The sequence below is a fragment of the Sorex araneus genome, chromosome 4, assembly GCF_027595985.1.
Source record: "Sorex araneus isolate mSorAra2 chromosome 4, mSorAra2.pri, whole genome shotgun sequence".
Lineage (NCBI taxonomy): Eukaryota > Metazoa > Chordata > Mammalia > Eulipotyphla > Soricidae > Sorex > Sorex araneus.
In genome coordinates, this window is record NC_073305.1 from 124,783,397 (window position 1) to 124,855,485 (window position 72,089).

A 72,089-nucleotide genomic window follows, 5' to 3' on the forward strand; every position below is an offset into this window, starting at 1 on the left:
AACCAAGGTTTGATCTTTTTGGTAACTTGCCCTTGCTCTGAAGCTATCCAGGTGGCCACCAACATTCTCCTATTAGAACAGAAGATTTTGGGGGCCTGGAGAGCTAGTACAGAACTTAGATCCTTAGTACACCATATGGTCCCTTATGGTCCCTGAGCTTCTTTAGGTGTGATTTCTTAATGCAGAGCCAGAAGTAAGGATTAAGTCCTGAGGACCACCAGGCGTGGCACCCTACACCCCTACACACACACACACACACACACACATACACACACACGCACACCCCACATGTATATATACATATAAATATATGCATATGTATAATGTATATATATACACATTTATATATACATATATATGTGTTATGCATATATGTGTATATATGTGTGTGCGTGCAATAAAATACTGGCTATAAGGGGGTGAAATATAATTTTCCCCAGCATGAATGAAATCGGTATCATGCTGAGTGAAGTCAGTAAGGAGAAGAATGGACACAAAATGAGGTATAATAGGAAACACTATAGGAATAAAAATTAGTCAAAGACAATAGAATTTAGTGGAAGAATTGGGCTTACTAAAGGGCAATGGGGGAATTCCAAAAAATGGTGGAAAGAAGCAAACACTGTGTTGTTTGTGTAAAGGGTGTGGTGTTGAAACACTGTTTGCATGAACATTCCCATAACCAATGATACTTAAATTGCCATGCTTCAAATGAAAAACAAAAAAGATATCTCACTGTAATTTTTATATATATGTTAAAGGGACAAAAACATAGGAGCCAGAAAGTTAGTATAGTGGCTAAAATGCTTGCTTGCATGCAGCCAGTCAAACCCATTTTCCTCCCCAGTGCTCTAATGAATGCCAGGAGGAATCCCTGAGCACAGAACCAGGAATAAACCCTGAGCATCAACAGGTGTGACCCACATCCCCCAACTCTCCAAACAAGTTAAAAAAGAAAATATTAAAAATGCGCTTTTCAATAAATTTGACAATTTATATTAAATGAATGAATTTCTGATTATAACACAATTTTTATAACCTAAAACTAGATAAAAATAAAAGCAGCACATCTAGAAAAAAACTAATTTTATTATTATAAAATGAAATGAAACACTTCACAAAAAAATTAAAGGTCTAAACTGTCTTATGGACATATTATGCCAAGAATTAAAAAATATATACTATATTATGCAAGCTGTTTCAGAAACTGGAGTTGGAGACTATACTTTAAAGCTTATTTTATGAGAGAGGCATTATGCAAAATCTGAAAGATTTATCCCAAACATACATGCACGCACACACACACACACACACATACACATATACACCACACGCATGCACTAAAAAAAAGACCAAGATACTTCATAAATAAAGATGTAAAACTTCTTTTAAAGTGCTAGCAAAATGTCAGTAAATCATATGTAGTATACATAATGGGTATATAATAAATATAGTATGCGAAATATGAATAATATATGATACGTCTCATATAGTGCATCCTGACCAAATGTGTTTTCTCCAAAGAATGTAATGCTGGTATTACACTAGCAAATCAGTTATTATAATTCACTATATTAATAGACTGAAGGAGAAATAGCTTGGAATCCTCTGAACAGATGCAAAGAAAGAATTTTTTCTGTCTTAGGCAACTCATCTCAAAGTCATATAAAATCATATAAGACGGGGGAACAAAATATTTTACTTTATGACAAAGTCAAATGTTAAAAATGAGGGGTGATTTAAGAAAATAAATTGAAGAGGTGTTCATTTCATGGATCACTAATGAGAATAAAATGAAGCTAACTCCAAATAGGACATCAACACATTTTACCAACATTGTAACGGATGGAATTCAAACTTTAAAGAACATATGGAACTGCATTGTTCAAAAAAAAAACCAAAATTCATCTGAATAAATTTAGGGATATTATTGAATATTAAAATACTCATAATTGAACAAAATCCCAATTAACAAATATGGGTGGGGATTGAAAACTCCGTCAGTGGTGTGTTATATCCATTTTTCAAAAGGACCATCATAATATATTATGAATATTCTAAATTTAATGGGATTGTGGATTTTATAAGTATATCCATTTTTAAAATTCATACAATTTGTACTTCTGGCATATGGATTTTACTGTATGCAAATTACTCCTATAAATTAAAACAGACTCTAAATTCTAGTTAATAGGCTTGCTTTTTACAGTAGTAATTTTTAGTAATTCTGAAAATGTCTTCTATGTATTCCAAGCTTTAATAAATGAATACATCAGGGGTAACAGGAGCTAGATTTCTCTGTTAAAGAAGCAAGATATAAATACTGAAAATAAGAAAAATTAGGTATACCTTGTGGCTTTCAATTAGAATTGAGAAGTGTCAATATAAGATTATTTTATATATGTAAATATATGTTACATGTGCATAAAATACTATTGCATATAAAGGTATTACTGTCCTTTTGCTCATCCTGTTGCTCATTGATTTGCTTAAGCAGGAGCCAGTAATGTCTCCATTTGTCCCTGTCGCATTCAGGATCAGGGAAATGAGGTCCATTATTCTTACAGTTTTTGGCATATCAAATACACCACAGGTAGCTTGCCAGGTTCTGCCATTCAAGATAAAGATATTTATGCATATATATTTGATATAAATATACTCATGTTATCTAGGACAAGAAACAATATAATTTGAGAAAAATTAGCTATCATCATAAATAATAACAGGTAATAACAATGATAATGATCTATGAAGTATTGAATAAAATAATCCATTGACCTACATAAATAAGTGATAAAACAAAATTTTAATTAATGTATAGAAGAATAAATGGTAAAGTGAGAGAAAATATTCAATCAATTAACATTGTGGTAAAACTTTTATAGGCAGAATAGTTACAGAGATACAAAATACTTCACAAGAATTAGCCAGTTTCTGTAAAAGTTTATATTACCTACAAAGAATGAAGCAAGTATATGGTGTAGAAAACTAAATATTTAACACAATGCATTTGCTAAATAAGCAAAGCTGACAATATAAATGTTGGGTATTGTGCTTCCCACTAGAATGCACTAAGGAGGGATATAATGCTTATTGTATTGATTAAAAATCTAAACCTCATTAAAGGAAAATATGAGACAAACCCAGACTGAATATTTTACAAACAAATTTATATTACAAATTTTCTTCTATAATTTTAATAATGGCTGGAGCGATAGCACAGCAGTTGGGCGTTCGCCTTTCATGCGGCCGACCTATGTTTGATTCTCCGCCCCTCTCGGAGAGCCTGGCAAGCTATTAAGAGTATGGAGCCCGCACCGCAGAGCCTGGCAAGCTACCCGTGCGTATTGGATATGCCAAAAACAGTAACAATCAGCAATCAGTCTCTCAATGAGAGATGTTACTGGTGCCCGCTCCAACAAATCGATGAGCAACAGGATGACAGTGACAGTGACAGTGAATTTGTAATATAATGACTTGTCATTAGCATTCAATACCATATTGGAAGCTTAGAAATTGTCTTTGAGCAACTGTTAGATTAATCTGATTTCCAATTTCAAATAATTCTGTTTTACTGCTTTTCAATTTTGTCCCACATGCTTTCTTATTGTATAACTTTACCATTACATTGTTTTAAACAATAAAGTATGCTCTTTGTTCATAAATTTTACCTTGCTGCAGCAATATAGACTCAGAGAATGGAGCGGAATACATGTGTTGAGTCATATTGGGCAGAAAGAATATTAGAGAGACCTATTATTACTATTTCACAATTCTCTTTTCCACCAAAATGTCCTTCATTTAGTTGATTCAAACTAAATAATGCATTGTTTGTTATTTGCAGTCATTCATAAAGCAAACATACTAAGCTGTACTTATTCCATTAAAGTTTTATAAAAAATATGGCATATGAGCAAGGGAGTATATTCATAAACAATAATAGGGAAAATGTCAAAAATGAAAGTTAACTGATTCAAACACATCTATGACTTTTTAGAGAAAAATGTGAGTTATCTGTATCATATATAACGAAATTGTCATAAAACAATTATTCTATCTTCCATTAGCTTATTTTCCTATTACATCCATACTGGCCATTATGCACAGGAAGTTACCCGTAATATTGCAGAGTTAAAATACTGTCTCTTTCATAGTTATTGCCCCCAAAAATACAACTATCAAAGATAGTATAAGAAACATATTATGATACAAATATAGAGATAGATAGCTTTGATATTTTTATATCCAGTAAAGAAAGCCATGAACATAAGTTAGTTTCTTTGACTATATGTGCTATTAAGCTATATCTTTGTACTTTGTACTTTCTATACTTAATTCAAAATGTTACTAGCATGTATTGATCATCTTCCACCTATAGAGTCCAATAATAAACTGTTTTTGAAAGAAACATTATTGGAAAGATTATCTTATAATTTTCTGAATTGCTTGTTCTACCTGCGGAATATTCCTTAGGAAAACCCCATCCAGGTCTTTAAATTGTATAACAAGAGTTGCAGTATAATCTAGAGTATCCACATGTTTATTCAGATTGTCAAGTAATATAACAATATAATGTAGAAGTATATTCATGACCAATGGAGATAGATTTCAGAGAAAACTTTTTGGAGCATGTTGGAGGTGGGCCATACTTAGTGGTTCATGGAGATCACTCCCAGCAGTGCTTGTGGAACCATGTGGTGACAAGGATTCAAACTGAAATCAGCTGCATGCAACGTACACACTGTAACACATCTACTATGTCTATGGTGCATCTAGGACTACTCTGAGGTGCTAGAGTTTAAACCATCAAACCTATGTCAGCCTCATTAAAAGCTTGCACTTTACATAATGTACTATCTCTCTGGTCGCCAGAAGTGACTTTTTTCCTCAACATTTATTCTTAGTGTTTTCATATTTTTACTCAACTAGAAGTACAAACAAGTCAAAACTTGTGGGGGTACATTTTTAACAAATAATTCTTAACAAATCTGAACAAATTCTTACATAAATCAATATATGATTGCAATCTACCTGTACTTATAGTGGAACAGTTCTGGAATATTAGTAATATTTTCTTGGAGTAATTACAGCAAGTGGCTCTCTTTTACCCATATTTCAGTGACCTTTCCACTGATTATCTTCTGTTTTCCTTGTTCACTCTCTCTTGTGAAACTGATATTTATTCTCAAATAAACCCGTCACACCCAAACTCTTACATTTATTTTTGAGAGACCCAAACTAAGATAAATGCATACTTTTAGAATTGATAATAGCTATGATGGATATTTAGAAAAGAGATATTCTTTCTAAAGTGCTGTTCAAGTTCTTATTGTTTTAATCTGAAGGGTAGGGTACTTTCTTGGTATGTGGTAGACTCAGGTTCAATCCCTGGCTCCCCATATGGTTCCTTGATCTCTCCCAAAAGTAACTGCTAAATACAGAACCATGAACAAGCCCTAAAGAGCTGAGTGTTGCCTAAAATTTAAAGAGAGAGAGAGAGAGAGAGAGAGAGAGAGAGAGAGAGAGAGAGAATTGACTTAATGTACCTGTATTTTGTTCAATTTTTGTTTTATTTGGTATAATAAAATAAAAGGTTTATACAAAGCATTAAGTGTGTACTAAACAGATAATGAAAATATTCAATGTAAATAACTTTGAATAGACAGGATAATAGATGGGATGATATTTATTATTCTTTACTTCTTAATAGAGTATCATAATATAATAGCTTATAAAATGGCAACTTCAGTATATGTTATTTTGTCTTTTTCCAGATATCTATAAATTTATAATAGTGAGTGTATCCATATATTAATTTTAAGTTAAGTAAATTAAACTGTATGCTAAAATTAAATTAATAATATACATATTACTTGTGACTAGTTACTTATGGTTAAGAAAATTAAAGATAAGTAACAAATTTTATATCCACAGTATGCATTTCAGGTTATATCAAATATTTAATACCAGCTATTCTTTGGGATTTGTTAGCATATCTTTTAAAACTTGCCTGCGGCAGTTACAAGAGCAAATGTAGAAAGAGGTTTTGATTATCGTTTTGGATTGTCAACCTTGACAGTCTGGGTGGGATTTATAGGCATGAAGAAAGAATACACAGATACTCACACAAGTACACCTTTATCATTTTTTCTGGGTAAGATTCTTTCCCAGAATAACCAAAGAACTTGTTATTTGTCAGAAAAATTACAGAGTAGACCTCTTTGGGAATAACCGGGGCACAGAAATCTGGAAACAAGAATCTACTTGCGATCAGTTTGGATCTATGTGTACATACTGAGTGTTTTTTAAATTCTGCTTTTTAAGAGACTTAGAATTCTACTTATTTTATATCCATAGCAGGAAGAATGTGATACTCTAAATTTTATTCTATTGTTCCAAGACATGATAATTGTTTAAACTCTAAAATAGAAGGTAAAAGCAAACCAGGTTAATATGTGAACTGCTGTTAAAAGAAAAGAAAACCAAATCCAAAAGAAAAAAACGGAAAAGAAAACCAAGTCAGCAGTTTACTGCTTGGAGGTAATCAGAGAATGACCTTTGTATTCATAAATTTAAAGAAGCTACTTAGGACTATTGTACCCTCTAGGGAGGAGCCTGAAAGAAACAGGACTGAGAACTTTATGACTATGGAAATCCAGAGGTGGCCCTGAAGGAATTTTGCCTTCTTTACCTAATGCTAAAATGGAGGCTCCACAGGACTGGCCATTGAAATACCCATCTTGTTTTCATGTGGGTCAGTTTCTGACTAAGCTCTTCTCCATGCAGAAACTAAAGCATGAATAAAATATATTGGTAAGAGGATGATGGCGCCAGAATAATAGAATTGAAGGATGCTGCATTCAGGTTTTTGCTTAAACTCATTCACAATTTGATTGGAAGCTGAATTTCAACATTCTTTGTTACTAACACCTATGCATCATAATTGCTGAGGCATATTATCATCCAACCTTACATTGAGTCTGCATATAGCCTTACCCTGAAATCCACATGTCTTTGTGAGGCATACATTTTTTTTTTCATTTAAGTCTTTTTATTACAGTGGTGCCAGCTACTGCTGCTATCGTTAAATGCCTGTCAGCATTTCCATTATAAACCTTATTTTCAGGGGATTTATAACCTAGCCATTTTAATTCACTTTCAGCTGAAAGTTGCCATCGAAATTCTCAACATACAGTAGGTGCTGTTTTCTTTTATCACCAAATTTTATTTGAATCTGTTTATCTGCTGAGATTTAGAAATGTGTAAAACCATAACATCGAGATGGATGAAAACAAGACGTGTTTTGGTAGATGTTTTCCAAAATAAAGCGATATGCATGAAAATTTAGGAGTTTTAAAAGTCATCTGACTTATGGCAAGCAAGTTTACCAGGATAATACAAAACAAGCATTTTTTGCAACATACAGATATTTTATACTCATGATTTAAAAACATATATATTTTATTGTGAATGAGTCAAATCATAAAAATTTATTGTCAATTTAGCATAGCTTCTGTTCATTATAATAGATTTATTGACATCATGAAATATGAAGTTATATCATTTCTATTGTAAAATTAAAATTTTAAGGTGCAAAATTGCCATGTGCTTTATTTTAAAAGCCCATTCTTAATTTGTTTTTAATATGCATTAAAACATACTTTTCACATAAAATATTTTGTCAGCTGGTTTAGTTGATTTTACTTACTAGAGTAAATATATAATAGCCATATTAAAACATAAAATAGTACTTCAGATATTGGATAAGCATAGGAAAGAGCTGAGAAAACTTTAGAGCGTATTAATACAAAAGTAATTTTAAAAGTAAGAGAACAGAGCTGGCAATCTAAAATTTTTAATATTTCAAGACAATGAATATATATAAATATATCAAGGCAGTTCCACTATTATGAATTAATGGTTAAAGGAATGCTCTCTCTCTCTCTCTCTCTCTCTCTCTCTCTCTCTCACACACACACACACACACACACACACACACACACAAACACACACACAAACACCTTGCTACATATACACATAAAAATATTTGGACCTTTTCCAAAGATTAAGGAAAATGTTGAAAGGAAATAGCTATAAAAATAGTAGCATGTTTGGCCTTCTTACATCATGATCACTTGTTTACACTGTGATCATCACTGATTATATGGTTTATGCTTCCTCATTTGAGAATAATAATAACTTTTTATATAGGAATAGTATTATGTTCATTTCACATATGAATAAATTGAAGCTAGAAATTTAAAAGTTGCTTGACCAGAGTCTGTCAGGATTATTTGATGTAGCCAAAGTTAAAACACAGACTAATCAAAATATTTTAAGTTTGTAAATACTTGGTAATGTGTGTGTCTCTCTCTATGTATATGTATCTACATATACATACATTACATGTATACGTATGTATAGCTTTATTAAATTGTTATAATATTAAAATGGTTGTAGAACAGTTTTATATGTGCATATAAATTCATCTGAGAATGCCAAAATATAAAAGTAAAAATGAATTGTAGTAATTTAGCTTTTAACTTTTTCTGTATGTCCACAGTATGCTATCTGCACAGTTACATAAAGGCATTTTATTATCTTTATAAACAAATAAAACAGAAATCTGTTTCCCAGGTCCAGTACTTTACTTCATAAACTGTAAGACATTCTTTTCTATGTTTAAATTTATTTCCGGATTTTGGTATTTTCTCCATGTAGGTGGATAGATTGGCATAGCTTTAATGCCAATCTATCTTAAAATTGACTTACAGTCAATTTTAAAATTCTTAAAATTGACTTACAGTAAGCCCAATAAAATAAGTGGGTTGCTATCACTATTTTTTAAATTTTAGATCATTATGTATACCGAATTTAACTTCAGTCTTAGGATCAAATTCTTGCTATTCTTGCTATTTTGACCAGGCTCACACACTTGCAGATCCAGGGCCCAATCTTCTATAGTACTCTATTTCCCTACTAGAGCCATGACTCTAATTTTGTCATTGTAGATACCAGCTCTCTTTTTGCTTTTGTACTAGAACAGAATTCAGTAAATGATTTAGTTTCAAAACGTTTCTTGAGGTTTGTTATCTTTGCATCAAAAATATCTTGGAATAAAATAGACTGTGCTCTGCTAGGAGTTCTCTTGATAGAATATGCTTTTAGATGGTGATTATTAATATAATGTATTTAAAATACATTATAACTTATAAACAATTTTAAGAATATATTTTAAAGTTGAGCACAAAATAGTTGCTTCCTTTATTTCCAGTGTTTTAAATTTCTTACATGCTTTCATGAATTAAATCCTAGAAACCTCCTTCATTAGTATCATTTTAGTACTCTAAAATCATTGTGAACTTGTGGTATGGTGTATAACCCATGTTAGCCTTACTTAAAACGTCTTTAAATGTGTCACATTTAATATTGATTAAAAAAAAGCTACTACTGTTGAGAAACATTTTAAATTTATTTCTCCTACTTTTATCTAATCCTCCTTGTCTCTCAAATCCTTCTTTACTGAATTGTTTATTCACCGTAGACTTTATTGTCAAGCCTCCATAGAACTCATTCCATAGTATTATAGTTGGCTAAATTGTTATCTCTTACTTTATATTTTGTTGTTGAAGCCTTTAAGTAGTTCCTGGTACTAAAACCATACTCATTAATAACCTATTATTGATTTGAAAATTACTTCCAAAAATGCAGAGTTTGGACAAAAAAGATATCTTTGTCTGTTTCTTTGTTTTTGAGCCACAATCAACAATTCTTAGGGCTTATTTCTATCTCTGTGCTCAGGGATAACTCTTAGCAGGCAAGCGGGACTGTATGGGGTGCTGGGGATTGAACCCAAATAGATTGCATGCAAGGCAAGAACCCTGGTCTCTGTATTATTGCTCCAGTCTAGGAAAAAGTGTTTTGATTTGTTTTTTTTTTCTTTTTGGGTCACACCTGGCAATGCACAGTGGTAATTCCTGGCTATGCACTTAAAAATTACTCCTGGTGGTGCTCAGAGGACCATATGGGATGCTGGGAATTGAACCTGGGTCAGCTGAGTGCAAGGCAAACTCCCTACCCACTGTGCTGTGCGATCGCTCCAGCCCCTAGAAAAAGTGTTTTTAACTTAGAAAGTCTGTTATCAAAGAATGGCTAAATAAGAATACATTCATACAATTAGAACGCAGATTACACTAACTTACAAAGTTACAAAGATACCTGTGATTGTGTTTGAGATGTACAATTTTCCAACACCAGTTCTTTAGATAGTAACAATTACCCTGCCAATGTCTTTAGTTTCTCTACAGTCTATCCCCCAAGACTGTCTCTGCAGCAGGCACATTCCCCCTTTAAAATGTCCAAGACAATTTAAATTGTCTGACAAGGTCAGACCCGAACATCTGAAGAATCTGCCGCCAGTACTAGTCAATACACTGGCTTGGATCTTCACACGCTAACTGTCCGCATGCAAGGTTCTGTCCCAGTGGAAAACCAGCAGGACCATTCTGTTGTACAAGAAGGGAGAAATCCACAACATCAGCAACTATCACCCAACCTGCCTGTTGTCCGTCTTCTATAAGTTGTTCACTTGAGTCATCCTGAATAGAATAGATAGAACACTAAATGAAGGACAACCATGTGAGCAAACCAGGTTCTGAAAAGTATTCAGCACCATCGACCATATCCACACGGTGACCAAGCTCATTGAAGTTTTACAAGAGATCAAGATGCCGCTCTGTCTAATGGTCATCGATTTAAAGAAGGCCTTTGATTCTGTTGAGACTGAAGACGTCATCAAAGCCCTAGCCAAACAGGGCATTCAAACTCAGTACATCATGATCTTCTGAGAGCTGCATTATGGATTCACCACCAGGATCTCACCATTCTACAAGGAAGTGATCACTAATGTTAAGAGAGGGGTTCGGCAGGATGATACCATTTCACCGAAACTCTTCAGTGCCATCCTCAAGAACATCATGGGACAACTGGAGTGGGAAGGAATGGGAGTGAAGATAGATGATCAGCAATTATACCGCCTCCACGTCGCTGATGACATCATTCTCACTCATAATACCAAACATTAGCTAAGCAGCACAAATGCTGGCCGACTTCGAACACAAGTGTGGAAAGGTCGGACTGCAGCTGAATCTTACCAAGACAATGTTCATGAAACATGAACTAGTCTCTGACATTCCATTTTCTCTCAATGGAATGAACATCTCCAATGCGTACCTGGGTCAAGAACTCAACATGGGAAATGATTGGTGCCAGAACTGCGCAGGAGGAAAACGTGCAGCGTGGAATATCTTCAAGAGCATTGAAGAAGTGGTCAAGAGGACAAAACCCCTATCTCTGGGCACATCCTTCAACTCTACCGTTCTTCCTGTACTAACATACACCTCAGAGACCTGGGTCCTATGCAAACAGGATTAGAACGCTGTTAGTGTCTCCCAAAGGGGAATCAAAAGAGCTATGCTTAGAGTATCATGTTTCACTCAAGTGAGGGAAGGAATCTGGAGTTCCGACAGACCTCCATCAACAATCAAGATTTAGGGATGCTGTCTCGTTTGCCAAGATCTAAAAATCAGATGGGCAGACACGTAATGTGATTTAGATATGACTGCTGGACTAGAGCTGTTACCAACTGGATTCCATGGGATGTCAAAAGACTGTAGAAAACTAACACTCGCCAAGGGATGCTCACTCGCGGCCTCTCAGGGCGGCTCTGTCTTACCGCCTGAGTTTGGTGCCCTGGAACCGCTGTGTGTGCTGTCGGTCAAGGGCAGGCGATGGAAGGAAGAAGGCTAAAGTGGTTGCTGATTAGTTACCATTTATTCAATCTTCCATCTTTCTCATCTCCCACACTCCCAGCTCCGGCCTCTGTCTGGATCTGCAGCAGCCTGCCTCTTCTCTAGTCACTCCTCCTACTTATCTCTCCCACCTTGCCCTCTAGGCTACACCCAGCCAGATAGCAAAATCAACATAAGAAAGCCCTTCCTGAGGGCAGGGCATCCCAAAGCCCTTCCTGACTCTTAAGATTTTTTTTTTCCTTTCCTTAGTCCAAAAACTTATTAACATCTTAATACTAGTTATTTTTGTATGGACATAGCAAGAGATACATTGAGGCTTGCAAGGCAGCTCTCCTGGCAACATCTTGCCACAGACTCAGACCACAGCACTCAGACCAGATTAATCATTCCTCACCCTAGCAGGGTCCAAATCTAGTTATCACTGTTTGGATCATGACAATATTTGTCCATGATCAAGCTCTTAACTTATAGTTAAGCATTAGGCACTTTGGCGAGGCCCATCTCGATGCCAGGGTAGCACACAACTCACCGCTTGCCCTGGGTCCGTCTCGTCCCTTGTCGCTTTTGGGGGTGCTAGGAAGTAAGGGCAACTGAGGCTTAGGTTGAGAGAACAGATGCCCAGGAGGAAAATATCATGTAGAGTCAAATGACCCCCAGGTTATAAAAGCATAGCATCTGCTAAGTCTTCCTGTGTCCATACAAAATGGACATGGCTCTGAATAAACTATGCAAAGGACTCAAGGAGAAGAGAAAAACAGCATTTACAAGTCAACAGAACACTAAGAAAGAAGCTACAAATAAGCAAAGAGTAATGGGAGCACAGTGAAGGGGAATAACCCAATAAACCTAAACTACCTGAGGCTATGTTATCCTACAAAAGACCAGGTGGCCACCCACGAGATGGTCAGATGGTCAGGTTTCTTTGTCAACACCCTGAACAAAGGTTTGAGGCTCTTCATGTTCCTGGAGCAAGCAGATACCATTGGGCTACACTAGCACATGGCAGGGATGAATGGAAATGTTACTGGCGCCCGATCGAGCAAATCAAAGATCAATGGGATGAGAAGTGATAAATGATAAGCTGCAATGATTATAGGAATGTAGATGTCTTTCCTTCATTGTGCTTTTGGACTTGTCAGGTATATTCTGAGGAATGAAATTGCTTCTCCATATGGATGGCCAATTCCTTAGTTTTGAGAAACTTATGTATTGTCTTCCAAAAAGGCTAGACCAGTCAACATTCCCATCAGCAAAGTAAATGAGGACCCCATCCTCTCCTACATCCTTGCCAACAGTGTTTGTTGGTTTTTAAAATATATATATATATTTATTTTTATAAAGTTGTTCACAATAGTTTGTTACAAATAATATTCAAACACCAATCCCACCACCGTGCACCTTCTCACCACCATAAGAGGAAATTGTGTGAAAATTGTTGCATTACATCCTGGAGTCATTTAAGCCCTTCCTATAAGAGATTATTACAAACGTATATATTGAACCCAAACAAATGGGCGCTACTTTTGGTTCATCAGTGGACTAGAGTGTAAGAGGTCAGGGCCATAGGCTCCAGGATGTTCTGTGTCGCTCTCTACTAGGAGCTTTATTTCATACTCTCTGGATCTCGGCCATTGATGAGATTATATGGCGTCAGTGGCAGTTTGTGCGTATGACTGCCAAGCTACTGGAAAACTGGGGACCTGGGGGAAGAAGCCCAGTCCCATTCCGAGTGAACTTGGAGATTTCAGTCATGGGTCCCGCATACCTGAGTTTTTCTGCAGGTTCCCTCATAGGTAAGACCAGTCTGAGGTTGTGTATGTAGAGTAGCCTTGAGCATGGCTGTGGTTAGGTGCTGCTTATGGCGGGGAGGGAAACTCAACCCAGTACCCTCTGAGTTGCCCTGGTAAAGACATCCTGGCATGGGGTCAGGACCTGTTGGGTTTTGTTGTTGTTGTTGTTGTCTTTTTTTTTTTTTAATGAGTGCAAGTCTCTGTGTGCGGTGATATTTTGTTGTTTTGATATGTATTTTCCTGTTGATTAGGGATATAGAGCATCTTTTCATATTTATTTTGGCCATTTGTATTTCTTCTTTGAATAATTTTCTGTTCATCTAAACAGAAAATGATATCAATGATAACTTCTTGTCTTAAAAAATCCCTTATTCTTAGGATCAAGGACACTAAATGTTGAATTAAGAAAAGTTATGATGTAATTACAAGAAGAGATATAATTATAAGATAAGGGGAATAGAATGTATTCATATATGTGTCAAAGATAAACACACAAAAATAAACTCACTGAATACCACACAATTACACATATACACAGGTGTGTCAGTGCACATGTAAATCCAAATACTTAATAGGTAAAAAGCTTAATTTGGAGAACAGCTGTGTTTGACACATTGTTTGGGGTGGTGGTATCTTCTTTTGTTCACACATATTATACACAAATGTGATATATATGTATATATATCTATATCTATAGATATCTATAGATATAGATATAGATATGTTTTGCTTTTTGGGTCACACCCGGCAATGCATAGGGGTACTCCCTGCTCATGCACTCAGGAATTACTCCTGGCGGTACTCAGGGGACCATATGGGATGCTAGGAATCAAACCCGGGTCAGCTGTGTGCAAGGCAAATGCCCTACCCCCTGTGCTATCGCTCTAGCCCCCACAAATGTGATTTATTAAGAGAAAATTTTAGAATATTTATAATTTAAAATGGTATATATATGTGTATATATATATATACCCTTACATTCTGTTTACTACATAAGTTTCTACTAAGTTTATCAGTGCTATTTGTTTATATTCTTAATTTGATTCTGTCTTACCATAACACATAGGCATTTCTGTTATAATACCATGATATCACTTATCCAGCAGTCCCACTCTTCAGTTTATGTTCAAAAGAAAGCAGGGCTTCACATAAAGAAACTGTGGTAAAATGCACATGGAATATTATTGAGTCTCAAATAAGAAGAAAATCCTGGTACGTGGTAAACACAGATGAACCTGAAGGAAATAATCATACATAAAATAAAACAATATCAAAAAATACAAAGACAAGGGCTGGAGCAATAGCACAGTGGTTAAGGCTTTTGCCTTGCACGCGGCCAACCCAGGTTCAATTCCCAGCATCCCATAGGTCCCCCGAGCATCACCAGGAGTAATTCCTGAGTGCAGAGTTAGGAGTAACCCCTGTGCATTGCTGGGTGTGACACAAAAAAGAAAAAAAAAAGAAGTAAAAAAATACAAAGACATTGATTTATAGTAGGTGTTTAGAATAATCAAATCAATACCAACAAAATGTAAAAATTTAGTTATCAGGGGGTAGAGAAAAGTTTTAGTTATATAAATAAAGACTTTTAACTTGCAAAATTTAATTGTGAATATTCAAGTATTCTTTAACAATAACATGTCAACAATACCATTAAAATTTGCACTGTAGGGGCTGGAGCAATAGCACAGTGGGTAGGGCTTTTGCCTTGCACTCGCCCACCCGGGTTCTATTCCCAACATCCCATCTGGTCCCCTGAGCACCTCCAGGAGTAATTCCTGAGTGCAAAGCCAGGAGTAACTCCTGTGTATTGCCGGCAGCGTGTGACCTAAAAAGAAAAAAACAATTGCACTTTAAAATGGTTAAGATGGAAATTTTAATCAATGTGGTGCATTTGCTTTGCTTTGTCTTGAGCTTATGGGCCACACCCAGCAGTGCTGGGGGCAGGAGAGGGGCTTCTTCCAGACCAGTGCTAAAAGGTGACAGGGACAGAATATAGATCTCTTGCATGCAAAGCATGTGTTCAGTCCTTTAAATTATCTCTCCAGCCTATAATGTGTTTTTTATAAGTTAATTTAAAATTCATCATTTTTAATTTTATCTTGGGTGTTTACTTAGCAGTACTCAGGACTTCTTCCTGGCTCTTTGCTGAAAGATCATAACTGGCAGTGCTCAGGAGCTATGTGGGATGCTGGTGTTCAAAGCCAGGTAGGCCGTGTTCAAGGCAAACACCTTACTTGTTGTACTACTGCTTCAGCCCTGTGATGTCCTATAGTTAAGTCTCAACTAATTTTATTTAATACTTTAAAAAGGGATAGATTGGGGTTCAATTTCTTATGAAAATGCAATATTTTTCTTGGAAGAGTCTTCAGTAGTACATCTATATCATTAAAGAAATATTATGTTAGATCCTAAAGATAAAATTAAAACAGGAATATTTCATTAATGATAAAGATGTATTACTGAAGAATCTTCCAAGAAAAGCATTGAATTTCATAAGAAATTGAACCCCAATCTTAAGTATTTCTGCATTTGATAGTTTCCCTCTAATTCTTATTTTCCAAAATGGCAGATTTGCAAGTGGCTTCTAATTCTAACCTCTATTTTCAAGATAATGTAAGCATTTATTCAACAAATCATGCCAAGTGCTTATTTGTGTCAGACACTGTACTGAGAACTAGGAATTAGGGATTTGGTGTTAGAAGTCATAGCCCTAGGAAGTGTATTTTATAACAGTGGAAGAAATTAGTAAATTATTAGCTATTGTACAGCATCATTACAGGCTTTAATAGTAATGTGAACAGAAGGTTATGAGAGCACATCAGAAAAATGCTTTACTTAGCCATAAAATGGGAACATGGAGGATTATTTGGAAAGAACTATGTACAAGCATTAATTGAACTGAAACTTGAGGAGGAAGGCTCATATTAAACTTTTTAGAAGGTGTGATGGAGAAGTTTGAAGAAAAAGTTTGAAAGATTAGAACACCTCTCTTAGTATGTGCAAAGTATGGAAAGGTAAAAGAAAAAAGTCCTATTCAAATATCTTCAAACTGTTTTATAGAATTAGGACAACAAAAGAGTGAAGTGAGAGCCAGAAGAAAAGATAGAGTTGTCTTAGTTCAAGAATAGCAGGATGCTAAAATTTTTGACAATTCATCAGAGTTAAAAACTCATAAAGAACATCATAATTATAAAACCTTAGTTTAAAAAACATTAGTGAAATAATCAGTTTAGCATGCTGAAAAATCATTGTAAATTTCACAGATAAGTTAAATGGGCAAGATGGTGAACCATAAAAGTGTTTTGTGAGCCCAAAGATTGCTCTTTCCCGTTTTTGCAAACTGCCTGTCCAGAAATTCTCTCTTTGATAGATTTATCCCAGTGCCTAAATTCAGCTGATATCCAAGAAAGAATATGTTTCCTCCCTGATCAACTTACCTCCTGATTAACTAACCTCAATGAATTCAAGGAAACCAAAATCCCAGGAATACTTCAAAAGATGGAAGCTTTTTCATAACTTTATTGAATCTTCTTGACTACTGCATAGTTAATGTAAAGAGCATAATAATCTAGAATCAGAGTCTGCTTCTTTACATATCTAGGCTGGCTTCTTAAATAAAGCCATCATCACCAGTATTTATTAAACATAAAGATGTATAAGTTGGTATTGATTGTTATATTTCACTAGTGTTTTAATTTATTCTCTAAATTATATGTCTTGACTTAAAGTTCCTTGAGTTTGCTTTGAGGATAATTTGAATAACTTATTATTTGAATTTATGTATTTTTGTTATTAATAAAATTCCCTGGCTACATATTGTGAACACACACATTCATTTATACTTATGCTATTGAAAAAGAAATGAAGTGGAATTTTTTCAGTAACATTTAACTTTATAACTTGATATGCTATATTAAGACACAACATTTAACTTTATAACTTGATATGCTATATTAAGACACAAAACCCCATTCAAACTAAAAGAATTATTTCATTGATCCATTGACAGGTCAGGCCATTCATGAACCAAAATTCTGGTGAATAGTTTAAATTGATGTTTTTCATTTGATCTTTGAGAAGGTTTGGATTATTTAATATATGGGAGGATTTATATATGAGATGATAACTTATTGGTTTTTAAACCTTAAATTGGTTACTTATTGAACATGGTAGATATAATGTGTTTTTCATCAATATACTGTACTATAAATCTGCAGTATTTTGCCATTTACTTTAAAATCAGCAAAGCAAGCAAAATGTTCTTAAAGTAGTTTATGTAGTCAGCAGTGGCCTTCCAAACTGGTCAGAGATTGAATACATCATTCTATTTTGGATAAAGCAAAGTGTACATAAATTAAAACTCTGTTTAATGTTATCTTCATTGTAGTCTCTGACATTACCAACAACATTTTACTGTAAAAATTATGAAAAATTCTATTATATATAGTCAAGATTAGTAAAATAAATAAGCAGGTAAAAATTAATTGTGAATTTTTAATATGGTTTATTATACAGAAAACACAGAGTTCACAGAAAATATAAAGCAAAAATATAAATTTTTAGTTTTATGAATAATTATTTTAGTACTTTTAATTACTTGGAACACATAGCTAATTTTGGAGAGTGTTTGGGCCATATCCAGTGGGGTGTTTAGGGTGTAGAGGAATCAAATCACATTTGACTGCATGCATGATAAACACCTTGCATACTATGCTATCTCTTCAGCCCCACATAATAGGGATTCATTCTAAAGCAAAAAGTCAGGAGACTAGTACAAAACTTGTACTTGCTGTGGAAATACCTAAAGTCAAAGGTCACTTACACTTTTATCATTGAAGACTTTTATTCTATATTTCAGACAGAATATGAATTTCAAAAGAAGAGAAAACTTTTTTTAGAACCTTAAAGAGATTATTTGCTTTATATTAGAAAACATTATAAATACTGCTTAAGATACTGGTTAAGCAGTAATAAATATTGTAATGAGTATCACAGTAAGTATTATGATAAAACCTCTATGGATGTTAAAAAGTAAAGACAGAACACTTGTTCAGACAAAATTAAGTATAAATGAAACATTAATTTATTATTGAAAACATATGAAGGTTGTTATTTTTTGAGAGGCCACATCCAGCGATGCTCAGGGGTTATTCCTGACTCTGCACACAGGACTTATTCCTGGTGGTGCTGGGGAAACCAAATGGGATGCCTGGGATCCAACCTAGGTCTGCTGCGTGCAAGAAAAATGCCCTATGCTGTACTATAGCTCCAGCCCCGCATATGAAGTTTTTAATCAAGCTAGAAGCAAACAAACCTTTCTTGATCTAGTAGATGGCAACGATAAGCTCCATGAGTTCAAGCTGAACTCAATGCCAAGTTCTGAAAAGTTTGTCTCATCATTTAGAAGAAGTTTTTTTAATATTTCTTATAAAACTTGTTTCAAGGTTATGAATTCCTTAAATCATGGCTTGTCCCTGAAGATGTATATTATTTCTTCAAATATGAATAACAATCAAACTGGATAGTGTATTCTTGTTGAGGAGTTCATTTTATTGAGTTTCTGTATTATGTCCATCCATCCTCTGGCTTGTACAGTCTCATTTGATAGGTCTGCTGTGAATCTAATGGGATTTCCTTTGCATGTATGTTCTTTGTTTATATCTTGCTGCTTTCAATATTGTTTCTTTTTTTGGATTTTGTTATTTTGAGTAGACCATGTCTTGGAATTTTTTCTAAAAATTTGAGTTAGGTTTCACTGGGACCATTGGGACAACCTGGATTCTGGTACTTGTATTCCTCAGCTCTGAAAAATTCTTTTTTTTTTTTTTTTCAGGGGAAGTGCTGAACTTGGCAGTGCTCAAGATTTACCCTTTGTTCTTTACTCACAGATCACTACTAACTGGGTTGGGAGGACCATAGGCAGTGCTGAGGATTGAACCTAGGTAAACAGGGTCTAAGACAAAACACACTGCCTGCTCTAATATATCTTCAGGTTGTAATCTGGACTTATTATTCATGGTTTCTTTAACTATTGGTACTTCATTGAATTCACCTTCATGTTCTTCAGGGATGCTAATGAGTTTTAATGTTTTTTCTTCCCAATTAATTCCACAGTTTTTAGGTGTATTGTTCATTCTTTTCACTTTTTCCATCTTCTGTTGTTTTCTATAGATTTCCTGTATCTCATCTTGGAGCTCTTCAATCTTTGTCCCACTGTTACTCTTCTGCTTAGACCTTTTTCTGGTTATGTATACATATATACATATACATATACATATACATATACATATACATATACATATACATATATATATATAAAACCTACCATAGTCTTCATTTCTGTCAATTCTTTTTTTTAGGGGGTGGGTGATGAGAAGGGCACACCTGGCACAGTATTTACTCCTGACTTAGGAATTATTCTTGGTGGTATTGAGGGGATATTATGGGATGCCAGCAATCAAACTCAGGTTGGCCACGTGCAAGGCAAGTACTCTACACTTCCACAGCCTCCCTATTTCTGTCATTTTTATTAAAGTTTTCTCATTTGGACTTCCATATGTTTTAGTGCATTGCTAACTACCAGCTCCATCATTTTCTTGAGCCCATAAAATGAACTCACCTTAGTGTTACTAAAGTCATTTTCTGAGAATTTTCAGAGCTTGGTGGTGGTATTTGAACATCCTATGTAATTGCTTCATTCATTGTACTTAATGGACTTGTAGACATCTTCCCCATGAGATTTTCTGTACTCTTTCTGTGCTGAGGGTAAACTTTGTAGTTAGCTCTTAGGGAGTCTATCAGGGATTAGTTTGGGTGTTGTTCTTTTCCTTTACTACGTGTATTCACTCAGTGACAAGAAGTATAATTGTGAGCCATGTGAGATTTGATGAGTAGAGTTGTCTACTCAGGAGACTTGGCACTGGACCTGTTAATATGCAGAAGTAGCATGTGGACGCACCTGAGATCTAGCTGGAGTGAAGGAAATCTGCTTTCTGTTTCAAAATGATCCCAGAGGTTAGCTTGGTGATTAATCTCACCTGGAAGGGTCTACTCTACAAACTTAATATGAATATCAGTTTTATCAGATTTAGGGAATCATATAAAAGGGTTAGCAAAGAGACTGGTGATTTATAATTTCATGGTTATATCTTCACTATATTACAAATATAACAAAGAAAAAGTAAGTGAAATAGCTGTTTTCACTTGTTAGCTACTTGTTTCACTTTAATTTAAAGTGAATTCCATGTGAAATGTTAAAAGTACCTTAGATTGTTTTATGCAGTGATTATATAGTTAAATAGATCTTTCATATAAATGTGTCAAGTTTTATTCATTTTAGATTCAAATGATATGAGAAAAATTCATTCTCAGGGGAGATGGGTGGAAGAAAAATTGTTCATTCCAATTGCAATGATTATGAGCATAGATAAAAGTCAGAATTTTAGATTCTAACTCAATTTGATTTCTATAGTAAAAAAGGAGAAGTGGAAACTAAAAAAACCACATTAAAAACAAAAATGCTTTCAATAATCATTAATGATTCTTATCCTAATACAGATAACATCAATGAGATTAAATAATGCTAATTTTAAACAATAAATTTGAAATATTAAATGAGACAGTTTTATTTAAAATTTGAGATATAGGGGGATGGAGCGATAGCACAGCGGATAGGGCATTTGCCTTGCACTCGGCCAACTCGGGTTCGAATCCCAGCATCCCATATGGTCCCCTGAGCACCGCCAGTAGTAATTCCTGAGTGAAGAGCCAGGAGTAACTCCTGTGCATCGCCGGGTGTGACCCAAAAAGCCAAAAAAAGAAGAGATATAAAACATCTCACTTATATACTGCAATTAACATAAAATTATAGTCTTATTGATAATAATAAAACTGAGACACACTCCCAAAACTTAAGTACTTAAATTCTCAGTATCCCATGAAAAGGCTTCACTCTCTCTCACTAGCGCTCTCTCTCTCTCTCTCTCTCTCTCTCTCTCTCTCTCTCCTCTCTCTCTCTCTCTCTCTCTCTCTCTCTCTCTCTCTCTCTCTCCTGGTGGGATATATTGATATTGCTTAGGCTTAATCCTGCCCTGACTCTGTTAAGAGATTATTCCTAGTAACAGTCAGGGAACTATTTATGGTGTTGAATTTTGAACCTGAGCCCATCACAAATCTCCAGTAGCCCCTGAGGTCTGTTTCTAGTTGGTACACAGCAGCCCCTAGGCAGTTACATGCTCAAACTCCTGGTCTTCAACACCTACCTACAACTACTAAAAATTAGTGCAAAGGTACTCAGTCCACTTCCAAATCTGTATACAGTTTGCCTTGTAACCTTATTTGAATTTGGTACACAGCTGTTCTTGATCAGTTATAACTGTGTACTTCTATTTGACATCTTGGTCTGCACAAACTGGGTATACAGATGCACTGCACAGTGGCAATCTTGAACCCAAATTTGCCTCCAATCTTTCTTCAAACATGACAAGTTGCCTCCCTAACCCCACCCCATGCACTCATGAACTCATATTCCCGGTTGCTAACCAGGTCTACTAAAATTCAGTGCATAGATAACCTAACTTCCCCGTGATTTAGAATATTAATTTCTAGTCAAGACCTACTCGAATTTGGCACTATCACTCTTTACAGCACTCTCAACTTAACACCACAAAATATCACAGGGGTCAGTTTGACATTGGTAATGCAGTTCCTGCTCAGATGCAAATCCCCTGCTCTGCTTAGTGCTACAGTGCTATTGGGCACTCATGAAATTGAGCCCACAGTTAATGTTGAGGCAACTGGACTTGGACACCATACCCACCCTAGGCTCTAGCTATGGTTGCATTCAGCACTACTGCAGCTATATCCAGCTATAATTCTTGAAGTGTACTTAGCACTGCACTGTAGCACTGTAGCTTTATTGTTCATTGATTTGCTCAAGTGGGCACCAGTAACATCTCCATTGTGAAACTTGTTGTTACTGTTTTGGGGATATCCAATACGCCATGAGTACCTTACCAGGCTCTGCCGTGTGGGCCGGATACTTTCGGTAGCTTGCTGGGCTCTCTGAGAGGGATGGAGGAATCGAGTGTACTTATAGTCACAAACTTCCAGAAGGCATTTAGGAACCACAATCATTACTTGGAATATGTGATTATGAAAACCTGGTTGGTGCTATGTTCAACTTGAACAGAGAACTTCACCTCAATATTTTCAGAGTACCAGACCCAATTGAGGCACAAAATAAAAAGGAAGGAATTAAGCCACACTGTTTAACAGAGAAAAATTCTAGGAAAAAATCCAAGTACATTAGATCTTTCTAAACTTCCAATGAAAACTCGAATTAATAACTGTAATTATGATCAATGGGGCTGGAGCGATAGCACAGCGGTTGGGCTGGCGTTCGGCTTTCATGCGGCCGACCCGAGTTCGATTCTTCTGCCCCTCTTGGAGAGCCTGGCAAGCTACTGAGAATATCACGCCCGCATGGCAGAGCCTGGCAAGCTACCTGTGCATTTTGGATATGCCAAAAACAGTAACAATAAGTCTCTCAATGAGAGACGTTACTGGTGCCTGCTCAAACAAATCGATGAGCAACTGGATGACTGATCTAATATCTGATCTAATTATGATCAATGAGGAAACAACCCGAGTGCCCTAAAACAGATGACTGGTTAAAGAAATTTTGGTACATAAACACAATGGAATACTATGCAGGTGTTAGGAGAGATGAAGTCAAGAAATTTGCTTATAAATGTATAGACATGGAGAGTATCATGCAAGTGAAATGAGTCAGAAAGAGAGGGACAGACATAGAAGGACCACACTCATTTGTGGAGTATAGAATAATATCACATGAGGCTGACACCCAAGGACAGTAGATACCAGGGCCAGGAGGATTGCCCCATAGCTGCAAGACTTAATGAGTGGAGGGGAGAAGGCAGATGGAATATAGAAGGGATCACTAAGAGAATAATGGCTGGAGGAACCAGTTGGGATGGGAGATGCGTGTCAAATGTAGATAATGAACCAAACATGATGACCTCTCAGTGTCTGTGTTGCAAACCATAAGGCCCAAAAGTAGAGAGAGAGCATGGGGAATATTGACTGCCATGAACGCAGGGGGAGGGTGGGAAAGGGGGGATATGCCGGGAATATTGGTGGTGGGGAATGTGTACTGGAGGAAGGGTGGGTGTTTGATCATTGTGTGATTGTCACCTAAACATAAAAGCTTGTAACTATCTCACAGCGATTCAATAAAATAAAAAAAATAATAAAATATGCTCAGTGAAATAAAGAACTCAATAAAAAACAATGTCAATATGATAAGAGAAAGTACAAGAACAATCCAAACAGAAATCACTGAATTAAAGGAAATAGCAGTCAGGACCTGGGAACTTCAAATGTTTGAATGCATGATTTGCATTCCTGAAGCTCCGAGTTCAATTTCTAGTACCTTCTGACCACTTGGTATAGCCATAGTCACCACAAGCACTAGAGGTAATGAGTAGCACCTGTCAGACATAAGCAACGTGAAAATGAGGAATAACCTGTGCACCTAGGAAATAAAGAAAGTGTCATCAACACAAAAGCCAGGAAAATCAAAATTATATCAAATTTTCTTTTCAGACACAATGCTTTAATGGTAGAAATAAATCACAGAAAATATTTGGAAAATCTCAAACATTTGAAGATGAAATAACTGGTTATTGAATAACTAATGAGACACTAAGGAAATCAAAGAAGGAAAAAGGGGTGGTGTGTTCTCAAGGTGAATAAAGGATCCAACACACTGTGGTGGAGGGATATTATCCCTTTTATGGTGGTTGTGATGTGACAACTAATATACTTTGAAAAGACTTAAAATTTTATTCCTAAACAAATAGTAATATAAAGCTGTGTTTATAATCAATGAATCAAATTCATAAATAAGCAATTTTAAGAGTCAAAGTACAGAGGCAATAATTAGCAAATGATGTTAAAATCAAAGATAAAACAACAGATAACTGTTTCCAAAACAAAATGCTGTGTTCTCTACATTAAGCTATTACAACTCATCTATGGGTATGATGTAAACTTTAGATGTAGTTACTGTGCTTTAATGAATCTCTTTTAATTCCTCATTCAACAATGTTACTTTGGTAGCTAGACATCAACTATGGCAAGAGTAAGCATACTAAAGAAAGAAAAAAACTATTGCTAGAATTCTATTTGTTTTCCTGGAAAGTTGGTTCTTAAACACTTACCAGCACATTATTGACAATAAATCCTAATGTGAAATGTCCTAATGTGGAATATTTATTTGAGATTATTAAAAGTATAGCACTGCAAGATAAAAGTTGGGTTAATACATAAAGCAGTATATACAATACTAAAATGTTTTTATTTATTTTAAATAATGTTCTTCTGCTGCATATAACTACTGTAAATAATTATGAGTCCATGCAAGCTATTTGTACAAGAAAAAGAGTAAATGCCCTTATTGTTTTTGTTTATTTACCATGAGAAGAGAAATAGAGCAACTCTTGAATATTTCACAAATGAGTTATTTCTATTTTTGACTTGTAAAAATATGTGGTGGATTTGGATTAGAATATTGGAAGTCTGAAACAAGTGAATTATGAAAAACTTTGTAAACCATAATGTTTAAATAAAGTTTAAAAATGAATCTTTTTTTTCCAGTTTAGAGATTAACATTGTATATCCAGTGCTAAATATAAATAGGTAAAGACAAAAGAACCAGTCATGTGCTACAGGAATTGTCCTGAGAAAGCTGTATACAGATAATATCTGACAGTGAATTCCTTCAGGATAATTATTTGATTTACTTATATATAGATCAGGTTTTTATTTTGAACTACATTTTCTTGAGATGGTGCTGTGCAATGGCCAGTGAAAATGAATAAGAGAAAATAATGGAAGCAATAAATCACTATAAAATATTATATCAAGAAAAAAATAATTCTTACAAAACTTTACCTTGAGCATATAAGTTTAACTGTTGATCAGTTTATGTTAATATTCCCTTTGTATTTGGTTTTAGTACTAAACATTAAAATATATTATGATTATTAATGCATGATAACACTTATTGTGTTCCTGAAAAGCAAAGAACATGCATACATCTGTAAACAAAAGCCAAAGGTCGTTTAAAATTTGATGTAAGTCATATTTACTACATAATGTGATGCTATTTGCTGCTAATCTAAAAAAGTAGCATATGAGATACAATAACAAATAGTACATGAGATACAGTAAACCTCTAATGGATATTTTTTAAATGTAGTTCAATATATTTTATGTGGATAATTTCCATTTTTAATTGGAACTTTTATGCATTCTTATATTTTTCTATAGTTTATCGTGATCATCCAAATACCACTATATTTAAACCTATTTTTCTTATTCAGTCACACTAGTATCTATTGTTGGCATTAATCTTTTTTCTTTATTAATGACTTGGAATTCTGACTCAGAATATTGTGTTGCCACTGAATAAGTCAGGCATAAGGAAAGGAATTCTATTTATAAATGCATCTACTGCTAATCTAAAATTAATAGAAAAGAGGTGCAGAAAAAGCACATGACAGTCTTACAGAGAAATATTAATGTAGTGAAATATATTTACTTTGTTACCTAAAATGTGACAGTAGTCCCTTAATCTATAAGAATAATCTCTTCTGCTGTAGCAGCAAATAAAAAGAAAGATGCATATTATGGATTCTTTGAGTATGAGCATATCACTCTACTATAATATATCATGCTTCATTGTGACACATTCCCCCATTTGTCACTTTCTGTCATGTTACTGTATCTCAAAAGATACAACATTGCCCAACCTCTTTTTTCCCCCCATAGCATAGCAAATGGACACCAACTGTTTGACACTGAAACAAAACTATTTTAAAATGAGGTAGTCATAGCCAAAAACTATTTAAATTTTAAGAATTTGATTCTAGAGAAAGTAGCTATTTAAATGTGTATTTGTACAGGTTGAATATCCAGTAGAAAATTCCCTTTCCTTGTGAGCATATTATTCTTAAGCAGTAAGGATTCATTTCTTGCAATTTGATTGCACTCTTAAAAAGGACTACCTCTTTGTATCATACAAAAAAAAAGGGTTGATTTTTAGCCTTTAAAAATACTGACCTAATCAAACTGAATTTTTCTGAGTTTATGCTTAAGTATTTAAAGTCAAAGCTTTAAACTTGACCTTTGTAGAAACACGTCTATCCTCACCCCCCTCTTATACTCGACAACATGTTAGAACTCAGGCAGTAGAAGCCACAAGATGTGCAGATCTGTCAGCCATCTTGCTGATGCTGCTTCTGAGAGCTGATGCATTCTGATCCAGTAAAACTCTGCCAGTATTCCAGATACATTTATATAGAACAAGATAAAATGCTTTAGTCAAAATTGTTTTAATTCACCAAATTTTCCATATAATCTTGTTCTATCAGTTTTTATGCAAATTAAGATTTTCTGCTATCAATGGCTATCTCAGACTAATATGAAACTTTTTTTTTAATTCTGCCACATAACTTCGCTTTTTGGAATTGTTTTATGTTTTACTATCAGGACAAAGGATGGATCCCAAATTTTGTATTGTAGGTCAACAGACCCTTCATTCAGATTTGATATCTGGCATTGCTTTCTCACTATTTTAGGTACTATACTAAGGATTGGGTGCAGATGTTCTGTGATTTAAATCGAGCTTGTTATTATTAGATAGATTTTTGATTGATGATTCTTTATAAGAGACTGATTTTTGGCTTCTGATTTAAAACATAGTGATTGAAACCACATTGTATAATTTGCAAATTTTATTGTTTATTTACTAAATAATAGTATTTACACTAAATATGTTAGAATATTATAACCTTAAATTGATAGAATAGGAGTTGGAGAGACAGTACAGGGGCAAGGCACTTAATTCCTAAACATAGAGCTAGGACTACAGTCTTGAGTACAGCTGGGTTTGGTCCAAAACCAAGCCCCCTCTCTATATCTAAATAGTATTATGTCAGAAAATAAATTATGTGTTTATGAATGCACTAGTTTTATGTAAATATGGAACAAATTATTTTGTTTTCATTTGTGTAGTTAATACCTATTGTAATAAGAGGTTTGGGTGGATTGTCATGGAGAAAATTTTATGTGACTGGATTTTGTATCATTTGCAATATTTGGCTCAGTGAAAATAATTCCTCTAGGCTCATTCCATTCTAGGGTCACCTGCATCTAAATTCTAAATTCATAAATTCTCCACTTTATAGCATTTCAACCTAGGGTTGCCCATGTTCTTTAAGACAAATTTTTTTTTCCATTTTGTTCTGCCTCCTTCTTCTCTGTCTCTGTCTCTGTCTCTGTCTCTCTCTCTGTGTCTCTCTCTCTCTGTGTCTCTCTCTCTTACTCTCTTCTTCATCCTCCTTAGAATTAGTATTTTCCCTCATTAAAACTAATTAATTTACTTCACATCATGAAAAGCAAGATGATTTATCTGCTTGGTGATCTTCATACTCTTATACTCTCCCATAAATTGGGGTCTTTAATGTCATAATTTTCACATAATTAGATTCAAACACTATTAGAATTTTTGTTACATATCAGAAAATATTTCTTTGTTGCTCTTTAAGGTTATACATATATATTTGTTTCGGTGTGCAGATGTGTGTATGTGTGTGTGGATACACATCTGTGTGCTGATGGTCTCTTGGATAGCTTGGTTGGTCTATATATTCATAGCATTTTCATTTTGTGTTTTGCTTCAGAAATCCTTTTTTCTCTTCCACAAGAATATAAACTATAATTATATATTTTATCAAATAATATTGTACTTTTATTACTTACATGTAGCTTTTTAATCTATATAAAGCTTTGTTATGGGTATTGGTTAAATATACAACTCCATTTTCTTTTCAAAATGCCTTCTTATCTTTTAAAAGATTATGTCAAGTGAATAAATTAGATAGATTTGAGCTACAAAAGTGAAGTCATTAAACATGATCACAATATGCTTTGCAAGCAAACTACAACACATGGACCAATAAAATGTAATTATCCCCTAATTATCTCTTACTGTTTTTACTGTCACTTCTCAGATAGCCTAAATTTTAACTTTTTTTCTGGGGAGATTTTGTTCCTTAAGTGAGTGTGGGAGGTCACCTACAAACATTTGGAGAAAAGTCCTAAAGAACACCAGATCATTGTCATGCTCCAGGATCAGATGGCTGTAGGAAAAACCAATCCTAGAATATCACCTTCTACAGACCAGAAAAACAGAAATTCCTCAAATTTTGAAGGTCATGGCAAGCACTGGAGGAGGAAGGAATAGAATAAGGGATATGCCTCAATAATAATAGCATAATATAAAATGAGATAGTGGGGCAAGGGATTAGCAGAGTATGCATGTACTTGACTTGTGGCCACTTCTAAGGCATGCGAGTGAGACTTTCATCACCATTCTTCTCCATCCATGTTTATCTTTTATTGGGGTGTATATAATATTTTTCTTTGGGGCTCTGGGAAGTGTTGGGATCTCAGATTTTCAGATCATGTGGTTTCTGTGCTGCTATTCAGCTATGTTGTTGGAAGGTGCAAGCAGTTTTATTAATACCCAACAAATGGGTGAGGCTATGTTACAGTAGCATTTTATTTATGATAGACAGCCCATGGGGCACACAAAGTGCATTGTCCTTAGTTTGCTTATATATGATCTAAAGTCTATCATTAAGTACCTATACAGAGAATTCACTGTTGAGCTAGAGAAGATTTGGATTCATAAAAATTTGCCTCATTGACTAATTGATATTTGTTTCCTTAGAAAGATATAGAGGTCTGCTTTTAAAATTATGTGTACTGCTATATGTATTAAAATTCTAAATGAAACATATTTGTTATGAAGCATAAAATGTTCACTCACCTGGCTTATTTTGCAAGCCCAGGGTCTCCCTTGATGTGTATCTTGCTTGCCTGTCTCTTTGTTTCTTTTCTTACTTATTTCCACTCTGGAGAAGCCTGTGTTCTCTCTCAAATATGTGTTCTCCCTTTCTTTCTCCCCTTATAACTTTCTAAATTTCAACAAAACTACCTTTCTTCACACACAACAAAAAGTTCATGTACTTGTCTCCAAATGGAGATAGAATATCGAACTAAGAAACAGAACTGTGGGGCTGGAGTGATAGCACAGCGGGTAGGGCGTTTGCCTTGCACGCGGCCGACCCGGGTTCTAATCCCAGCATCCCATATGGTCCCCTGAGCACCGCCAGGGGTAATTACTGAGTGAAGAGCCAGGAGTAACCCCTGTGCATCGCCAGGTGTGACCCAAAAACCAAAAAAAAAAAAAAAAAAAAAAAGAAACAGAACTGTGAATATTACTCTGCAATATTTCTAATCACACCCACTGTCCTCCTGTGAACATGGAAATAAACAATTTAAAACAGACAACCTAGGAAAACAAAAGAATACCCACTTATCTTAAAGTGTCATATATTTCCAGAACCCTTTCTTCAGACTCAGTAGGATCTAGTCATATGTATACTGCATTTTCATTATCTTGGCAGAATTGTAACTCTAGAAAGACAATGTGATATTATTTTTATTATTGTTGATATTAATAGAATTGTTCATAATGAGTTTTTATTAATGATGTGGTGTTATAAAAAGAATCCTTAATTATTAATGGCATTGATATGACATTATTAATTTTGATACTAAAATGAACATTTCATTATTCCAGATGCAATTATATTGTAAGACACAAGTTATTGCTAATAGATTATACTATCTGCAGCCTTGTTTTAGCACATGGTAATTAGATGTAGGTTTATATTGCAGAATTAAAAAGCTGGCATTGAGGTATGTTTTTTTAAGAATAGTAGGGAAACAGCATTTACTCAGTGGAACAGAGTCTGATCAGAAGAATCACAGACCACACTTTGTTTAGCCCATGTCCATTCTGCTCTGGATGACTTCTCAGTCCTGCACTTAAAAGAAAAGCGTAACTGACAGTACTAGTATGTAAAGATCTGGCTGGTGAAGAGTCTTCTGTCATGTCATATTTTCTACATAGTAAATCAACATAGAAGTCTCTCGTCTGTTCAGCATTGGTTTTTAAGATGTGATATTATCCTGTGATTTATATCATGTTGTCACGATGCATTTCATTTTGCTTTGTTTCTATAATACAATGAATTCTTTCATAATTTCTTTCCATTTGCCTCAGGAGTTGTTATATACTCCAGGCTTTTATTTCTTTATATTCTGCTCAGTCTTATTAATACAAGTGAAAAAAAAAGTATATCCCTCCATAATTGCTTATAGCCTGTACAGTGTAATGCAGCATATTACCTCATTTTAGATAATTCTTTTGTAGTGGCATGATATTCTAACACTTACATGCTCTGAAGAAAATAGCTTTGCAAATTACTTTATAATCTTGGTCAACTTCAACTGGTTATTCCCACACAACGCTTTAGTCTTTGTCCTTTAACAAGCACCCTGCTCTTAAAAAATCCTCAGGCACAACTTGAAGGGCAGTTGAGCAGAAAAACTAATAGAAGGAATGAAATCTTCTGTGGTAAAGCCTAGAGTAGGATTTCCTAAGGCCTCTCTTGCCCTCTTCATGCCTCCCTCCTCTTGATTTCAGCACATATAAACACACTTGCACTTACTACTGCATCTGACGTACTCTGTTACTGGGGGGAAGAAATCACAGTTTTATGATATGAAACAATCAAGGCAGGTTTGTTTAAATTTTGTTTGAGAGTTGGTGTCTTTAGGATTCGATAGCAACTAGAAATTTACCAAGTGAAGAAATGACTATCAAAACAAAATAGAGAGCACAGTGCAAGTAAATTTTGAAAAAATTAAAAGTATTTTGTTCTTAAAATAAAACCATTAGCAGGAAATCTGAGTATCTATTTATTTAGATAATGTTTTTGCTTTGGGTCTGTACCCAACAGATCTCAGGGCTTTTACCTGACTCTGAACTCAGGAATGCGTCCTGGAGGATTCTAGGGACCGCATGAGGTCTGAAGATCAGCAACGTGCAAGGCAGCTGCCCTACTACCTTATATATCTGATCCATGACTATTTATTCTGAAGATTAAAATACTACATTTATGCTTTTAAAAATTATCTTGAGAGTAGAATAATAGAGCAATGAAGAAAAGAAGCACTTTATCAGGTCCGGAGCAATAGTGCAGTGGGTAAGGTGCTTGCCTTGAATGTGGATGAGCCCAGTGTGATTCCCAGCACAATATATGGTCTCCTAAGCCCAACTGAGTGCAGAGCCAAGAGTAAGCACCACCATGTGGTCCCCAAATTCCACAACCCCCCAAAAATGTGTCATCTTACTCATAAAATAGTGAAAATACTTGTAACATAGTTGAAAATAATGTAATACAACCAATCTGAGAAAATATTGATGCAACATTCATGATGCAAACAGTTGTTTATGGGGAACTTTCACATATGGGTGGTCACCAAGCCCTATTCAGAAAGGTCAGTTTCCAGAGGTCATAAACTAAAGCACACTAAGGGAGTGTAGACTGAGAGTACAAAGCTATATTGAGGCTATTAACCTTTTAAAGGAACAGTAGTACTGCTAATTTTCCTAGAACCTGAAAGAAAAATGGTTTTATATTAGTTACTTATTAATCTGAATAGATTTGAGTAGAAATGATCTTGGAAAATTAATGTGACTAATATGAATGCATTATCTAGAAGGTTACAAGTACTTCCAGATAGCAAAACATTGATTAGCCTGAGTCTCTATCTGGTCCTTTTCTATAGCCTGTGTCCACATCCTTTGTGGTGAAAATCTGAGCTTCTCTTTAAGCTTTCTTTGTGCTACTTTAATAGAGCATTCTTAGTCTTCTGAAAATCTTAGACTCTGAAAAGGGTTATCTAAGTTCTCTTGCTAACATTCTATCACATTTTCCAAATATATGAATCAGGTTTTCAGAATTTTAGAGAAGATAGGGACTTCAAACTTGTACATCTGACTATATTACTGATTTGTGGTTGCCTATGAATATTGTGATTTCTTGTGAACATATTCATTCTTATGAATATATTGCTATTATTAGAAGCTTGGCAGCAATTTTTGGGGAGGAGCAAAGCTTCAACTATTCAAACTCTCTGTGGTTTCCAAGATATACTAAGAACCTGATAAATTTTATATAATCAAATTAGTTTAGGATAGTTCCCAACACCAATGTGAGAAAATGAAATACAGAATAAACTGAAATTCATCACATCTCTCTAGATGTTCTCTACACGTGATGTTCATTTTCATCTCTTCCACTTACTTTTTGGGATAAAATGGCTCTGCCCTCAGAGATCTGGGTTAAATATCCCATTGATTCTACCTTTCTGTTGACATAACGGAGCTTTTCCTAGCTCCAGTCACTTTTATTTTACTTCCTATCTCTGCTATGCTCTTGGGGCACAGGTATGCTAATGGATTCAATTGGTTGGAGGTCGGAGCTGTTGTAATTTGTGCCCTCCTGAGGGCAAAGGAGAAAGTCTGACTTTATTATAACAAAAAGGTAGCATTATCTAATAAACAGCATTGTGCTTGGGAAGCTATAATTATGGTTATAGAATTATTTAATTTAGCTCTCTACATCTGTGCTTCCCACATTATATAATCAAAAATGCATTCTTACTTTACATTATTACAGTACCACTGTATTTCCCAAGTGATTGACATTCATAAATTGGGTTGTGTATGGGAGAGTTTGATGTGAAATGAGGGGAAAAAATGTGAAAAGATGGTCTTCTTTCACGCTCATGGTGAAGGTTAAAAATAATATTTATTTTATTAATTTTTCATGATTGATTATTCACTAGATTTTCATTTGCACAATTTCACTTACTGCTCAAGAAAATGAAACAGTATGAGTGTTATGTAATACCACTGCAACTTTAATCAAGTGACTGTAAAGATAAACGTGTTTATTGTGAATCAGTCTCTCAATCTAGTAAATAGTTTCTAATTCCCAATGGTAAACACTATTTTCTAATTCCCAGTGGCAAACCTCATTTGATCCCTTGTACCAGTGATCCTCAAGACATTATTTGGAAAGATAATTTGCCAAGACCAATTTGGGTCAACCAAGGTTAAAAGTCTTAGCACTAGAACAAAAATTATAAAAAATTACAAAAACTCAATTAAAAGTGGCAAATAGATATGAATATAGATAAACAATTGCAGAAAAACAATTGCAAATAGCAATTTAACACATACTATTCTTAATATAAAAATGTAAGTTGACATTGCTCATTTTTGTCAATCTCATTTATCACATTGACAAAAATAATAGAAAATTTATAATAAACTCTGTCAATATGGCCATAGAGAAGCAAGCACTCAAACATTATTAGTGGATAGATAAACAGTATTGAATGACTGTGGGAAACTTGTCATCCACATACATATTAAACCATGAATCAGAAATTTTAGTTCTAAAAATTTGTCATGAAAATTTAATGGGAAAAATAAATCTTGACACAAGGTTTATTTTTTCTTACATTATAATAGTAAAGACAAGTATACATGTCTATTCATAAAAGATTTATCAGTGGTATTAAATAAAATTAAATGAAATAAAATAAACTTTAATGAAAGAAAAATCGCTGTTTATTATAGAGTGACAGGGAGTAATCTCTAGGACAAATTGTAAAGGAAATTTAAAATCCTATACATCTATAGTATTCTATATTCTTTGTAATATAGTATTTTATATTCTGAGCGATAGCATGGCAGGCAGGTTTGCACATGGCCATTTCGGGTTTGATTCCTCCATGCCTCTCGGGGGACAAGAGTATTCCACTCGCACTGGAGAGCTTGGCAAGCAACCCATGGCATATTCGATATGCCAAAAACAGTAACAAGTCTCACAATAGAGACATTAATGGTGCCTGCTCAAGCAAATAGATGAGCAACAGGATGATAGTGATATAGTGATACAGTGATATTCTGCGTAAAAACTGGATATACTTTAATTTACAGTATATACATATTTATTTTTATCAATAATAAGAAAGAGTACTGGAGGGCTAGTACTGGTATTAGGATGTAGGACTTGCATGTGGCAAACCCCCATTTGATCCCTTGCACTAGTTGGCCTTCAAGACATCACAAGGGACATTCCTGAAGGTCCCACACATTGTTATTTGTGGCTCTGGGCAACAGCACATCAATTTGTAGGTCATCCTATGGCACTGCAAAGCCTGAATCACACCATATCCTTGTCCCTAGAATTTAATGGCTAGTCAATAGGCCCAGAACCACCTGGGGTGTGTGTGGAGTGGGGTGGGGTTGGGGAATGGGGCTGAATCTCCTAAACAAAGTTTGGGAGGGCCCTCACAAAGGAAGTGAAAATCAAAAAATTGGTATACTAAATTAAGTTTCTAAAATAATTATCAGGAAAAGGGAGAAAGAGGACAACTAAGTTATACTTAGAAGCTAACATCTATTTGTGTGCTTTGTTAAATAATTTTAATGTTTTAACTGTGTAAATGTTGGATATACATTTTTAAAGTGATATGTAAGGATTTCCTAAAAACTGAGAGAAGCACGATTAAGTTTTACAATAGGATGGGGTCAGAGTGATAGTATGGCTAGCAAGTTTGCCTTGCATCAAACCAATCCAAATTTGATCCCTGGCATCCTATATGGTCGACTGATGTCAACCAGGAGTGATACCTGAACACAGAGCCAGGAATAAGCCCTGAGCACTGCTGTGTGCCCCTCCTCACGCCTCCCCCCCAAAAAAACAAACAGAGGCTGATATCATAACTACATACAGAAGTGAATTATAGTAAATAACATTAAAATAACATTTTGTTGGTTTATCTGTGGTGAAACATATCTTAATGAGAGTGTTAAAAGGCCGACAAAGGCATATAAAATTATCTTTATTAACTAATTATTTATTACAGTAATGATTATGCTTGAAATGAATACATGGACAGATAGGTAGGAAAATTAACAGTGATATCAATCACTAGAAATCAATATTTTTGGATAGCAGAAATTATATAAAATTAAAGAAGCTAAAAAATGTGATCCTAGTATTTAGAATAAAATATTAGCATGAACTCCTGGTATTTTTCTATCTTTTTTAAAAGAAGGTATTAGTAGTTTTGCCCAAACAAAAGGCTTAGAGGAACAGAGATTGTACAGAGGATAGGACACTTGCTTTGCATGCAGCTAATCTGATTTAATCCATAGCACCATATATATTTCACATAGCACTGCCAGGAATGATCCTTGAGCATGGAGTGGGAGTAAGTCCTAAGCCATTTATAACCCAAACAATGTAAGAAACAAAAGGTCAAGAAACCAAAAAATAAAAAAAAAAATATTAAGCATCAGTAATGACTAGAAAAAAAATAGGTTTTTAGGTATCCTACATATCTAAAGGAACTGGGGATCTTTTAGCAAATGGCTATTTCGGATTTGGTTAGAAAATATGCAGATCAAACTGGGGAAATGTTTTGAGCATAAGAAAATGCTCAAAAACTGTCAAAAAAGACAGAGAAGTCTTAAAAAGCTTTCCTCTGGTCTAAAAAAACTTCCTCAGGAGATTTTCTATTTTTATGTATATGTTAAAATCTTCCTAACTTATTTTAATGTATGGGAATATTTTTAAAAATACACACTTTTGGAGCTAGAGTGATAGCACAGTGGGTAGGGCCTTTGCCTTACACGCAGCTGACCTGGGTTTGATTCCCAGCATGCCATAGGGTCCTCTGAGCACCGCCAGGAGTAATTCCTGAGTGCAGAGCCAGGAGTAACGCCTGTGCATCGCCAAGTGTGACCCCCCAAAAGAAAGAAAGACATACTTTTAGGGGCCAAAGAGATAGTATGGGGTACGGGGCTTGCCATTGCCATCAACTGGGTTTGATTCCCAACAGCCCGTATCATCCCCTAAGAACTATCGAAAATGACCGCTGACTAAAGAGTTAAAAAGAAGTCTCAAACACCGCAGGTATGACCTAAACCCTAAACCCTAAACCTCCAAATGACATATTTTTAGAAGTACAGTATTTGACCTGTTTTATACTTTGTTACATAAACCACTAAGAGCAAGTCATCGAAAATATGGAATAATTATACCACCATGAAAATTTAGATCTATTTGCATTGAAACAAACAAAACTTAGTGCAGAAATCAAATATGAGGATTCCATGCACAGAAACTGTTTTTTTTATTAATGATCATATACATAACAATCCCAGGTTCACAAGTTTTTGATTCCCTAAAATTGACTGAATAACAAGTCCTCATAGGCTCATTTCTGTACCAACATTTTCATTCTTTTATTTAATATGTTTTTGGTGTAAAAATTATAAACTGTATTTAATCCATGTTTGGCATTTTCTAAATATAGTCAGTACATTGAAATAGTCTATCTAGCTGGTCAAATGTAGCTTTACATTCAGTATCACTTCACTTGTATCACTTGTCATCCCATTTCTCATTGATTTGCTTCGAGCAGGCACCAGTAAAGTCTCCATTCAGTATCAATACAATAAAGCTATCGCATTCTTTTTCAATGTACTCCTTACTTTTGATACCTCCATGTTTTCTGAATATTCTAGTACTAAAATTAAATAATTACTTGGTAGTAAGTCATAGAGGTATACTTGTTTCAAAACAGGAGTTCTTAAGGGAATTATTGTTTGATGTGATACAATTTCTCTGTAGAATTAACATCTGGCACAAGCCTAATCTTTGTTTCAACTGAAGTGAAAAATATAATTTTTAGTTCTTTTTACATTCTAAATTTTCAAACTTTCATTATTTTCTTTTCTTCATTGTTTCTAGTAACGAACAGAAACATTACTAAAAATATTGACCCTTCCAAGGTATATTGCTGTGTTCCTTTGTCATTTTATAGTAACTCCTTTCTGGCTATCCTTTAAATACTTTGTGTTAGATTAAGGATATATTAGATAGTTTTCTAACTGAAGTACACATTTAGTGGAAGATAAAAATTTGATATATTTCATGATTCTAGTCAGACTTATTTTATAGTACAAATAAGAGTATAATAAAAATTTGCCTTATCAAAAAATATATGCTTATCTACATCAAATTCCACCAATATTTTATCAGTTTATGTTTTCTGTTTATGTTTTCTGTCCATTGTACTTATATTTACTTTGAATATAAAGTAAATTTGGAATATCAAATAGTGATTAGAATGGTACTTTATCAGAATAACAGTTTATAACATATTACCATTTCTTATTTTCACTTACCTTACATACTACCATTTCTATTTTTTCACTTACCTTAAAAACTAAGTTTTTTAACTTCAAGAAAGAAAGAAAAATAATGACTTCTAGTAAAAACAAATAATAAATAAGTCAGCCAGCTTAACTTTGGTAATGTTATATAGAGTTACTTATTTTGGGTTTTTAACAAAAATATTATCTCAAAATGCTTAATCCTGATTTATTCTTCTTTTTTAAACAAAATGTGATTTTTCAATTAAGCTATGTATTTCTAGATTGTGAAGCTTACTTACAAGTAATGGCAAAAAGGTGTTCTAAATATAAAGATAAAGCTGAAATTGCAAATTATGTATTCCATATATTTATTTGTATTCAGTACCCCTCACACTGTTTTTAGCGTAACTTAGATATGACCTTATTAGGCTCTAGGATATATTTCCAGATTAAACAAGTAGGAAAAAGGACTCAAAACCTGTCTTTATATGTGATATACAGATTTTTCTATTTCTAAATGAACTTATATCTGAAACATCTTATTATACAAATTTTTATTAAATAGTTCATGTACTATAAATTTTGAATTTTTTTAAATATGGAAGTCCAAATTTTATGTCTTCGACTCTCATTATCAAATCATGAGTATTTCTGTAACTCAGCCAGAAATTATTTATTGATAGAAAATACCAAAAATAGTCTGTACTCACCTGAATCCATAAGGTACATGGAGGAAAATTTAGGCAGAGCCCTCCATGATATTGAAGTTAAGGCATCTTCAAGGATTAAACACCACTGACCAAGCAAGTGGAAACATAAATAAACAAATGATACTACATTAAACTAAGAAGCCTTTGCACCTACAAAGAAACAGTGACTAAAACACAAAAAGAGCCCAAGGAATATGAAAAAAGCATTTTCCCAACACCCACCACATAGGGGCTTGATATCCAGCATATACAAGACACTGGTAGAACTTTACAAGAAAAAAAAAACTCCAACCCCATCAAAAAATGGAGAGAAGAAATGAATAGAAACCTTCTCAAAAAAGAAATTCAAATGGCCAAAAGGCATATGAAATAATGCTCTGCCTTGCTAATCATCAGGGATGCAAATCAAAACAACAATGAGGTATCATCTTATGCCACAGAAACTGACACACATCAATAGGAACAAGAACAACCAGTGCTGGCACGGATGTGGGGAGAAAGGGACTCTCATTTACTGTTGGTGGGAATGCCAACTGGTCCAGTTTTTTGGAAAACAATATGGACATTCCTCCAAAAACTAGAAATTAAGAACCCATATGGCCCAACAATACCACTCCTGGGAATATATCCTTGAGATGCAAAAACAAACAAATAAATAAACAAAAACATAACATAAATAACATCTGCACTTGTATGTTTATTGCAGCACTATTCACAATAGCCAGTATCTGGAATAAACCTGAGTTACCCGAGAACAGAAGACTGGTTAAAGAAACTTTGGTACGTATGCACAATGGAATACTGTGCAGCTGTTAGAAGAGATGAAATCATGAAACTTGCATATAAGTGGATGGACGTGGAGAGTATCATGCTAAGTGAAATTAATCAGAAAAAGAGGGACAGACACAGAATGACTCCACTCTTTTGTGGAATCTAAAGTAACATAATTTGAGACTAACACCTAAGGACAGTATAGATAATGGCCAGGCAGATCACACCATGGTTAGGATCACACATGTTTTCCCCCATGTGCTGGGGAAAAAGATAGTTGGGATGGACAAGCGACTACTAAGTAAATGATGATTGGAGGGCTCACTCGAGATAGAAGATGTGTGCTGAAAGTAAAGGACCAAACGTGATAAGTCTCTCAGTATCTATAATACAAACCATAATACCTCAAAGTAGAGACAGAATATGGGGGAAATTGTCTGCCATATACACAGGGGGGGGGTTAATGGGGGGAGTGAGGGATACTAGGGACATTGGTTGTGGAAAATGTGTACTGGTGGAGGGATGGGTCTTTGATCATCGTATGACTAAAACTCGAACACGAAAGCTGTATAACTGTATCTCGCGGTGATTCCATTAAAAATAAATAAATAAATAAATAAATAAAATACAAAGAACATGAGCTTGGAGATAGAACAATGTGGTTAATTTCCCAGTACCATATAGTCCCGGAGTACTGGGAGTCATTTGGGAGGTGCAAATAAATAAATAAATAGATAAATAGAAAAATAAATAAAATATAAAGAACAATATAGTTTACAGAAGCCAAAATATTTTCTGTATAATACAACTTATACAGATATATTTTTGTTCAGAATTATGTACAAATAAGTCTTTTTACTTTCTCTCTGTCTCTGTCTCCCTGATTGCAGCAGTAATATACTTTGTAATATCCCAACTATTTATTCATTGACAGTAATGTTGGTATCCTAATTTAATATATATTGAAAACTCTGAAATAAAGAACTGGTTTTGGGTCAGACCTGGTGGTGCTCAGGCCTTACTCTTGACTCTATGCTCAGGGATGACTTCTTGTATTGTTGGGAGAATCATCTGTGACACCAGAGATCACACTGGTATTGGCCACTGTCAAGGCAAGGGCCTTAAGCCCTGTACTATTATTGCAGCCCCAAGAATATTTTAGTCAAAGTGGAGCAAGATCATACACACATGAAGGACGCTAATACTGAGACAGAGAGCAATCACAAATTGGCTTTGACTCATTTAATTTCTGATCATTCTATTTGTTATTTCTTTAAGATTTGTTGGAGCAAGCAATATAAAGTAAATTTGTTATGCGACTAAGGGGGCAGGTTGGGATTGGGAGGGAAACTGGGGACATTGTTTCACACTGGTGATGTTGGAACACTAAATGCCTGAAACAACTGTATTATGAACAATTTTGTAAATCACAGTTTTTTAATAAAAATAATTTTAGAAAGTCTTTGACAGGGAATATTTTTATAGGAGAGGATATAAATGTGAATATTTGTGTGTGCTGAGAACCCAAGTCTGTGTCTAAAATGTGCAATGCATATGCTCTACCAGAGAGTTACTTCGCCTGTGCCCAAATAAGACATAGAATGCAGTACTGGCAAGAGTCAGGTCACTGTGAGTTTTAAATGAAAGCATTTAGGTAACAAATTATGTTCAATCCAAATTGTTAAAGGGGGTATGAGACATGGATTCCTAGAGAGAAGGAAGGGAGGTACTCCAGGCATTTGTTACAGTCTATTTATTCAGGTAATAGCCATGCTAATGAAGACTGCTATCGCCTGTAATCTCTGCTGTCTGCCAGCAGTTGGCTTGCACAGAAGTCACTTAAGAAGCTGCAGCACTTTATCTGGCAAGTCTAACTGAGAATTTGGTGCATATACTGAGGCATGTGCATTTTTTTTTAACTCTCCAAGTTACTTTGGTATGTCCAAGAACCTGACTAGATGTCACAAAGAAAGAAATTGCCAAATTGTTTGTACAATAAAAAATTACTTGGGGATATGAAAATCCAAAAGTCCAGATATATCTCAAACTAATTAAATCATAGTATCTGGGATGAAGTAGGAGACACTGTAACTAATGTTTTACAAGCTCTCCAGATGATTTAAATGTGCATCCAAGTTAGGGAATCACTGTAATTTTGTTTTATCCACAGACTTATTTCCACAAGGAAGAGAAAATGTTTACATGAGAGAAAAAATATAAATGAACGGCCTTAGTTCCATGTATGGGATTCAGGGATGAGTTAGCTGCAAAAGAAAAAAAAAGAAGAAAGAGAGAAAGAGAGGAAGGAAGGAAGGAAGGAAGGAAGGAAGGAAGGAAGGAAGGAAGGAAGGAAGGAAGGAAGGAAGGAAGGAAGGAAGGAAGGAAGGAAGGAAGGGAGGAAGGGAGGGAGGGAGGGAGGGAGTGAAGGAAAGGAGAAATGAAGGAAGGAAGGAAGGAAGGAAGGAAGGAAGGAAGGAAGGAAGGAAGGAAGGAAGGAAGGAAGGAAGGGAGGGAGGGAGGGAGGGAGGGAGGGAGGGAGGGAGGGAGTGAAGGAAAGGAGAAATGAAGGAAGGAAGGAAGGAAGGAAGGAAGGAAGGAAGGAAGGAAGGAAGGAAGGGAGGGAGGGAGGGAGGGAGGGAGGAAGGAAAGAAGGAAGGAAGGAAAGAAGGAAGGAAGGGAGGGAGGGAGGGAGGGAAAGAGGGAGGGAGGGGAAGGGAGGGAGGGAGGAAGGAAGGTAGGGAGGGAGGAAGGAAGGAAGGAAGGAAGGAAGGAAGGAAGGAAGGAAGGAAGGGAGGTAGGGAGGGAGGGAGGGAGGGAGGGAGGGAGGAAGGAAGGAAGGAAGGAAGGAAGGAAGGAAGGAAGGGAGGGAGGGAGGGAGGGAGGGAGGGAGGGAGGAAGGAAGGAAGGAAGGAAGTAAGGAAGGAAGGAAGGAAGGAAGGAAGGAAGGAAGGAAGGGAGGAAGGGAGGGAGGGAGGGAGGGAAGGGAGGGAAGGGAGGGGAAGGGAGGGAGGAAGGAAGGAAGGAAGGAAGGAAGGAAGGAAGGAAGGAAGGAAGGAAGGAAGGAAGGAAGGAAGGAAGGAAGGAAGGAAGGGAGGGAGGGAGGGAGGGAGGGAGGGAGGGAGGGAGGGAGGGAGGGAGGGAGGAAGGAAGGAAGGAAGGAAGGAAGGAAGGAAGGGAAGAAAGAAAAGAAAAAAAGAAAAAACCCCACCTAGTAAGCTTAAGACCACAAGTCACAAGTTCAATGCCCAGTGCCAACTGCATATGCTGAGTACTATCAATGGTGCTCTGCTTTCTGCTTTCTGGGTCTCCCAGTGCCACAAAAGTGTAATCCCTGTCACACCCCAATGATACAACTGAATCATCTGATCCCCTAGTGAACACCAAAACTAAAGTTGTTTAGCACAGTAGCAGGAATGTGAAGTCTCAGTCAACATTGTTGGCAACCACTGCAACCAGAATTTATTAAGCCACATAACTAAAGAATAAGCCGCCATGACAATTACTTGAGCAAGCGAACATTTGTGAGCCCCAAAACCAAGCATGTGTGCCATTACCAATGGAAAGCAAAAGAGAGGGGATGTAAGTGGAAGTATATGTGTATCAGTTTGCTAAGCAAATATTTGGGAGAGAAGCAAAAGTTTTCTATCTGTCTTCCATATTAGCATCTCAGAAGTTTGGCACCTCTGACAGAACACTTTTTGTGGTATTTGTCCTTCAGTTCTCTTGTGTAGCTAGTTCAGCAGATGTGGCCTGCGATCGTATTTCTTCTATATTTACTATTATTTATATTGTGAAAATAATAATGATCCGTAGCATATAGGTTTTAGGTATACAACAATGTAATTCATGTAATTCATTCAATGTAATTCTGTGTATACATTATCCTCACTGAGAGTCTAGTTTTTATCCACCCCCAGGCAATATATATGCATTCCCGAACTTACTTATTTTCCTTCTGGCAGTCAATGTTTTGTTTATAGGTTGTGTGCTGATTGTTGTGGTTGTTGAATTATTTTTTTCTCTTTCTTCAGCAAAATAGTGAAATAAGATATGTGTCTATACATTATTGTGTCTATCTTCCTTAATAACTTCCAGATACTTATATATGTTGTTACAGATGGCAAAATTATATTTTATAGTTTAGTAGTATTCCACCACATATGCTTATATGTATGCATATACATACATTACAGCTTCTTTTTCCCATTCATCCAGCAATTCTAGTTGTCATCCATGTTCTAGTTGTCTCCATATCTTAGCTATTGCAAATAATCCTGCAATAAACATAGGGTATATATTTGAAATGGTGCTTGTTAAATTTTTATTTAACTACCCAGAAATAGAATAGCCATATTATATGACATTTCTGTTGTTTTTTTAGAGAATATCCATACCATTACCCATAGTGATGGTATCAGTTTACCTTTTTAAGGAACAAGGCACTATTTTTCCATACCAACTCAGGTCTTGTTCTTTGGTATTTGATATTATTCATTCTCTCCAATATTTTGTTGTCATTTCCCCATGTGTCGGTTAGTCATTTGTATCTGATCATTGAAAAGAAAATGTCTATTCTGATCTTCTGATCATCTTATGATCAGGCTAAAATTTCTTTTTGAATTGTATTCATTTCTTGGTATATATCAGATATTATCTAAGTTGCAAAATCTCTAAGTGCTCCATTTTCATTTTATGTTTTTTTCTTTTTTGCTATGGAGTAACTTTTTAGTTTAATATAATCCTATTTTTCTTTCCTTAGTACCTTGCTATTGAAATTGAATTATCAAAAATTTTTCTAAAGTCAATGCTAATGGGTTTATTGTCTATATTTTCTGATTTGTAGCTTATAATTTCATGTATTATATTCATATTTAAATCATTTTGAATTAATGTTTGTTTATGATATAAAACTAATATATTCTTCAGTTTGTGACTGTTCAGTTTTCTGAAGATACTTTATTAAAGACTTTCTCTAATATGCTCTTGGCTTTTTGTCATAAACTAGCTGTCCATGAGTGGGTGTGATTATCTCTGAATGTTTAGTACTGTTGTGTGTTCTATTGCGTATTGATTTGCATGTTTGCTTATTACCAATGTCATTTTGTTTTTGACTACTACAGCTTTGTATTGTAGTTTCTGCAATACAAAGTAGTGATGTTTACCTTTTGTTATTGGATTATTATACTCCTAGACTGGAGTGATAGCACAGCGGGTAGGGCGTTTGCCTTGCACGGGGCCAACCCGGGTTCGATTCCTTTGTCCTTCTCAGAGAGCCTGGCAAGTTACCGAGAGTACCCCGCCCTCACAGCAGAGGCTGACAAGTAACATGTACTGTCCATAACATGAAAGATTCTGGCTATATTCATGAAATAAGGCTTGTGAGTTATGTTGCTCTTTTTATTGATTGTCTGTTTTTTGGGGGGGGCCGCACCCAGCATATTCAGGCCTCACTCTTGGCTCTGTGCTCAGGACTGACCTCCAGCTGTATTCAGGGGAACATGTATAGTGCTGGTGATTCCTACAGGCAAGCACCTCAATGTCTGCACTATCTCTGGCTCCAACTATATTGTTCTTATCTTCTATATCAGTATCAATTTTTTCTACAGATTTTTATTTCCTACATTTTTATTTTTGTTGGTTTTGGAGGGCTGGAGCAATAGCACAGCGGGTAGGGCGTTTGCCTTGCATGCAGCCAACCGGGGTTCGATTCCTCCATCCTTCTCAGAGAGCCCAGCAAGCTACCAAGAGTATCCTGCCCGCACGGCAGAGCCTGGCAAGCTACCCCTGTTGTATTCAATATGCCAAAAACAGTAACAACAAGTCTCACAATGGAGACTTTACTGGTGCCCGCTTGAGCAAATCAATGAGCAACGGGGTGACAGTGACAGTGACAGTTGGTTTTGGAACCACACACAGCTATGCTAGGGGGTCTTTCTTGGCAGTACTCAGAGGACCATGTGATGCTAGAGACTGAACTGAGGGCTCCCATCTGCAAAGTATTTACAATAGTCCTTTGATCCATCTCTCTCACTCAAATCTTTATCACACTTTTATACTGAAGCTGTTTTCTTTGTAATTTTGGTATCTTCTAAAATTATATTTTAAGCACAAATTGTTGGTCAATTGCCTAAACAAGTTTTTGTTCCAAGAGTTCTGGGAGTGGAGGCCAGAGTGATAATAGAGTGAATAGGCTGCTTGCCTTGCATGTGAGCTACTCGGGTTCAATCCCCTGCATCCTATAGGGCACTCTGAGTCTTCCCAGGAGTAATCTCTAAGTGCAGAACCAGGAGTAAAGCTCTGAGCACCACTATTTGGGTGTGTTCCAAAGCCTTACCCTACACTCCAAAATAGAGATCAGGAAGTCATATCACATATGTAGTAGAGTTTCTTGAATTTCATATATTCTCAGTCTTTTAATCTTGAAGTTTAATACCATGAATGTTAATGGGAGACTATCTCATTTAACCCACTATTGCTATTTTAACTTTATATTCCTTTGTCATCATTTGAGATGTGGCCATTCTCAAACATAATGGATAATTCGACAGATAATTTTTCTGTAGATGGTTGCATCCTAGAACAGCTAACTCTTTTTCAAGTAGTTTTCAGGAAATTTTGTGAATCTTAGCTAAAATCATGCTCCACCCTCTCAAGTGAAAATAAAAACATATTCCTCCATTGGGAGATATCAGGCAGAGAGATTAGTCTCATAATGTTTAAGGTTCTACATCTATTATCTGTACCCTTATCTTGTGGCTGAAGGCTTATTTATAAAATGTGGGATTCCCGAAAAATCAGATAAAGTATCCAAGAAGTATGTGGATAGTAAGTGAAACTGGTCACAATATGCTCCATAGCAGAAGATGATTCTACTTAGACCTGAGAGTGCAGTTTAGAATTTGAACTCTAAGTAAAACGAAATTTTGAATGTAAAGAGAGCCTATGTCTTGTTCATTTGGGTTGCTATAATAGAAATATGAATGGAGTGACTTTAACAAAAGAAACCTTTTTTTTTTTTTACAGTGCTGTATAACAAGAAGTCCAAAAATGGTGGGAAAGTTCTGGCAAGAGTAAGAGAAAATAGCGAGGTTAAAGTGCTTGTGTTACATAAACTTACACTAGTCCAGACTCCATCACCATGTATAGCTACCTGTGCTCCTCTAGCAGTGATGCCTTTAAGCACAGCGTCAGAAATAAGACCTTCTCTTGATTTGATTGATCAAACTATCCTCCCACCCCCCTGCCTTCTACCTGCCTGATTTGAAAAAGGATCTGTTTTTATTCTATTCTCACTTGATAGACAGAGAGCTCTTCTCTTTATAGTGTTCCATCCTCATGGACCAATTACTTTGATACTCCCTGTCTCCAAATATAATCAGATTGAATTTTAGAGGATTGATGTTTGAACATATAAATTTTATGGAAACTCACACATTCAGTCTATAGGACACTACACATAGCATTCTGCAAGACTTAAGAGTTAGCAGAAGAAGCGCTCAAAATTGTGGTGATCTTAACGGATATAAGCAGATACTATTAGGTCACAAGCATAAAAAGAATTTTCTGAACCCTATGTGGGCACCTTGGGGTTCAGAAAAGATAGATACAGTCTTGGTGTTTTGAAAAAGGAGGTTCACATTGGATTTGAAATTCCTGTGTTACATGGAGCTTATTTTGAGGAGTAATTGAACTTAGTCAAAAACTGTGCAAGGGTGGGGGAACAAAACACATTTTTCAATGACTAATACCATTGGCAAATTGAAATACATAAAGAATTTCTCAGAGGAAGAAGAGAATTTTCTTATAGAATCTCAGGACTGGAAAGAACCTTAAAGATCACTTATTGTGTGGGTCTTTTGAAGCTAGAGCTAGACAGGGTAAGTTCATTCACTCATAAATTTATGAGTTTATCACTCATTCATTCATTCAACAAATATAAGATGAGGATCTCGAGTTTCTGCTCATGATGCCACTGGGTTTAAGTAATTTAACTAGACTTTTCTGCTGGGGAGAGTAACTTAATTAGTGCCCTTGGCTAGCACCAACCTGATTTCAATCAATAGTCTTTTTTAAGACAGCTTAGAAAATAGCAGAGATTTACAAAAGGCAAGAGGCCCACTACACCCCTATTTGAATAGCCCAAATCCAGAATACTGACAGTATAAAATGTTATTGAAGATGGTAAAAGGAGCTTTCTTTCATTCCTGTGGAAATGGAAAAAAATACATTGGAAAACAAATAGTTTAGCTCTTTCTTACAAAATAAAATAAATTTATATGATGCATTTAAGCAATCACTCTCAGTATTTACTTACCCCAAAACCACATGCATATACATACACATACACTACATATATGCACACACAAAAAAAATGAAGACAGATAGTTAATAACAATTTATTTTGGGGAATGGGCACATCTGATAGTGCTCAGGTCTTACTCCTGTTTCTATATACAGGAATTACTCCTGGTGCAGTTTGGGGGGCCTTATAGGGTGTAATGTAATGCAAGGGCCCTACACACCATACTATGTCTCTGGACCCAAAACAATCTTCTCCATGACTTTTAAATGCAGGGGTTTAAGTGATAGTACAGAGAGTACAACATTTGCCTTGCATGAAGCTCAGTTGGGTTCGATCTGGGACATCCCATATGGTCCACTATGCATCACCAGGAGTAATTCCTGAGTACAGAGCCAGGAATAAACCCATGAGCATCTCTAGGTGTGACCAAAGACAGAACACCAACAACAAAAACCCAACCAAACAAAAACAAAAACATGATTTTTAAATTCAGAAGCAACCTAGATACACTTCAGTAAGTGAACGGATAAACTGGTACATCCAAACAATAGAATATTTTCCAATGCTAAACGAAAATGAGTCTTGAGGTATAAAAGAATATGGAGAACACAAATGAATATTACCTGAAATAAGCAAATTTGAAAAGGCTGCATTCTATGTGATTACAATTATATGACATTAGTGTAAAGACTAAAATTTGGAGAAAATGCAGCAAATTAGTAACTGTTAGGGTGAGGGATAAGTAAGATGAATAGGAGGAGCATAGAGGATTCTTAGGGCAGTGGGAATGTTCTGTATATGTTATAAGAATGAATACATGTCATTACACATTTGTTCAAATTCAGAGAATGTACAAAACCATAAGTGAATTCTAATGTCAATTGTTAACATTGGCTAGTGATAATCTGTCAGTGTTGGTTTATCAATTGCAACAAAGATTCACTAGGATGGGGCATGTGAGTAATGAGAAAAGCCATGCTCGTTTAAGGCCTAGGGTGTGTGGGAAAACTCTGTAAATTTTATTCAGGTCTGCTCTGAAACGGAAAATGCTCTAAAAATCAAAATATATTTTAAAAACAGCAGTGTCCTCTGTCTCAGTGTCATGCCTAAGGTGCCTTTAACTTGATTCATCCTGACCTTATCAAGGATAGTGAAGATGTTTAATATTAACTGAAGTTCAAAAAATGAGACATTCCAGAAGAGAAAGTGGAGCCAGAAAGATCATACTTAAGATACTTGTTTTGCATGTGACCGACCCTTTTTTTTATCATTATCCCTGGATATAGTTCTCCAGGTGCCCCACCCGGAGTGACTTCTGATGCTCACTGAGCAAAGAGCCAGGAATAATCCCTGAGTACCACTGAGTGTAGCTCCAACCTACCGCTTCCCTGCTTCCCTCCAAAACAGGCATCTATAAACATCAGCTTCCAGAATAGACAGAATAAGTATCTAAGCAGTTGTATTTATTGAGAAGTCATCTGATAGCAGGCCTTTGATGGCTGAAGTGATGCAGAAGAATTTGCGTCAGAAGCAGTGATCTCTAGCAAAATACCCTCAGAAAGCAGTACTACCTAGCAGGACTAGAAACACCAATATTTATATCACTAGCTTCAAGGACAAAGAACAAATTGTGAAAATAATCAAGAAGATAAATAGGATCATACAAAAAGAATACAAATCAGACCTATTGCAGATTGATTCAGATACATTGGATGACAAAACACTTAATATACATATATATCAAATGAGCATAATTTTCAAATATAAAAGATTACAATCAAATTATCTAGACCTAAAAACTTTTCATTCAAGTGGGAAGCCAGTAAAAATGCATTGTCAATTAAAGCACATGTTATTATATTTGGTGAGGAGTAGTTATGAATAAAGTTGAAATACTATATATAATAAAGACATAAACTTGTTGGATGTGTGTACTTGGATGTGGACCCCTTTTATTTTCCTTCCAGGACTTTCTGTCATCCTGTTATATCAAATGTTGCAAGAGCCTAACTAAAGTACCAGCCTTTGTTGACCTATGTTTTCAGTAACAGATGATCGCTCCATTTATGTCTCTCTTAGATTTGCTACATGTCACCACAGAAATTACAGATATTTTAATTTAAATATTTATTTAATACAAGCAACTTGCTTGTATTTTTGTTGTTATTCTGGGGGTGAACACACTTGACTTCAAGCACCTGGCTTCAAGCTTAGGACTTTATAAAGGTTAGACATGTGCTCTATAACTTGACTCACATCCTCAGGCAACAAGATTCTTTAACTTAAGTATATCCCATACTACATTTGTGACAACTTTTATGATAAATTATTTGTTCATCTAAAATTGAATTTTAATTGACTTTTATATGTGCCTATTTCAAAAGTACACTCATTCTCACTTTATTCCAACTCCAGAGTTTCGTTGAGAACTTAGAAAAACGGATTCAAGCATTCAGAATTAAAAGTGAACTGGAAGAAATTGTTAGCTGAAAAATTCAGATTTCAACCAACCCCAAAATAGTAAGCACAGAAACTGTTCCCTCACTAATAAGGAAGAAAAAAGAAAAAAAAACAGGAGAAAACAAACTAATGGTTCAACAAAGACATTTTTCATATCCATGATGTTCTTTTTGTGGGAAATTTCTATGTGGGAAATAAAAATGAACTAAAATGTTTTGGGGTTTTGAGGGGGTGGGGGTGGGAAATCTTACAAATTTTGTGATTCGAGATTTTAAAATAACAGTTAAAGAACGCATGTAGCTCACATAAAATATGTGGGTTCTTTTCCTTACATTATGAAGTAAATTTTTCACAGTCTCTTTGTTTGGTGAATCCATGAGTCTCAATGTTTTTGTATCAGTTTTCAGTAAGAAATAAACAAGATGCTCTTTCAAAAACATATTTCTAAAAATTTATTATCTTATAAAGGCAATAGTTAAATTTTGGGAACTACAACTACGAAAAAAAAAGATTTTTTAAAGAGGAAAGTAAGTCAAAAGATTTCAGATCAAGTTTCACTAATATTTTTCCAGAAAGTTAAGTAAGGCTTTGGATGATTTCCTTAAGTCAGTGCTTGAAATATCTCTACAATAGCACCCCAGGCCTTGATCTTTGGTTTATAAATGCATATGTTCTCCCTGAGGAATTTTGATTCAAATATGTGATCATTTTCTTGTTGCAAAGAAGCTAAAGCACAGGTTTTCTACCAGTGGACATGTAAGGTACTCTTTTACACATAACCATAAATATATCTAGGTCTTCTTGATTTTTTTAATTTGAGTTTCTTCCATTTAGAAAGTTCCAATCATGTCTTCTTTTTCTTTTAAACTGAGATTGGCATTTAGTTTTAATTTTTTTTAAAAGAAGAAGTCTTTTCAACCAATTAACTTCGACATACAAAAATGCAGTCCCCAAGCCTCTAAATGCAGGATTTAAAGGAGAGAATATAAAACCAATGTAGCAACAAATAGTAAGGAAAGTTACTTAAGTGTCTGGATAAAGTTAGATTCTACTGAATTGCACAATGACCACCCATGTAGTTCTACTATGCTTACTGGCCCATTTAGAATCAATCCAGTGTAATGTCTGATTACGGTATGGTCTATTTTAGGAAACCAAATAGATGAATTGTATTTAAGTATTATTTTGTATAGCAAAAAATAGAAAAGGGTTCTTTCTAGGGAAAATAAAAACTTTCATTATCTTCTTTAGTACCTTTTTCTCCATCATACTTATAAGTATAATAACAGAAGCATAAGATTTTAAATTTAAAACAAAAAAGAAAATGGAGCATGATATGCTAAATCAATAAGTCTAACGGAAAAGGGAAAATGCTGCATGATTTCACTTCTATGTAGAAACTAAAAATACAAATAAATAGAGCAAAGTACATAAATACAGGAAAAGAGATTGACGGTTTTCAACCGCTAGCAAGTCTCACAAAGAAAGAAAGAGAGAAAACTCTAATAAATCGAATCAGAAATGAAAAGGGGGACATCATAACAGAAAGCAGTGAGATTCAAAAGATCATTAGAGACTACTTTGAAAGTCTTTACGCCACAAAAAAGGAGAACCTAAAAGAAATGGATGGATTCCTTGATTCCTATAATCTCCCAACACTGAAGAAAGAAGACCTGGAATACCTGAATAGACCCATCAATGTTAAGGAAATTGAAACGGTAATCAAAAACCTCCCCAAAAACAAAAGCCCAGGCCCAGATGGTTTCACTGGCGAATTCTTCCAAACATTTAAAGAAGACCTATTGCCTGTTTTCCTCAAACTTTTCCAGGAAATTGAAAAAACAGGAACTCTCCCAAACAGTTTCTATGAAGCACATATCTCCCTAATACCAAAAGCAAACAAAGACACCACTAAGAAAGAAAATTACAGACCAATTTCCCTGATGAACACCGATGCGAAGATCCTCAACAAAATACTAGCAAATAGGATCCAACAACTCATCAAAAAGATCATACATCACGACCAAGTGGGATTCATCCCAGGGATGCAAGGATGGTTTAACATTCGGAAATCAATCAACATAATCCAGCATATCAACAAAAGTAAAGATAAAAACCATATGATCATATCAATAGATGCAGAGAAAGCATTTGACAAGATCCAACATCCTTTCATGATGAAAACCCTTGCCAAAATGGGGTTTGGAGGAACTTTCCTCAAGATAGTCGAAGCCATCTATCACAAGCCTACGGCAAGCATTATCCTCAACGGGGAAAAACTAAGGGCCTTTCCTCTGAGATCAGGCACAAGACAAGGATGCCCACTCTCACCACTCCTCTTCAATATAGTACTGGAAGTACTTGCGATAGCTATTAGACAAGAAAAAGAGATTAAGGGCATCCAGATAGGAAGGGAAGAAATCAAACTCTCACTATTTGCAGACGACATGATACTATATCTAGAGAAGCCTAAAACCTCTACTAAGAAACTCTTAGAAACAATAGACTTATACAGTAAAGTTGCAGGCTACAAAATCAATACCCAAAAATCCATGGCCTTCATATATGCAAACAATGAGGCAGAGGAAAGGGACATGAAAAAAGCAATCCCATTCACAATCGTGCCCCAGAAAATCAGGTACCTCGGAATCAGCTTAACCAAGGAAGTAAAAGACCTTTACAAAGAAAACTACATAACGCTACTCCATGAAATCAAAGAGGACATGAGGAAATGGAAACATATACCCTGCTCGTGGATAGGGAGAATCAATGTTGTCAAAATGGCAATACTCCCTAAAGCATTATACAGATTCAATGCGATCCCTATAAGTATACCCATGACATTCTTCAAAGAAATGGATCAAGCAATCCTAAAATTCATATGGAATAACAAACGTCCAAGGATAGCTAAAACAATTCTTGGGAAAAAGATGATGGGAGGCATCACCATCCCCAACCTCAAACTTTACTACAAAGCAGTAACAATTAAAACAGCATGGTACTGGAACAAAGGCAGAGCCGTAGACCAATGGAACAGGGTGGAATATCCCTACACACAACCCCAAATGTATGACCATCTAATCTTTGATAAGGGAGCAAGAGATGTGAAGTGGAGCAAGGAAAGCCTCTTTAACAAATGGTGCTGGCACAACTGGACAACCACATGCAAAAAAATGGGTTTAGACCTTGACCTGACACCATGCACAAAAGTCAGATCAAAATGGATTAAAGACCTCAACATTAGACCACAAACCATAAGGTACATTGAAGACAAGGTCGGCGAAACCCTCCACGATATTGAAGATAAAGGTATCTTCAAAGGTGACACGGAACTAAGCAATCTAGTAAAAACAGAGATCAACAAATGGGACTACATTAAACTAAAAAGCTTCTGCACCGCAAGAGATACAGTGACCAGAATACAAAGACTATCCACAGAATGGGAAAGGATATTTACACAATACCCATCAGATAAGGGGTTGATATCAATGGTATATAAAGCACTGGTTGAACTCTACAAGAAGAAAACATCCAACCCCATCAAAAAATGGGGCGAAGAAATGAACAGAAACTTTACCAAGGAAGAAATACGAATGGCCAAAAGGCACATGAAAAAGTGCTCTGCATCACTAATCATCAGAGAGATGCAGATCAAAACAACTTTGAGATACCACCTCACACCACAGAGACTAGCACACATCCAAAAGAACAAAAGCAACCGCTGTTGGAGAGGATGTGGGGAGAAAGGGACCCTTCTTCACTGCTGGTGGGAATGCCGACTGGTTCAGCCCTTCTGGAAAACAATTTGGACGACTCTCAAAAAATTAGATATTGAATTCCCATTTGACCCAGCAATACCATTGCTGGGAATATATCCCAGAGAGGCAAAAAAGTACAATCGAAACAACATCTGCACATGTATGTTCATCGCAGCACTGTTTACAATAGCCAGAATCTGGAAAAAACCCGAATGCCCCAGAACGGATGACTGGTTGAGGAAACTTTGGTACATCTATACAATGGAATACTATGCAGCTGTTAGAAAAAAGGAGGTCAAGAATTTTGTAGTCAAGTGGATGGGCATGAAAAGTTTCATGCTGAGTGAAATGAGTCAGAAAGAGAGAGACAGACATAGAAAGATTGCACTCATCTATGGTATATAGAATAACAGAGTGGGAGACTAACACTCAAGAACTGTAGAAATAAGTACCAGGAGGTTGACTCCATGGCTTCGAGGCTGGCCTCACGTTCCGGGGAAAGGTCAACTCAGAGAAGCGATCACCAACTACATTGTAGTCGAAGGCCATGTGGGGGAAGGGAGTTGCGGGCTGAATGAGGGCTAGAGACTGAGCACAGCGGCCACTCAACACCTTTATTGCAAACCACAACAGCTAATTAGAGAGAGAAAACAGAAGGGAATGCCTTGCCACAGTGGCAGGGTGGGGTGGGGGGGAGATGGGATTGGGGAGGGTGGGAGGGACACTGGGTTTACGGGTGGTGGAGAATGGGCACTGGTGAAGGGATGGGTTCCAAACTTTGTATGAGGGAAGTATAAGCACAAAAGTGTATAAATCTGTAACTGTACCCTCACGGTGATTCTCTAATTAAAAATAAATAAATTAAAAAAAAATTAAAAAAAAAAAAAAGAGATTGACGGTTTTCAGACAGAGGTGGAAGGGGAGTGAAATAAGAGAAAAATGTCAAAAGGTGAAAAAGTAACTATTTTAAAATAAGCGTTATAGAGATGTGTAACATGGATAATAATACAATAGTGTATATTTGAAAATTGCTGATAAAGGATCCTAAAATCATAAGAAAAATCATTCTGCAAGTATGTATGATTATGTTTGTTACTAGTTTTATTATTGTTATCCTTTTGTAATAAATATATATACAAATACTAAATTTTATGTTGTACAATGGAAAAATTGAAACAATATATAAATTGTACATTAAACAAAGGAAATGGATTTATGATTAGTTCTGTTATTTGTTTTATGACTTTGATGAGCTATTTTAAGGTTTTGAAAAACCAGTTGCTTTAAAAATCAGATGACTAACTATGTCCATACCCTGGTTGTGTAAGAAGTAAAAGAAACCTTTATGTATTAGAAGTTTCTTTGTTCCAGAAATAATTTAGGGTAGCTTTTAAGTAAGTCAATTAAACACACATGCACATACAATATCACATATATAATATACAAAGGTGTATATGACTATACATATGTTATACATAAAGGCAGAATATATTGAAAATGCTTAGATATGAAAGGAAAACAAAATGGAAATAAAGACAAAAAGTAAAAGCAAAGGCATTAGTTTGGTTCTAATATTTAGAACAAAAAAGTTGAAAAAAAAGACAAGGAAATCTAGTCAATGAGCGTTTCACAGAGTTAAAATATAAAAAGGAACCATCTATCTAAGAGAATGTCAAAATGTCTCTGATCCTAAGACCTGGCAGGAAATTTCTTCCTCAAGTACAGAAGAAAGTATGTGAGGTAATGGCAGTCTCTTTGAAAATGATGTCACAATAAAAACAATGAAGAACATTTGGGGGCTGTTTGTTATTATATTTTTTATGATATTACACCAAAGTAAAATACAAGAATCTTCTGTTATCCCAAGAGGATATGTTCAAGGACTACAGAAAATATTGAAAAAGTAATATATAGAATCCTATATATAGTTTTTAAATATTCTTTAAGTTGGATTTCAGGGGTATAGGTTAGCACATCTATAAGATTTTAGCTTTCATTATACATGTCACAAAACTTCTAGCTCCATCTGACTACCATAAAAGAAAAAGAAAAAAAATCAAAAAACAAAACAAAACTCTGTACCCATCTTCATGCCCAGCTCCTTTCCCTTTTGTAACCATTAGAGGTTCTACTGAGTTCAGGATTTAACTATGTTGTTATTGGTCAGTTTGTTTGCTTTAGTAATTTGTATTCCACATGTGAATAAAGTCACATACTACTTGTATTTTGATTTCTTGCTTATTTAATTTAGTAGAATTACCTCATTTTCTACTATTTTTATTTCAAATGGTTATTTCATTGTTTTTAATGACAGAGTAGTATTTGATTGGATATTTTATACCACAACATCTTTATCCAGTTACATGCCAATAAGAATTTAGATTGATATCCTACTTTGATTATTGTGCATAATCCTGCTATGAATTTAAGAGCACAAGCTTTTTTCTCCATTTAAAAAAAATTATATCCTTCAGATAAAATTCTTAAAAGTGATATCTCTGGATCATATAATGTTTTCAATTTTGCATATTGGGCCATGCCTGACTGTGTTTAAGGCTTTGTGCTCAGAAATTACTCATAGAAGTGCTGGGGACAAGTTATAATTGGTGCTAGAATTGGATGGGATTCAAGTAAGTAAATACAGGGTGGTTGTGGTGGTTGGGGTGGTTTTTTTTTTTTTTTTTTGGTTGGGGCCAGACCCAGTGAGGCTTACTCTTGCCTCTGCACCTGCCTTTGTAGAGTGTTCGGTAAACCATATGAGGTGTCAGTGATCAAACCCAGTCTAACTAAGTGCAAGGCACATGCACTACCCACTGCACTAACACTTCATCTCCCCCAGTTTTATTTCTTTTAAGGAATCTTGTACTACCAATTTACGTTTCTATCAAAAATGCACCAGAGTTACTTTTCACAACATCCACAGTTGTTGTGTACAATCCTTTTTATATAAGCCAATTCACAAATATAATATCCTATTGCAATTTTTATTTATATTTTACTAATACTAATCTGTAAAACTAAGATTGCTTTGACAGGGAGACAAAATGGGAGACTTCAAGGAAAGCCCTGTGTTGGATACTAACCCTTAGTGTTTTAGGTTTCATCAGTGAATTGCTTCTGTTCCTTCCTCCCAAAGAAACGTGCAGTGTTCTTGCAAGCACCACTAATCACCTGAGTTTATCTTTAAACCTTTCTTTTGTGCTTTACCTCTCACTGCTATATTCCCCAAGTCTATCTTGATTACTAATAAGTCAAAACTTCTGGTGATTCTGAACTTTGTATTTGAAGTGAATTACTTGCTTTTTTTATTTCCCCTATAGCCTTTGATATTTTACTATAGAGCAATGTTCTTTGCTAAAACACAGAAATACCGTTAGTGCTGTGCTCCTAATATACGGGAGTTGACGCTGAAATATATCTACTCCTGGGCATCCATCATAATTACTTGACTGAAGATTCAGTTGCCATAGTTCCTAACACACCACAAAAGGAGAACCTGCCATGGGATTGGGATGGACCTGAGACAAGCAGTCAAGCTACCCAAGCATTGAAATGGGACAATCTAGAAAGCATAAAAGCATGATCTTGATGCAAGCTGTTATGACTTAAGAGACAGGACCCCCACAGGGAATGTCAAGCTGAACTGGCCTGAAGACTTAGTCTGGGATTTATGGTAAAAAGACTTGCTTGCCCTCAGAGCCCAGAGAACTAAGTTTTGGAATCTATATCTCCTACTGTGTTTATCCAAATAACTTAAAGCATTGCTAAGAAATGAACTTAATTGTTCAATATGTGTAAACAAAAGGAAGAAAAGCAAATAGATGTCCTTGAGAGACAAAACTTCTTGAGTTATTTTCCCCAAGAGAATTGTCTTTGTCAAAAGGCTTTACCTCTGTAAAATGATCAATGACATCTATGTGCAGTCCTATACCTTAAGCCTCCTCAGACGTTCTATAAGTAGGCTAACAGCTCTATTTTAAACGGGCCATTTTAACCATTGGTCTGTGGTCTACCATCTCTTTGTTCTTCTGCTGGGGATGTCTGGGGAGGCAGTTCTCAGCACTGAACTCACGTATCATGCACCCACATTTTGAACTCATACCCTAAACCCTTGCTTTTCATGAACACTGTCTCAAGTCACATTAGTTTTATTGTTTATTTTAAGAGTAGTGCCTTTTTAACAGCAAATAAATTGTATTCATGAATTCTTCCATGTTAAGTATTATTCTTAGCTTATTCTTAGTTCAGAAGTTATCTTCTTTTTTAAAAAATTTAGTTATTATTATTTTTATTTTTATTGAAAAGCCATGAGACACAGTTACAAGCTTTCATGTTTGAGTTTTAGTCATACCATGATTGAACACCCATCCCTCCACCAGTGCACATTATCCACCAACAATGTCCCCAGTGTACCCCCCTTTACAACCCTCCTTCTGCCTCCATAGAAGAAAATTTCCCCCATACTCTCTCTCTACTTTGTGGTATTATGGTTTGCATTACAGATACTTTATCTACTTTCAGCACACATCTCCCATCCCAAACGATTCCTCCAGCCACTGTTGTCTTAGTGATCCCTTCTCTATTCCATCTGCCTTCTCCTCAAGCTCTTGAGGTAGGCTTTCAACTATGGGGCAATATTCCTGACCTTTGTGTCTACTGTCCTTGGGTGTCAGTCTCATTCATATTATGTTATTTTATATTCCACAAATGAGTGCAGTCATTCTATATCTGTCCCTCTCTTTCTGACTCTATTCACCTAGTGTGATACTCTTCATGTCCATCCACTTATAAGTGAATTTCATGACTTCATCTCTCTTAGCCGCTCTACATAGTATTCCATTGTGTAGATGTACCAAGTTTCTTTAACCAACCATCTGTTCTTGGGCACAAGGTTTGTTTCCACATTCTGGCTATTGTGAACAGTGCTACAATGAACATATAGGTACAGGTGTCATTTCTCCTGTGCTTTTTTTTGCACCCTCAGAATACATCCCTGGAAGTGGTATTTCGGGGTCATGTAGAACATCGATTTCTAGTTTTTTAAATTGAATGTCCATATTGTTTTCCAAAAAGGCTGTACCAGTCGGAATTCCCACCAACAGTGAAAAAGTGTCCCTTTCCCCCCACATCCACACCAGAACTGGTTGCTTTTGTTCTTTTGAATGTGTGCCATTCTCAGTGATGTGAAATATCTCATTGTTGTTTTGATTTGCATCTCCATGATGATTAACAATGTGGAATATATTTTCATGTGCCTTTTGGCCATTTGTATTCCTTTTTGAGGAAGCTTCTGTTCATTTCTTCTCCCCATATTTTTACAAGGTTGGAGGTTTGCTTCTTGTACAATCCTAATAGTGTCTTGTATATCCTGGATATTAATCCCTTACCAGACAGATGTTGGGTAAATATTCTTTCCCATTCTGTGGGCTCTCTCTCAATTTTGGTCACTGTTTATTTTGAGGTACAAGGCTTCTTACTTCCATATAGTCCCATTTGTTTACATTTGTTTCCACTTGCTTGGTCAGTGGTGTTTCATCCTTAAAAATGCTTTTAACTTCAATGTTATGGGGATTCTGCTTGAATTTCCTTAAGAGGCATTTCAGACTAGATATCCTAAATTTAGCTAGCACGTGACTCCCTTTTTAGACTCTTTCCTAGAGACCATCATCTTTCTTTTGTTTTCTTAGCTGGTTTTGGGTAAATCTGTGATCTACTTGGTTATATTTTACTCTTTATCTTCCATCTCTGCATTCCCAACTCTTAGCTTTTCATATGTCACATCGGTTCTTAATAATTATTTGTCTAATATGCAGTTCCTTCACTGTCACTGTCATCCCATTGCTCATCGATTTGTTTGAGCGGGCACCAGTAACAACTCTCATCATGAGACTTATTGTTACTGGTTTTGGCATATTGAATACACCACGGGTAGCTTGCCAGGATCTGCCTTGTGGGCACGATACTCTCGGTAGCTTGCAGGGCTCTCTGAGAGGGGTGGAGGAATCGAGCACAGGTCGGCCCCATGAGAGGCGAACATCCCACCGCTGATTAAACTGATACAGTTCCTTAGAACTTGAAAATATTGGGCTACAAACTCAGAAATGGTATCATACCATTTCTGGTATGAAATAATATTAAAAAGTCATTCAATGAAATGGTTTCTCCACCTGATTCCCAGAAGGTATATTATTAAAAGTGAGATCCACCTGATGATGTTAAGTCATATTACTTATTTGTTGTTATTGACATTATGACTTTTCTACAGAAGGAAAAAATGGTGGCTGTCAGCATCAGCTGTTAACAGGAATGCATAAGAAAGTTCCCCAGTGCCCTTATCAATGAATATTACCATAGTTGTCATTTTGGCTTTAGAAATACCATGAACTGTATTTGATTAAATTCCTGATTCCTAGAGGCATTTTTATGAGGTATTATGAGGTATTTTGGTCACAAACTTAAAGTTGTACAATTTTGTAGATTTATATGTAGTACTATTGTAATTGGAGTATTGATTTTTAGCTCTCTGTACCTATTTATTTTAGATGCAATGATACATTATAGTAAATAATTGAAACTCAGATACCAATATCTAAATAAATTATAGAGAAGCTTTTATGATTTGTGATCATTTTATTGCTTTTATCATCTCCTGGTACACACACATACACAAACGCGCACACACACAAGTAACAACTCAGTGGTTTTTACCTATGCTACAATTATTTGTAGCATATATACATATATATATATGTTTGACTTTGATTATATGTATATATCTTAAAGTTTCTACATATTTAATACATTTAAGTAGTGATAGATGTATAACATCTCTGTTGAGGTTTTTCTTACCTATCCATCTAAATATATATTGAGTCACGAGTATGTTCCAGGTCCTAGATTTTAGTATTTAGCTAAATATTCATTGCCACAAAATTGTTAAACCCTATTTTAAAGTAATACTGGCAAAAATTTAAATATTTACATAAGGGCCTTACAACAAATTTTGTACAAAAGAAATTTGGCATACTCTACATAACTATTATGCAGAGAATGCAGTATATGTGGCATATCTGATAAAATATATATGTCTTTCATGTGTATTTCATCCTGGAGCTTATTGTTTAGCAAGAAGGATATGTATCCCTGGTTGATCTTACACAATTTGCTTAATCTATGAAATTGGAGAATATTATGTGTGAAAAAATTAAGATTGTAAATGGACAATTACTAGAACAATAAGATCAATTGAGGTATATTGCAGAAAAAATAGTTTCAGACAGAGGGAAGAACAAGTAGAGATGATTCAAAAGCAAATGGCAAAGAGAACTGGGAGTAATATGGGTCCATGGAATGCAAAGAGAAAGATTCAATTTTTTTCAGCATGCTGATGATCCTGGGTCATGTCTTATAAGCGCAATAAGATCGTCTAGACTTACAAAGAAAATGAAAATAACTTGATAACATATTTGAACTTTGAAAATTTTCTCTGGTTATATTCTGAAAATGGAGGGAAGAAGAAAGGACACTAGGTGAGGACATTGTCAAAAATAAAACCACTTTTAGTAAAAAATATAATGGGGTAAATTAAAATTAAAAATAAAATGCAATGACAACTCCAGACAGATGGTAAGGTTCACGGAGCCAAACTTTGATTAAAATGCATAAAATATATAAAATGTGATTTAATCAAATGCAAGATGTATGCTAAATTCTTGTTCTACTAAAATTTAAGATGCTTAAAAAGGAAATAAAAGTAGAGCAAGTCAAGTCACATTAACACAATTACTCAGTGCTAGTCCATGTAAGCATAAGAAACACATTTCCCTTTAATGTGAAAATCCAAAAGGTCAATCTGGCAAATCTCCAAGTTCAAAAAAGCTATGGCACAAGTGTCTGTAGCATTTCTTAACCAGAATCCTTGTAGCACTATTGCCTTATCCAACCTGATATGAAAACCCCTTAGTCTTCTATTTTTCTATAGAGAATGCTGGGGAAAACTATTTTATCTCAGACTATTACTTAAGGGCATTGCATAATAAAATGTAACTGTATGTGTTTGTATTTTCTTTCTCGGACAATGTCACAAATCATTTGAATCTTTCCCATTCACCCTTATGACACATGATAAGATGTTCTGGTTTAAAATACAGATCATTTATTGTTTCCTAAAAAAATTCATAACTGCATAGTTTTTTAATGTTAGAAACTGGTTTTGACTTATTTCTTTTACCACTTTATTCATATTTCTATAAAGATAAGAAAAATAATTGAAATGCACCTCCAAAACTAAAAAGATAGTCAGGGCAAGATTCTAACAGTATGAATTGAAATAAATTGTTAAGTGCATATTCTGTTCCAGATTTTGAAGCAAAAATAACTTTGAACATTTTGGGTCTTGAATTAACAAATATTATAGAATTTCCTTCCCACATTTGAAAGTTTAATTTTATAGTATTTTCAATCGTCTGGGCTGAAACTAGGACCAGATAATATTTCAGCAAAAAAAGGTGTTTTGTTTTCACGCTTTCATCATGCAAAAATAACCCAACTAATTTAGCCCTAACTTTCAGAAAATATTCAATTTCATACAGAAATCAACTATGTAGTTCTTAGGCCAAAAGGAATATTTATCAGAAAACTCTGAGGCAAAGCTTTTTACAAAAATGTATATTTTACAAAATTTTCCTTTAAGTCATTCTGTTCTGATATGAGTGAATGATTGCACTAGTGCCTCCCAGTTAGCTATTATCTTTGATATGACAGGATTTTGTAGTATTTGTTTGCGTAAATATCATTTTAAATGTGACATATGAGACTTACCTCAAAAAGGGTAATTTTAATATTTTTTAAAATAATAGTTTGCATTAATTTAATGGCCCCAAATATTTTTTAATCATATAAATTTTCTAAATGCTATGAACATAGAATGTATTAACTGTACTACAATATCAGAAGAAAGTATAATTGTAATCACTAATTAGTAGTTAAGGTATATCAGTTTAGAAGTATTTAAATGATTTTCACTGAGTTGGGAAGTTATTATGTAACTGAACTAAGATACCCTTGTATTATTCACTTTATTGTCTTTTACTCTAATATATCCCAAAAACAGTAACAATAAGTCTCTTGATGAGATACATTACTGGTGCCTGCTTGAGCAAATCGATGAGCAATGAGATGACAGTGACAGTGACAATGACCTAAAACAATTCTACTATCCTCTTAAATTATATGCTTGGAAAGATTAAAAATTGAAGAAGATTTTGTGTGGTCATTAAAAATATTATTAATCCCCATTCCTCTGATTCTAAATTATAGAATATAATTTATATATATAAATATATATAATATATATAGAATATAATATATAAAACTGGTATGTCTTTCACAAATAGTTCTTGGCATAGTCCCATTCAAAATACTCGAGTAAAGAGGTAGATAAAAGTTAATGAGAGGCTATAATGTATAAGGCTATATACATATATGAAAAAATGATACTCAACTCCCTAGCCATTGGTTTGTCCATTAGATTAAACCCAATGACATATTAAATCAACAGACTTTTAAAAACCAGATTTAAAGTATTTATGGAATTTTAATATTGAAAAATGTATCAGTTCAATAATAGCAATATTATATATTAATTGCTATATTTTTTTGGCTAAAATCTAAATTTTCAGTGATATTCCAAGCATTTTTAATGTCCACACAAAATCTTCTTGTCTCATGTCCCTTAGGATTTTCAATATCTTTCTGAGCACCTCCTTTAAGAGGATACTAGGATTGTTTTCGATGTTAGAGTAAAAGACAGTAGGTGAATAATATAAGACTTCAACTTTAAGCTACTGAGAGTATCCTGCCCGCATGGCAGAGCCTAGCAAGCCACCCTTGACGTATTCGATATGTCAGCAACAGTAACAACAACTGGCCTCATTCACCTGACACCAAAAGAACCTCCAATATGGCAGCATTAAGAAAGATGAGCAAGGAGAGGCTGAAAAAATCTCAGGGACGAACTAGACCACCAAAACGAAGAAAGACTAAAATGATTTTCTGTACTTTCAAAGCACATACGCTGGCATCAGAAGTATCCAACAAGGAACTGATGATGCAAGCGCAGAAGATCAAGTATGACATCATTGGTCTGATATCAATCACATCACGCCATTTTCAACACTGGAGAAGAATTGTTCCTCGGAACATGCGACAACAGAGGCGTCGGTAGTGTTGGTATCCTTGTCAACACAAACTTGGCCATGAGCATTCATTCATTCGAATGCCTAACAACCTGAATTGGACGATTACACTTGAATAGATGTGGCTCACTGTCTGCAGTTTCTATCTTCGTCGTCTATGCACCAACTTCCAACTACAATGAAAAAGAAATTGAGAGGTTCTACATGGAACTGGAGAAGTTCTATAATGAAGACCAAACTTTCTTCAAGATCATTTTGGTGATTTTAATGCCAAGATAGGTACAAGAAGGTTACCCTAAGAACTCCACATTGGAACCCATGGCCTAGAATGGAATGATCAGAGTGAGAGACTGTCTGAATTCATCATAATGACCAAGACCATCCATGGTAACTCACAGTTCCAGAAGGCCGAATCTAAACGCTGAACATGGGAGTCTCCCAGTGGACAGGCCCACAATGAAATTGACCATATCATATTCAATCGAAGGAAGGTTTTGCCTGACTGATGTTGCTGTTGTCCCGAAATTCCAAATGGGATCGGCCCACCGTCTCCTTCGTGCAAAATTCTACTTCACAGAGCAAGGAGAAAAGTCTGCAAAATTTAAGTCTAAGAAGACAATTCCCAGAATGACCACCAACTGGGAGCTCTTTGGCACTATTGCAGCAATGTGGGAAGATGCCATCCTTGACAACATCGACGAGGAATATGATCGACTGGTTCAGCACCTTCATGACTATGCGAAGAATGCCAAGAGTGAGAAAGCCACAAACAGGCACCTGTCTTCGGAGACTCTTGAGCTTATTCGTCAATGTGCTTTGGCGTGAGCCTCAGGCAATCACAAGCTAATGTCAAAGCTCACAAAGCTGTGCAGAGATGAGATAAAGGAAGACCTCAAAGAGAAGAGCAGCAGTGTTGGCCAGTGCAGCAGAAGTCGGGAAAAGTATTCACAATGCTTGCCTGTCCTTCGCCAACTACAAGACCAGGATGACTGCCCTCTGACGTCCCAATGGGTCTATCACATCTTCCAGAAAGGCAATGGAGAGGATTATTCATGACTTCTACTCGGATCTCTTTGACAGCCATGTCCACCTGCCCACATACCAAATTCCACAGGATGGATATGTCGTTCTCAACGTTCTCCCTTCTGAAATCCGACATGCCATTTAGTTGGTAAAGATGCATACAGCACCTGGTCCTGACAAGGTCAGTCCTGAAAACCTGAAGAATTTGGCACCAGTACTCGTCAATACACTGGCTTGACTCTTCATATGCTACCTGTCTGAATGCAAGGTTCTGTCTCAGTGGAAAACCAGTAGGACCATTCCGTTGTATAAGAAGGGAGACACCCACAATATGGGCAACTATCGCCCAATCTGCCTGCTGTCTGTCATCTACAAGTTCTTCACTCATGTCATCCTGAATAGAATAGGCAGAACACTAGACAAAGGACAACTATGCGAGCAAGCTGGGTTCCGAAGGGGATTCAGCATGATAGACCATGTCCACACAGTGACCAAACTCATTGAAGTTTTGCAAGATTTCAAGATGCCATTCTGTCTAATGTTCATCGACTTAAAGAAGGCCTTCGATTCTGTTGAGAATGAAGCGGTCATCGAAGCCCTAGCCAAAAGGGGCGTTCAAACTCAGTATATCAAAATCCTCTGCGAGCTGTATTGTGGATTCACCACAAGGATCTCACCATTCTATAAGGAAGTGATCATTGATGTAAAGAGAGGGGTGCGGCAGGGTGATACCATTTCAACAAAACTCTTCAGTGCCATCCTCGAGCACATCATGCGATGACTGGAATGGGAAGGAATGAGAGTGAAGATAGATGGTTGGCAATTACACCAACTCCGCTTCACTGATGACACCGTTCTCATGACACCAAACATTAGCCAAGTGGCACAAATGCTGGCCGCCTTCGACCAAGAATGTGGAAAGGTCGGATTGCAGCTGAATTTCAACAAGACGATGCTCATGAAAAACGAACTAATCCCTGAAGCTCCATTTTCTCTCAATGGAACAAACATCTCTGAATGCAGCAGCTATGTGTACCTGGGTAGAGAAATCAACATGAGGAACGACTTGGTGCCAGAACTGTGCAAGAGGAAAAGAGCAGCGTGGAATGCCTTCAAGAGTGTTGAAGAAGTAGTTAAGAGAACAAAAAACCTCCGACCCCCGGCACATCTTTTTGATTCCACCATTCTCCCTGCACTATGCCTCAGAGACCTGGGCCCTACCAAACAGGATGAGAACACTATTAGCGTATCCCAAAGAGGAATTGAAAGAGCTAGGAGTATCACATCTCACTCAAGTGAGAGAAAGAATCTGGAGTTCTGACCTCTGTAGATGGTCAAGAATCAGAGATGCTGTTTCATTTGCCAAGGCATCAAAAATCAGATGGGTCGGTCATGTAATGTGATTCAGAGATGACCGCTGGGCTAGAGCTGTTACCGACTGGATTCCACAGGACGTCAGAAGGTTCGGTGGCCGCCCACCAACTAGATGATCAGATTTCTTCATCAAATCCCTGAATGAATGATTTGAGGTTCTTCCTGTTCCTGGAGCAAGCAAATATCATTGGGCTGCACTAGCATGCAACAGGGACAAATGGAGAAGTTACTGGTGCCTGCTGAGGAAATCAAAGATCAATGGGATGACAAGTAATAAAAGTGATATATGCTATACTTAGAATCAGGTGACTAAAACAGTAAAGGGATCACAAAGTTTGGATTACTACTACTTTAACTATCATATTTCAGTGGGATGTGAAGGAGGTAACAATTAATTCTTCCATAAATAATGACCTTGAATAATGCACAGATGATTTTTCCCATTATGCGAGCGCTGAACTTTTACTTTATGTCTTCAAATACTTTCCCTTGCTCACTTTGCACCTACAACACAGGGACCAGGTATTTCTTTCCTCAAAGCCCTGAACTCATTGACCTAATTTTTCCCTCTGCCTGGATACTCTGTAGAAAGCAATGTGTTTGGTCAACTATATTTCATCTTTCAGCACTTAACTATAATGTCACCTGATCAGGAGATCGACCTTTCATAATTCCTTTCTAACTTGGCCATCTTACATTACTCTATTAACTATTAAAGCACATATTTGTCACATTATAGCACATATTTAAATTGAAGCCATTCCCGCTATTCTTCATCACCTTCCAGTCAACGTATTCACTTTCTTCTATGTTCCTTTATTGTGAGAAACAAATATTTGAATTAATGCTACATGATAGACTCTAGATAGACCATAAAATAACTTTCATATTCTTATAATTCTTTAATATGCTATATCAATGATCTATATTTTTCACATTATTCTGAGATTATCATTCTTCAGTGTAAATAATACACTTATAATAATGCATTTTGTTCAAAGATTTATTTATTTATTTATTTATTTTGATTTTTGGGTCATACCTTGTGATGCATAGGGGCTACTCCTGGCTCTGTACTCAGGAATTACTCCTGGCGGAGCTCAGGGGACCAAATGGGATGCTGGAAATTGAACCCGGGTTGGTTGCGTGCAAGGCAAATGCCCTGCCCGCTGTGCTATCACTCCAGCCTCTATTTTTTTTTAAGTTTTAGTTAAAATTTGTTGATCCTCATGAAAAAATCTGCACAATCACCAGACAGTCTCTGCAGAATCTTTACTCCTTCTTTTTGCCGGCGCCAACTTTGGCCTTGGCGGTCCTCCTGATTTTCTTCATTCTGCTCTTGCGCTCCTTTCTCTGCATGAGGTTTTTTTTCTTCTCATACAGGCCGTGTCTTGCCAGTCTGTGTTTGGGCTCGTTTTTCTTTGCATGATCCAAAGAATCGTAAATCATCCCAAAGCCGGTTGTCTTGCCGCCACCAAAATGGGTTCTGAATCCAAACACGAAAATCACATCTGGAGTGGTCTTGTGCATTTTGGCAAGTTCCCCTCGAATTTCTGTCTTGGGTACCGTGGCCTTCCCAGGGTGAAGGACATCGATGACCATCTGCTTCCGCTGGAGCAAGCGGTTGGTCATGAACTTCCTGATCCAGATGGTGACCATGTCGTTCAGGGCGCCCCGGCTGCGGGAGGCCAGGCCCCCTGTTTTATTTTTATTTTTATATTTTTGCTTTTTGGTTCACACCCAGTGATGCACAGGAGTTATAGTTTGTGTGACCCTCCCCAACAGAAAGGTGTAATTAGCAAAAATACAGTTAAATACATGTGTAAATATGCACAATTAATGCATTCCCCTGATCCTGAAAGAGCCCTCAATATGCCATTGGCTACACTAGCACGCAACAGGGACGAGTGGCATCAGGGACGAATGAAGACGTTACTGGAGCCCACCCGAGCAAATCGATGAACAGCTGGATGACAGTGATACAGGGAATGCTTTTTATTTTTTATTGAATCACCAAGTGGAAAGTTACAAAGTTCTCAGGCTTATATCTCAGTTATACAATGCTCAAACATCCATCACTTCACCAGTGCCCATATTCCACCACCAATAAAAACAAAAACAAAAACAAAAAAAAGTATACATCCCACCTCTCACCCCCCAAGCCCCCCCCACGTGTGTGACTGATAATTTCACTTCCTTTTCTCTTTACCTTGATTACATTCCAGATTTCAACACACAACTCACTATTGTTGTTGGAGTTTCAAAACAGACTCACTATTTTTGTTGGAATTTATCCCCCAAGAAAACAGCTCTATTGACAAGGAAATATTTGATAATAAGTTTTCCACTGATGAGAATGAAGAGATAAAAAGGTTTACAATTTCTGTATTATAGTAATTAAGTCCAGGGAGATTTAAGTTGGAAAATGAATCATTTCCCTTCCTGGAACAGCATGTAGCAAAAGCTTAGTTCACAGTCTCCATAGATGGTTGCAAGCACTCGCTGGAACCCCAAGTCCTAAAGCTGTCTCTGGTTCCTGCTCGTTCCACATTCATGCGGCTGTGCAAAGGCATGGCCACCTGGGTCGAAACTCGGCCGGAGCCGAGCTCCGGCCGGGCTGAGACTGCCCCGGTATCACGTGGCTGTTTCAAGTTCAAAGCACACATTTTTTTTTTTTCCACGCCACAAGTTCATACCTTCTCAACGGACCCACAAAATGTCGGACACCACGCCTTCTCCCGGAGGGGAGAGAGACCAAGAAGGAGGGATATTTCCTCAGTTAGCCGGCGTGGGGGCAAAAGCTTAGTTCACAGTCTCCATACATGGTTGCAAGCACTCGCTGGAACCCCAAGTCCCAAAGCTGTCTCTGGTTCCTGCTCGTTCCACATCCACCGGCTGTGCAAAAAGGCCTGACCACCCGGGTCGAAACTCCGCCGGAGCCGAGCTCCGGCCCGGGCTCAGTGAACGCTTTTTAAAAACTTTAACTGAAGGAAATTGGTTTCTAAAAATACCCTAAATGTTTGATTTTAGTTTTGCTTGTTCATTAGTTTGTTTCTTTCTTTTACACATGTTGATGAAGTTCTATATATTTGACTTTCTCTTCATGACTGCACTTTGCATACAGTACCCACTAGGTTAATTAATTTTGTGCAAATGGCAAAATCCCATATTTTATAGATGAGTAATAGATCATTATATTTATATGCCACATACTCTCGTCTCTAGGTTTTTTTTTTATAAATTTTATTTGGGGTCCATACCTGGCTGTGCTTAGATTATCCCTGGCTCTATGCTCAGGGATTTTTCCTGCTAGAATTGCACCTTCTGAGGTACCAGAAATCTTACCTGGGTCACTGCATGTAAACAATTGCCTGACTCACTCTACTGTATCTCCAGCCCCTCTCCAGTTATTTTTTAAAGATTTTCAATCTTTAAATTTTTTGAAAAGTCTCCATATTTTCTCTAATAACTAAGACAATTTATATTGCCACCAATTGCATGTGCGCTCCCATCTCTTCACTAAATTGATATTTTAAATATCTATTTTTAAAAGTCACCCAATATAAGAAATTAATTTATTTTTATGAGTCACTGTATTTATAATGAAAAGAAATACATCAACAAGGAATTTCATTTTAGTTATATATTAATTGCTTAATTTTTCATATACTTACATATATATGCCCCATACCAAAAATAATAATATTAGCTAAATTATACTTTATTCCTTGAGCAGCGGGGAAGGGAATAAAAGGAAAATACTTGGTCATAATTTTTAGTCATTAAACTCAGCTTTTACTCATAGGAAAGAAATCTGCAAAATGAAATCAGTTCTCAAGGATGATGGGCAGTATTCATGTACTAGCTTCTCCCCTCTAATAATTCTCCAGGAAAAAATAACACTCCTATATCCACAGCAAGGAATGATGGGAAAGAGCTCATGAAAACAAATAAAGGGGGAAAAAAGACCCAACTATTAACAAATAGATGAGTTGTGACTGATTTAAGAGTTCTGAAAAACAAGATCCTACTTAGAAAGGATTGAGTTTAGAAGCAATCTGATTTATACTGCCTTGAAAATTTCTTAGAAGGTTTAATAACACTGTGAAATCTAACATTTCTGAAATCATGGATAAGTTCAGGGCTAAACATTTTTAAAAGAATTTTAATATTTGGGGTTGGAGCAATAGCACAGCAGGTAGGGCGTTTGCCTTGCACGTGGCTGACCCAGGTTTGATTCCCAGCATCCAATATGGTAGTCTGAGCACTTCCAGGAGTAATTCCTGAGTCTATGAGCCAGGAGTAACCCCTGTGCATCGCCGGGTGTGACCTCAAAAGAAAAAAGTTAATATTTAAATGATAGGACAAAATACCAGTCTCACCAACTAGCGGATACTCAAAATATCTCTGGAAATTTAAAAATTCATACTGAATGGTGAATCTGCACACTCTTTTTTTCTTACTCAAATTTAAAAGTTCTAACAGTCATGATTATGCCAATAGAGAGACAAAATTTATCTCTTTTCAAAAAAAGAAAAAATAGACGAGGGGGAAAAAAAAGACTAAAGTTTTTTAAATTTGATATTTCCATCTTAAATATCGTAAAATGACCCCCAAAACATTTGGACAATGCCTATGCAAATAGAAGTTTACAAGGCTTTTTCATTTGCTCATGTTGGTATCAGTGGACATTTGAAAAATGGCTTAATGTGAGAAGGGATTGTGAGCAAACAATAAAATGAAAAAATCAATGCTACAAACACTACCTTTCTGAAATAGTGTTGTAGTCCGTTTTTAAGCCCTTGGTTTTTCATTTAATAATCACAGACATTGACTATGTTTTCACTCTTGAAGATTGTGAACAATTGTGAACTGAAATGAATCAGGTAGGAGATCATGTTGTGAGCTACTTTCAGGAAAAGTTAGATAGTTGGACATGAATTAATGGTCCAGTAAATGGCTGTTTCTTACACTGCTGAGCCACACAGTAGACCCTGGGGACCATGAGGAGATCATTGGAGAAAAGTTTCTACCTATAAAAAGGAACCATATATTTATTCAATTTATTCAGGATCTCTGCTTTATATTTTTACTTTCTAATCTGAGTTAGAAGCACAGAAAATACCAGAATTTATAAATCTAAACATTAAATGCATTTATGCAATCAAGGATCTGGGAGAGGAATAAAGACCAAAGACTGTTACCAAATAATCTAGTGGAATCTTCTTTCTTTTTTTTTTAAATTTTATTGAATCACTGTGAAATTTATAAGCTTTCATGTTTGGGTTACAATCACATAATGATCAAACATCCATCCCTCCACCAATGCACATTCCCCACCACCAATATCCCGGGTTTACCGCCCCTCTCCCATCCTCCCCCTGCCTCCATGGCAGATAATATTCCACATACTCTTTCTCTACTTTTGGGCATTATGGCTTGCAACACAGACACTGAGAGGCCATCATGGTTGGTCCATTGTCTACTTTCAACACACATCTCCCATCCCGACTGGTTCCTCCAGCCACCATTTTCTTAGTGATCTCTTCTCTATTCCATCTGCCTTCTCCCCTCTGCTCATGAAGCAGGCTTCCAGCTATGGGGCTATCCTCCTGGCCCTAGTATTTACTGTCCTTGGGTTAAAA

General features: G+C 35.9%; 1 protein-coding gene and 1 long non-coding RNA gene across 2 annotated transcripts in view; one reads left to right on the forward strand and one right to left on the reverse strand.

The window, feature by feature from the left end:
• The first annotated feature begins 15,718 nt into the window (after positions 1-15,718).
• Positions 15,719-50,277, forward strand: LOC129404172 (uncharacterized). Its single transcript, XR_008629707.1, has 4 exons — positions 15,719-15,808; positions 19,437-19,545; positions 39,267-39,340; positions 50,049-50,277. It is a non-coding gene; the product is annotated as an uncharacterized LOC129404172 (long non-coding RNA).
• A 17,439-nt stretch (positions 50,278-67,716) lies between these two features.
• LOC101548476 (40S ribosomal protein S24-like) overlaps positions 67,717-72,089 on the reverse strand; it is an 18,248-nt gene continuing 13,875 nt past the window's right edge. Inside the window, exon 2 of the mRNA XM_055136715.1 lies at positions 67,717-68,141. Within this exon, the coding sequence (XP_054992690.1) occupies positions 67,717-68,141 (425 nt within the window). The remainder of the gene's footprint in view (positions 68,142-72,089) is intronic.